The 52397-nt window shown below is 27.2% G+C and overlaps 14 protein-coding genes across 14 annotated transcripts in view; 6 read left to right on the forward strand and 8 right to left on the reverse strand.

Annotated features, from left to right (window-relative positions):
* Window positions 1-3696: 3696 nt before the first annotated feature.
* Window positions 3697-4593, reverse strand: OCT59_023762 (uncharacterized protein; the record flags this gene model as incomplete). Its single annotated transcript, XM_066134940.1, has 3 exons — window positions 3697-4038; window positions 4122-4153; window positions 4455-4593. The coding sequence occupies 3 exons, from the start codon at window positions 4591-4593 to the stop codon at window positions 3697-3699; spliced, it is 513 nt and encodes a 170-aa protein (XP_065991018.1).
* Window positions 4594-5927: 1334 nt separating this feature from the next.
* OCT59_023763 (uncharacterized protein) lies at window positions 5928-7156 on the reverse strand (the record flags this gene model as incomplete). The annotated part of the gene is made up of 1 exon (XM_066134941.1): window positions 5928-7156. The coding sequence occupies one exon, from the start codon at window positions 7154-7156 to the stop codon at window positions 6503-6505; it is 654 nt and encodes a 217-aa protein (XP_065991019.1). The 3' UTR covers window positions 5928-6502.
* A 2352-nt stretch (window positions 7157-9508) lies between these two features.
* OCT59_023764 (uncharacterized protein) lies at window positions 9509-10372 on the reverse strand (the record flags this gene model as incomplete). Its single annotated transcript, XM_025332554.2, has 3 exons — window positions 9509-9820; window positions 10000-10140; window positions 10250-10372. The coding sequence occupies 3 exons, from the start codon at window positions 10370-10372 to the stop codon at window positions 9509-9511; spliced, it is 576 nt and encodes a 191-aa protein (XP_025170366.2).
* A 53-nt stretch (window positions 10373-10425) lies between these two features.
* OCT59_023765 (uncharacterized protein) lies at window positions 10426-10701 on the reverse strand (the record flags this gene model as incomplete). Its single annotated transcript, XM_066134942.1, has 1 exon — window positions 10426-10701. The coding sequence occupies one exon, from the start codon at window positions 10699-10701 to the stop codon at window positions 10426-10428; it is 276 nt and encodes a 91-aa protein (XP_065991020.1).
* Window positions 10702-15218: 4517 nt separating this feature from the next.
* OCT59_023766 (uncharacterized protein) lies at window positions 15219-16929 on the forward strand (the record flags this gene model as incomplete). The annotated part of the gene is made up of 4 exons (XM_066134943.1): window positions 15219-15464; window positions 15545-15637; window positions 15797-15932; window positions 16235-16929. The coding sequence occupies 4 exons, from the start codon at window positions 15219-15221 to the stop codon at window positions 16927-16929; spliced, it is 1170 nt and encodes a 389-aa protein (XP_065991021.1).
* Window positions 16930-17953: 1024 nt separating this feature from the next.
* Window positions 17954-19860, forward strand: OCT59_023767 (uncharacterized protein; the record flags this gene model as incomplete). The annotated part of the gene is made up of 5 exons (XM_025329392.2): window positions 17954-18175; window positions 18268-18307; window positions 18385-18569; window positions 18643-18976; window positions 19049-19860. 5 exons carry the CDS (start codon window positions 17954-17956, stop codon window positions 19858-19860), a joined length of 1593 nt encoding a protein of 530 aa, XP_025170365.2.
* A 1256-nt stretch (window positions 19861-21116) lies between these two features.
* On the reverse strand, window positions 21117-21663 carry OCT59_023768 (uncharacterized protein; the record flags this gene model as incomplete). Its single annotated transcript, XM_066134944.1, has 3 exons — window positions 21117-21207; window positions 21401-21502; window positions 21605-21663. 3 exons carry the CDS (start codon window positions 21661-21663, stop codon window positions 21117-21119), a joined length of 252 nt encoding a protein of 83 aa, XP_065991022.1.
* A 1006-nt stretch (window positions 21664-22669) lies between these two features.
* Window positions 22670-24559, reverse strand: OCT59_023769 (uncharacterized protein). Its single transcript, XM_025327625.2, has 5 exons — window positions 24265-24559; window positions 24110-24182; window positions 23863-24038; window positions 23459-23783; window positions 22670-23385 (listed from the first exon to the last, which is right to left on the reverse strand). The coding sequence occupies exons 1-5, from the start codon at window positions 24508-24510 to the stop codon at window positions 22820-22822; spliced, it is 1386 nt and encodes a 461-aa protein (XP_025170364.1). The 5' UTR covers window positions 24511-24559; the 3' UTR covers window positions 22670-22819.
* A 1280-nt stretch (window positions 24560-25839) lies between these two features.
* On the forward strand, window positions 25840-28542 carry OCT59_023770 (uncharacterized protein; the record flags this gene model as incomplete). Its single annotated transcript, XM_025333670.2, has 5 exons — window positions 25840-26085; window positions 26345-26417; window positions 26488-26672; window positions 26763-27117; window positions 27197-28542. 5 exons carry the CDS (start codon window positions 25840-25842, stop codon window positions 28540-28542), a joined length of 2205 nt encoding a protein of 734 aa, XP_025170363.1.
* Window positions 28543-28904: 362 nt separating this feature from the next.
* On the forward strand, window positions 28905-29908 carry OCT59_023771 (uncharacterized protein; the record flags this gene model as incomplete). The annotated part of the gene is made up of 6 exons (XM_066134945.1): window positions 28905-28926; window positions 29003-29132; window positions 29276-29401; window positions 29475-29518; window positions 29592-29656; window positions 29723-29908. The coding sequence occupies 6 exons, from the start codon at window positions 28905-28907 to the stop codon at window positions 29906-29908; spliced, it is 573 nt and encodes a 190-aa protein (XP_065991023.1).
* A 712-nt stretch (window positions 29909-30620) lies between these two features.
* Window positions 30621-31066, reverse strand: OCT59_023772 (uncharacterized protein; the record flags this gene model as incomplete). Its single annotated transcript, XM_025327624.2, has 3 exons — window positions 30621-30664; window positions 30729-30770; window positions 30835-31066. 3 exons carry the CDS (start codon window positions 31064-31066, stop codon window positions 30621-30623), a joined length of 318 nt encoding a protein of 105 aa, XP_025170361.2.
* Window positions 31067-34248: 3182 nt separating this feature from the next.
* Window positions 34249-35493, forward strand: OCT59_023773 (uncharacterized protein; the record flags this gene model as incomplete). The annotated part of the gene is made up of 5 exons (XM_066134946.1): window positions 34249-34274; window positions 34443-34893; window positions 34970-35053; window positions 35137-35261; window positions 35337-35493. The coding sequence occupies 5 exons, from the start codon at window positions 34249-34251 to the stop codon at window positions 35491-35493; spliced, it is 843 nt and encodes a 280-aa protein (XP_065991024.1).
* A 9119-nt stretch (window positions 35494-44612) lies between these two features.
* Window positions 44613-46623, forward strand: OCT59_023774 (uncharacterized protein; the record flags this gene model as incomplete). Its single annotated transcript, XM_066134947.1, has 7 exons — window positions 44613-44783; window positions 44865-45140; window positions 45219-45354; window positions 45438-45772; window positions 45859-46078; window positions 46149-46210; window positions 46297-46623. The coding sequence occupies 7 exons, from the start codon at window positions 44613-44615 to the stop codon at window positions 46621-46623; spliced, it is 1527 nt and encodes a 508-aa protein (XP_065991025.1).
* A 3424-nt stretch (window positions 46624-50047) lies between these two features.
* OCT59_023775 (uncharacterized protein) overlaps window positions 50048-52397 on the reverse strand; it is a gene marked incomplete at both ends in the record, with an annotated part of 2624 nt that continues 274 nt past the window's right edge. The window contains 5 exons of the mRNA XM_066134948.1: window positions 50048-50380; window positions 50579-51537; window positions 51805-51946; window positions 52007-52182; window positions 52273-52334. Coding sequence (XP_065991026.1) covers window positions 50048-50380; window positions 50579-51537; window positions 51805-51946; window positions 52007-52182; window positions 52273-52334 — 1672 coding nt within the window. The remainder of the gene's footprint in view (window positions 50381-50578; window positions 51538-51804; window positions 51947-52006; window positions 52183-52272; window positions 52335-52397) is intronic.

The raw sequence follows: 52397 nt of genomic DNA on the forward strand, positions 1-52397 counted from the left end.
TTTCAAGTTACACAATTCAAATTATTCATACGGAGACGTCAGACAAAATTTTTTTAGTTATATAGATTCTAGTACCCTATAAGAAATATGTATACGGAAAGGATACGTTTTGTATACATTTTATGTACGTTTCTATAGATTCCGTATACAAATTCCGTATATTTAATAAGCAATTCATTTTTGAATATTTTTTAAAAAAACTAATGTATACGGAAAAAATCAATCATACGGAATGTATACGGAATTTTTAAACTTAATATTTTTAGAAAATAATTTTACAAAAATCTCGTATCATAACACGAGATCACGTGATTGTTTATTGTTTTGTTATGATACGTTTTTTGTTTTTTATATAAACCCTTACTTTGATGAGTTTGATCTTCCGATCTTCCTTTCTGTCTTTCCTTTTCTTCTCTTTTCTCTCGTCTTATTTTTGTTATTTTTTCTAAATTTTTCTTCTTTTTTCGTCACCCCCCTTTTAAAAAAAAATTTTTTTTTTCGTACCTCACTTTAAAAATTTTTCTTTTTCATCACTCCTTTAAAAAAAAATTTTTTTTCGTCACTCCCTTAAAAAAAAAAATTTTTTTTGATTTTATTCTTTTATTCCCACTCTTCTAAAAATTTTCTTCTTTCTATTTCTATTTCCTCTTTATAAAAAATTTTTTATTTTTCTAACTTTGACGTCCTCCTTTAAAAAAAAAATTTTTTTTAACTCTCCTAACTTCGTTACCCTCTTTTTAAAAAAATATTTTTTTTTGATTTATTCTTTATTCCCCTTTCTTTTTTATTTATATTTATCCCTTTTTTTTATTTCATAGGCCAGCAGATTTTTTTTTGTGAGAAGATTCAGTTTTTTTGTTGATCAGTTTGGGAGTCCTTTCCTTTTTGTAGGATTGTTCAGGATTTTTTTCTTTTTTAGGTCAGTTCAAATTTTCTTTTTTTTTTTTTTGTAAGTTGGGTTCAGATTCTTTTCTTTTTGTAGGTTGTTTCAGTTTTGTTGCTTCAGATTCTTCTTTTTTTGTAGGTCAGTTTTGGATTTATTTTGTTATTTTGGTTTCTTTTTCATCAGATGCTTCATAATTCTTTTCATTTATGTAGGTCAGACATTCTGGAGTTCTCTTTCTTTTTTTGTAGGAATTCTGACCTTTGGTGACTTGGACGATTGCAGATACTATATGAAGGGGGTTTTGTTTCCAATTAAGTTAGATGTTCTTTTTTGTTTTTTTTAGGTTGTTTGACTCCAAATGAACTTATAGATAATTTTGGTTGCAATAGGTGGCCTTAATAAAGAGGGAATTTTCATAATGTATTTGTATTTTGTTTATTTTTTATTTTTTATTTAATTTAATAAAGTAAAATTAGATTTATGTAAATATAATTATAGTAAACTGTAATACAAATAGTAAATTCAGTGACCAAATCGTATAAATTTCGTGATAAAATCAGTGATCAAATCATGTAAATTCCATATGAATTCCGTGCAAATTCCGTATCCAAACCATATTTTTAGTGATACGGAATTGTGCATTTTTCCGTATCCTATTATGATACGTTATTTCTAAGGAAAAAAAATCGTATAAAAACTTTATAAAAAACGTATCCAATTTTTTTATAGGGGTAAAAGGATAAAAGATATTAAAATTTTTTTTTGTCGAGCTAAAGAAGGATTTATCATTTTATATGCATGTTGTACTCGGTAGTAAATATTTTATATAGTGAACTTTAGATGGTACCACAACCCTTAGTGGCTTTGCATCTATTTGTTTTATTTTAAAATATGCAGTATAATGTATCATAATTTAAATAAAAATGCATGTTACTAAAAAAAAAAGTAATAAAATTTTAAACTACTACTAAAAAACAAACGAGATCGCACCAATTAACTATGTTACACGATCTACTTGTTTATTTATTTATTTTTTTTTTAAAAAAAAAAAAATAGTAACGCGTTTTACAATCTACTTGTTTATCATATAAGACATTTTAATAAACAAACTAGTTTTTTAGGATAGCAAAAATCTTACGTTACACATATAATAATGTCATGTCATGTGATCTGATATTGTATTTTAATTGGTCTGTCATAATTATTCCTTCCTTTTTTGATAATTCCAGCCGGCATTACTTAATGTTGGCCCATCAATAATTTTAGCTTGATACATCCGTAATATTTATTATCTGGACATTTAATTAAGGTTGTTCATAGAACAAAGAAAAATACGAGCTTATAATTATAATACATGTAGGTTTTAGTCGATCAGCAAATAGGGAATATGTCCTTACGCAATTCATTATCGTTATTTTCCCAATATTTATTATAGTGTTCCGACCCGGATTGTTAAAGGGTAAATCGTTTTCATATTATTCGGGACAAGGTAAAATTTTGAACCCGACATCCGGTCCGGTATGCCGGATGTCGGATTGTCACGTGAATCATGATTTACTAATGATCAATGGTGAAATAAATAAACAAAATAAACAAGTTCAATTATACAACCAATCATTATTTAATGCTATCATGACAAAATCAATGCTTTCATTGCATATTAGATGGCAAATAATTGAAAAAATTTTAGAAGACTTGACAACTCGGCAAATTTCTAAACACCTCGCGCATGCAATATTTTAGAAAACATAGACGTAGAAAAGCTTCCTTTATTAGGTAGACCACGAATTTCCAACTTTAATGACCTAAAATACCTTGAAGTTCTGCTTAAAGAAAGGGATGACTGGTATTTGTATGAACTTCAATCAGAAATGGAACTTTGGATGTGAAGAAGTCTAAGTATTTCAACATCATGCCGAATTTACACTTGGATATACGCACAAGAAAGTATACTAAATTTTCAATGTAATTTTTATTCCAGAAACATTTATTTTAATAATTAACATATAAACATAAATATGATATGAATCAATAACTCAGTTCATTCATATGATGATATGAGTTACTGTACGTTTACGTAACAATCCGATATCCGACATACCGGACCGGATGTCGGGTTCAAAATTTACTTTGTCCCGAATAATATGAAAACAACTGTAAGAAAATACAAATCCGGGTTGACATCCATTAATGGATTTCCAATCCGGATGCTAATCGGGTTCAATCCGGTTTGACCTTAAGATAAAGGTTTGATAACGGATATTTTAACAGAATCATAATGTTTAAAAAAATATTTAAAATATTTTAATTTTAAGTTGAAACTTGTATTTCATAATCAACACTCTTTATTTATTTATTATTATATTATACCATAATATTCAATATTCAAAACATGTATTATATTATTATTATATGCTATAACTAAACATTTAAAACATTTCAAGAATGAATACCTATTAGAAATTAATTGTCGCTAGTTAAACACCTAAATTGACCTTGCATAAGTTTTGTCTTATTTCATTCATAGTATAAACTAAATAAAGCAAACTAGCAAAGTCACGTAACATAAACAAATTACAATAAATTGCGTAAAGTATAAAAATCATGTCAATTTATATATAGACTTTTATATATTAATGATTTTGTGATCCGTTACATATAAATGAAAAAGGAAACGATACACTAGATTAACCGGATAAAATCGGTTGTTAATTTTTGTATCCGGATGGAATTTATTAATTAATTTTCAATTTCCATATAGAAAAATATTCATACCCTTTAATACTTCCAATTTCATAGCGTAAAAAATATCAAACACCAGAGACTAAACCAAAAATAACTTTCCAATGCATAACAAATTTTCTTTGATGACAAAAAGTAGATTGAAAACTATACATTCCTTTACTTTCAGAATAAAATGATGTCCAATAATCTGCTAGTAAATTCATTGGCAACAAATTATAATAAGATAGGTTCTTCTTTGGATAAACTCTAGGTCTCGTTCCTGTTGCATCAATAAAAAACTTGTTCTCATCGCCCTTAGTTCTGTCATAATTCCTTCGTATGTGCATTAACATATTATTTTGTTGTACGAACAAATATGTTTGCCAGTCAAATGTATCTCCATTAATTACTTCGAATCCATCAACTCTCTATTATAATAAATCATATTTTTAAATTAATAAAATTACTATAATTATTACACAAATTTAGATTCTAATTAAATAACGAATACCATATCTCGAAGTTTCTCTCTTGGAGGATGACCTGACAACGTTCCAATTTGACATTCTCATTCAGTACTGTTGATCCATAGAATATGATTTACAGATACCAAACCACCTAATTTATGAACATGATCTATTATTTCTTCTAACCTTTTTCTGGAGAAACGGTGACCGTTTCATTTATACCAATAAATTGCATATGGAGTCGACAGGAACTAGTCAAATAAAAAAAGGTTAATGTTATTAATAATTAGTTAAACGAATTTATTTTAATATAATTAAGATTAATTAAGAATTAAATTTTTTTTTTTTTATAACCTCATAAATAATTATGCCAAAACTGTAGACATCAGAAGCTTTGGTATAATTTTGTCCTCTTAAAATTTCAGAAGCCAAATAAGCTAAAACGCCATATACGTTATTTTCTGCATTTTCTAATTCATTAATTTGCTGGTTTACACAACTCACCTTATATTCCATTGCCAGTATTACAGTGATCGAATCATTATATTTTTCACGTGCAATTCTTTGGGCTTCTAAAGCACCTTCAATATTATCGTAATCACTTACAATTATAGCATTATATCCATTAGCTATTTATTAATTATCGACATAGAAAATATTTTAGTATTTTTTTTTAAAATTTAAGAAAGAAATCCATTAAATAAAAATATATTTTTACCTATTGCTCATTTTAATAATTGCTCGGTTCATCGACCATCAGAAAATTTTGTATGTGAGTACCATCTAATAATACATTGAATTCACTAAAATCATTATCCAATTAAATTCAATATCAGAATAATCATTTGTAGCTTTATATTTAAAAATAGTCAAAAAAATGAAAAGAAATACAAGGATAAGGATAAACTGTAAAAAAGTAATAGTACAGTATATCACGTAAATATAATCAAAATTTTAATGGTACCTTTATTTCACTTAAAACTGGTCTAATACCACCACGCAACACCACGCAACCAATGACGACGCTGGTTTTGTGGAGGTGAAGAAGTTATTGGTAGAAGAGGGGTCTCAGGACTTATATTATCAATTCTAAAGAGTCCATATTATAATTTTGTGTAGGACGAGAAAGAAGTGCGTTTTCCCCTTGGTCCATTTTATAAAAAAATAAAAATAAAAAATAAATAAACTTCAAGCATGGTTCTATACTCAAATTGGTAAGGTTTTCAGTCTACAAATTACTAATAATGTTTTTAATTGTCTTACCTGTTACAGATGATCAGCACTATTATAGTAACACACGCATCAATCGCATCATGTGAACGATCTTATGATGCAAAATTACAAAATCGTGCACATTATAGTATTACCGAGTTTAAAGGTATTTAACCGTAATTAACTTATAATAAGATAAAGTAATTTTTATATTAAATTACAAGTATTCATGAAAGAAGTTACAATCGGATGATTCCGTAACCGGGACAATCCAGGTCATATGGGCGGTCAAAGGTTATATGTTTTAAATTTTAATTCGTCCTCAAATAAGAAGTTCATTAAAAGTTAATTTTCAAACCAGTTTCAAACCAGGTTTTAGCTTCTGGTTAGACATAATTTGAGCAAAGAACAGTTTACGTTATGAAGTTCTATGAATAGAACATTTTAGATGTAATGAATAATTTGTATTTCATGGATTAAGAAGTTAAACAAATTCTTTTTCTTTTTTTTTGCGTTTACTTGTTTAAAAAAAATATTTTTATGGGAATTCGGAATTCCATCCGAGTATATCAAAGTGTCGATCATAAATTCTAGACTCATTAAATTTGATAAAAAAAACCAGCCACATAATTTCCAAAAAAAAAATCGAAATCTCAACTATGTTGGCTGAAAAAAATAAAGCATTTATTTTTCGTGCATATAATGCAATATCCTAGATATTGATTTACAGTTCATTTGATTTAATTATTTTAATTGAATATCTATTTAAATTTTATATGTATATTTAATAATATTCAAAAACTTAAAACAATCTTAGTAAAAATATTAAAAGTAAATAAGGATTTCTCGTTAAACTAATAAATAATAAAATTTGTTAAAGCTTAATTGAATTTTGTGTTAAAATCTTAAAAATTCATAATTAGTTACATAACAATACTCGAGAAATATTTATTAGTACATTATGATGAAATTAAGTGTGATTCCTCATACATGATGACAACGAAAAAAAAAACGAAGTTAGAAAAAGAAAATTCGGTTATAATAATCAGCGTTAAAAGAATCGGAAAATATTTTTCTTTTTAATCTAGGCCAATTTTTTCTTAACATAATTTTACTAATAATTTTGGTAGAAGCCAATTTAATATAATTTTTTACACCAAAAGTCGAATAATACGTAATACGAATATGAAAATATTTTTGTCGAAGCTCAAAATTATTGAGTTGTCAACCCATTTGTATCCTGGTGAGTAATGTGATCATTGCTTGGCAAATCACTATCAATATAATTTTGATTGTCTGTCATTGATGAAACAGTTTGTGTTATCATTTCATGATTCCCAACGTCATTATGAAGTGAATTCGTGTTTCTATCACAGAGCATTCGATAATAAAGTTTTTGTTTCAAATTATGTTCAAGAATGAATTTTTGATCTAGAGATAATGGTTTTATATCAAAATTCATTCCACACATTTCATTATTCAAAATGTTTTCCACTAAGGAGTATTGAAGTAATTTACAAGTAACATGATATCTTATAGAGGGATATTTTGGATGCTGGTAAAAAAATTCATGATCATAATGATTATGATCATTAAAAGAATCTTGTAAAATGATTTTACAAATTACAAGATAAAAATTGACATCATTTTGCGAAAAATAATAAAACTTTAAATAATTTAAAACTTGCAAAATATGTGCTGCTACATCGAAAGTAGTAAAGTTACATGATGTATTAGACATGCCGGTCATATTTCCATGAGACGTTATTGAAGATTCTTGACTTGGCGTAGTTTGTTGAATTGCAGTAGAAAAATCAAATGATTCACCAGTTTCAATGGCGGAATTAACGATTGTTGTAAATTTCATAGTCTTTATGTGAAATAGTCAGTTACAGTATATCTCTTAAAATATAAAAATACACTACTCGAAGAGTAATCTATTACATAAAAATGTAATGGAAAATAAAGAATTTTTTTTTTTAGGTGTTTATATACAAAAGAAAATAATTCCAGACCCTATAAAAAATTTTGAGAAAAAAGATCACGTGGCTGAGTTTCTTCGGATTCCCTTTTATAATAAATTATTGATAGGTGAAACCATCAACTATACCAGCACCTATAGCGATAACATTTTTAATGCACCACATAATTCAACCCCTAAAACGTCATCGACTATACCAACTTTAAAATATTTTGTTTCAAATAATCGATTATTAAATAATTCTCCTTCTATAAACAGGAAAATGATCATTTATCGGAGTTTTTTCCAGATTTTTTTTTATGAGGAGATAAAAATAATATTTATACACTTTAATTGAAAAAAAAACAAGGAGTTATATTTCCGGTGTAACGAACCGGTGTTTAAACGGAACTATAATTGTGAAATGATGTTTTTATCTAGACTAATTATTTTCTAAATATTCATGCTAAAGATTGATAATAATTTGAAATAAATCCGACGAATTGCAGTTTGTCTTTTCAGATCAAAAAAAAAAAGAAATTATATTATCGCTTGTTTTCCTTTTTTTTTTTAGTATAAACTTTATTTCTTAGATCACGAGAGATATTTGAGGGGATACATCATATGCATTAGTCATCCGCTCTGTAAGAGTTATTAGCCAACGGAAATAAAATAAACAAGCCATTTGGCTTTTTTTATTAAATTATGATATAATAAAACTTTAGTTAGTCATCGTAATTGATTTGGTAAGTTTTGCAAAAAGTAAAATTTTGCTGATCTAATTGTATAACATTCGCTGAAGATAGCGGATTTTGACACAGACATGTCTTCCATTTGAATACAATAAGTACTTCATATTGTTTTATCGTGTCTGTTTAAATAAAAGGATTATTTTTTTTTTATTTGAATTTCTTTAAATATTTTTGTTTTAGTACTATCTCGATATCATTTCGTTGACCTAAAAAAAGTATTAATTGGAATATTTAAAATATAAAGAATTCCAACAAGAACTTCTATCCATTAGAAATATCATATCAAGGTACTAAAATTTATACTTGAACTTTGCATGAAATACTTTTCCGTTACGCCACAACGGAACGGCACAACCTCAAATCCCAAAAAACCAAATTTATTACCATTTACAGAGTATTTGTCACATAATGGGGTCCTGCACAAGACAGTACAACTTCAAATCTAGGGATAAAGGATAAATTTAAAAAAAAACAAAAGCTTACTTATGCATATCGGATAACCCCTGAAGTTTGTACTACATAAAATGATATAAATAATATAAATATTTAATGTAACATTAAATTCGTGCATTAAGAATTATAACTTAATAGATATTTTGATTATTTATTAAAATAGTAAAGATTAACAAAGATATTCGAAACTTTAAACTTTAATAGGTATTTTAATTATTTTAAATAGTAAAGATTAACAAATATAATCGAAACTTTAATCTATTTTTATTTTTATTAGAACAATAAAAGCAGGATAGCTCATTCAATATTAACAATGATAACAATATGGGCTAAGTTTACATTGTCTTTTGAGATATAAAATCATAACAGATTATGATTAACCTTGTTGTATCACAAATAATATTTCCACGTTTTTATTTTGACGTATATTCATACAATTGGCTTAGATTGTTATTACTCTTGATCGGAGTGAACGAAAAGTTATCAAATTTTTCGTAAAAAATTGTGTGGATTACATAATTAATTACATAACAACACCCGATGAGAATTTACCATAATTGTTAATATTACGATTTTAAGTTTGTGATCTTTTGATTTTTACAAGAACGAATAAAACGAAATTCGGAGGAACAAAGGAAAGGCATTTCTAGTATAACGAACCGCATTAAACGGAAATAAAGGAAGTATTTTCGATAAAGGCCAATTTTTTCTTACCGTAATTTTACTAACGATAGTATTTATATTCATGCAGAAGATGAATGATAACGAATTGGCGATACGATAAACGATGTATGTTCCCTTTTACATTATTCAATATAGAAAAGATTCCGAAAAATTTAATGGTCGTCTGTAGTATATAGCTTTGAGAATTTAATTTCTTCAGATGTCAAATTGGTTAGATAAACCCGACGGATCAGGATCGTCGCATATTGCCGTGACTTAATTTCCTAAACGTTCGTAAAGTTGAGATGGTTTACTATTGATGGAGTTCCATTAACCATATTCGGTCTGGTTCCTGAACAATTCTCGATTAATATATTTCCAGTATAAAATATTAATATATGGAATATAATGTGCGACTAAAATAAATGGTATTTTCATGACACGGTATAATATTAAATCTTAAATTATCTCTATTTGCGAATTTAGCTTCTGCGACAATAAATTGATTTGATAATTCGGATGGATCAGGGTCATCACAAATTGCTATAAACCAATTTCTTAAATATTCGCAAAGTTGAGATGCTGTTGGTCTATTGGATGGATCAGCATCTAAACACTGTAACATTAATTTAGTGAAAATGGGTGGAGTTCCACCAACTATATTCGGTCTCGATCCTGAGCAAATCTCTTGTATAAGTTGTATCTAAATAAGGGCGTACAACAGCTGATAACATCCATATGATTATGCCGAAGCTATATATGTCAGACTCTTTGGTTCCATGTAAATGCCCGCCGTGGATGAGACCACGTTCATGAATAAAATTAAGACCAGCTGATATAGCCCATAACATATCTACAATATCTCTTCAGCAAAGGACTCACATGGATTCGTTCAAGATACGAATATAAATCTCCATTTTCATAATATCTCATAACGAACATGTAACACGATGTCGGATCTTTAGTCATGCCAAAATAACCTGCAAGCGATCCACTTTGCAGACATTTATAACATCTGCATAACTTTTCAAATAAAACTAATAAACTTTAATTTAAATTTATAATATTTATAATTAAGATTAGCCAATAACAAAAATTTTCAGCCATTTGGCGTTTTTATTTATATACTTACTTGATTTAGAAAATCTTGATTTATGTTCTGAGAATTATCTAATCGCTTTAATATGACCTTAATTGGACCATTACGAGTCCATACTTCAGCTTCTTCGCCCAAATTCCAAGTTGGTCCTTCCATCCATATTGCAGAATAAATCGAACTAAAAGCGCCTCGTTTATTAGTATCCTCAATCAGATCGAATTGATCAAATTTTCAATCCATTCAAGGTAGTCTGTGCTATCGTTTGCATTTAATTGGGTATATTGGATGAATTCATCTATCATAGAGTTTCCACTGGTCCAACTGTGAAATTTTTCTTTCAAATTTGCAATATCACAATTTTTGCACCACGAAGCAGAAGTTCGCTGCCTTTTACAATCCGAACAACTTCCGCATGATAGAGCTTTATTATTTGCACTATTTATAGCAGAATCCCGAGACCCAGAGGTCGGGTCAAACAAACGCATGACCTCCAGCTTTGTTTTTTTCTTTATTTTCTTTTTTGGTAAAAATTGCTTTTACAATTATTCCTTTTTTTTTCTTTCGAAAATATATATATACACTACCCGGCAAAAAGTCAGTAGGCAACTGTAAATTTCAATAATCGTTACGAAAATATCCTTCTATATAAAGTTTAATTTTTTAATAATTAACCCGTCTTTTGTATAATAAGTAAAGTTAATCATCTAGTTGAATTGTACTTGTTCTAAAAATTACATGAATTTTTGGAAAAATTTGATTGAAATATTTTATATTTATCAAATAAATCAGATTTTAAATGGAATTATTTGAGTATAACGTAACATGAAAAAATTTGTTTTACCATACTTCATTTTTTAAATAAAAATGTTTATCGAAACTTTTAGCATATTATTACGAAGTATCATCAAAATCAATGAAATGATCAACAAGTTATATTCATTTGACTGAATTTGCCGATCATTTATCGATCATTACCAAATTAACTACCAAAATTTTAGCATTAACTAATGAATTAAATTCGGCCCAATTTTTTTTATGAAAACTTGAGATTTTGATTATTATTTCTAACTTTTTTTATTGAAACCAGAACTCAAGCTCATAATTTGTTCTTTAGTTAATATCTTGTAAAAAACTAATAGGTGCAAGTCATCTTTGTTAAATATGTGTAACTTACAGACTATTTCGCTGATTTTGAAGATACTTTGCAATAATATGCTAAAAATTTTGATAAACAGTTTATTTAAAAATGAAGCGTAAATTAAGCAAAATTTTTTTAATGTTATATTATACCTAAATACTTGCCGTTAAAAATCTGATTTATTTAATAAATTATAGAATATTACAATCAATTTTTTTCAGAAGCTCATGTAATTTTTAGAGTAGGTGCAATTCAACTCAATGATCAACTTCACTTATTACACAAAGGACAGGTTAATTATTAAAAAAAAAACTTTATTTAGAAGGATATTTTCGTAACGATTATTGAAATTTACGGTTGCCTACTGACTTTTTTCCGGGTAGTGTATATATATAAGGAGGCTCTGAAAGCCCCGACATCCTCAATCATATAGAATTTATACGTAAAACAAATAATAATGCAAAAAATCGTTCTTTGGGCTAACAATTTGTATCTATTTTATATTGTTCGAGCCGGATTAAGTAAAATTCGGATCAAACAAAAATTTTAATGGTTTGACACATTATTAACATTTACATGTACGTAGATGCATGAGTTTTGGCAAAATTTCTGAAACGTGGATGATCTTAGTAATGTAATACCGTGACTTACCTAGTGAATTTATTATTTGTGAGGCACAGCATTATATTTAGTTTTAGTATATAAATTTTTATAGTATTTTATTTAATGAGGTCCGGAATGACCTTAAACTATCAAACATGTTCGATTAAAGGACCTATCATAACTCCGGGATGTGTAATGTTCTTGTTACTTTTATTTTTAGACATAGGAATGAAGATCACTTTAGAAATGGGGGTTTAATTAACATAGGGAATAATGTAAAAGGTCTTAGACGAAATATCTCGATGAAGGGTATGAAATATTATTTTCAGAGGGGGAACTTTGAAAGGGTATCAGTTTGTCAGGAGAAGAGCCTGAGGGTATGAGAATTAGGAGATTTCAAAAGAGGAGAACGTAATTTATTTTATGGACATTTTGATGAAAATCATTTCTATTTAGGAATATTGACAAACCAAGCATTTATTATATTTGTGTAGTTAATGCGGAATTACGTAATTACCTCTGAATTAAACTACATTAACTACATTTTAACTTTGAAAAAACTATCTTTAGGTCGCATTTTACGTGTGAATATTGAATGGACAACATTTTTAAACAATAACGCAAATTCGACTATTTCAGTCGTCAAAATATAATATTTTCCGAAAATACGTTACTAAAATTATTTAAATTGTGATTAATTTTATTTAATACTTTATATTTACCCCTTTTGTATCAAACCACTTAAAATTTGGGACCGTTTTAATTTATATCTAAATCCCATTTTTTTTCCTGATAAGGCCGGGCAAAAAAAAGTTTAGATTCTCGTGACCCGGCCGGGTCAGTTTTTCGAAAAATGGAAATTTTTTTTTTATAGAAAAAATTTTTATCACGTGATTTTAAGTTTTTGGCCCGTAAAAAAATTTACATATGAAAAAATTTTTACATATATAGCGTTATTCTTAAAATTTTTTTGCCCGGTCTAATCATTGTCATCTTGATTTCATAGAACGCATCACATTACATGAAAAAGAATATTGTATCTAAGATGTACTTCATTATTTAAATTTTATTACACGCGCCTCAGAGATAGTAAAATTCAATAAGCGAGATAAAATTTTTTTTCTTAGACAATGTTTATTTATTTTTTATTTTTTTAAAAAGCACAATCAAATTAATATTTCAAATTTTTTGGGAATTTTACGTGCTGTTTTTGTGTTTTATCAAAAAAAAAAAAAAGATGAAAAAATGATCAAAATTATATTATTGAATTTTCTTAAGGATAAACTTCGGAGCCTTAATTGTTATCGGCCGTAGTGTTCCGACCCGTTAACCGTTAATCCGGATTAGTATCGGATATCCCGTTTGAAATTTTTACTAGAGGAAGAAATGAAAATGAAGAAGAAAGAAAAGTCGATTTAGTTTGATATCTAGGTTGTTAAAAAAAAAAATTTTTTTTAATTGTAATTGTCTTATTTTTGTGTATCTTAAAATAATTTAATAAAAAAAAACAATGATTAGTGGTACGATGAGATAAGCGTTGTGGAACTTTCTTTGTGGTTATGCTTTTAGCACAGAGATTATGTAATGATTACTCATTTTATAAATAGTATGCGGTAGTCACCTTTTCGTTATATTTTTAATTAGATTAAGTTGATGTGTGGCGACTTCGTCACCACCAGAAAGTTGTTGAAAATTATATGTGATTAGGCCTTTATTCATGATTATTTTATTAGGTATTGCTAAATCTCACCAGTGGTGATTATCACCATCGGTGATTGCCTAATTCCGGCCAAAAATTACAATTTGGCCGGAGTTAAAAAATACTGATCGCAAAATTTTAACTTAAATAATAAATATGTTAACAAATATTGATTTGATGTTAACCATGACAAAATTTTAAAATTTTTGTTAAAAAAAAAACTTTTAGTAAAGTGAAAAAATTAAAAAATTAAAATTTTGCATTTTTCTCAAAAATTATCTGATAAACAGCCTTTTTGACCTTTAGACAGATCTCTTGCAAATTTACATATAAAATAAATGTGTAATATGTGTAGTTGATTATTTAATTTAATATTAATCTTATAAAATTCAAGAAATCAGACTAGTGAAAATCACCAAAGGTGACAATCACCACTGGTGACATTTTACATTCTCTATTTTATTTACTATAAAAAAAATAAATAATAGCAATTTATTTATTTTATTTATAAAATTGATAAATTTTTGCAATTATAAAATTTCCAAAATCTGGTTAACAACTGATTATTATGATCAGAAAAAGTTGCCAATTAGTCATCGGTAAATATGCTGATCTACAAAATTTTCCAAATCAGCTATTAGTCACCAGGTGATCTGCCATTCTTTTTTTTTTATTTAACTTTAATTCATAAAAAAAATTACAGCCCTCTTCAGATTCAGTATCAGAATCAGGATCTGAATCTGAATCAGATACTAAATATAAATAAATACAATATAACAATGAATGGTCATTTAGGTCAAAAATGATAAACATATATAAAATTTCATTTTTTTAAGGTAACACTATGTTAAATAAAATTGATTCTTCCATGAATCGGCTTTGGTATAATGCATGACGCAATATAATTTTGACAATACAAAAATTTCATTCTTTCATCTCGTACAGATTAAAAATAATTGATTTGTCTTTATTTTCTACATACCTCATTTATCGTTATATGGGATATTTTTTTGATCAACATAAAGCTTGTGCTACGTTTTATAGTTAACATACGATGAAAGGACAAATAAGGACTGGTGAAAATCATTGATCAAATATAAAAAGCTTTATCCTATTCATTTTCTACATACCTCATTTATCGTTATATGGGATATTTTTTTGATCGACATAAAGTTTAAAGGTCATATAATGGACTGGTGACAATCATTGATCAGATATAAAAATCTTTATTCTAAGATAAATAAAATATCTTCATTTATCATTATATGGAGTTTGTGCTACGTTTTATAGTTAACATACGATGAAAGGTCATATAATGACAAATAAGGACTGGTGACAATCATTGATCAAATTTATTCTCTATAAATAAAATAGATTTATCTTCATTTTCTACATACCTCATTTATCATTATATGGAATATTTTTTGGTCAACATTAACATACGATGAAAGGCCATAAAATGACAAATAAGGACTGGTGACAATCATTGATCAACTATAAAAATCTTTATTCTAAAGATAATTAATTCTCTCAAGTTTGTATCTTAAATTACTAACGTCGAAATGCAAAACTCTGACAACAATAATAAAAGTGACTGGATTGAAGAAGCAATCGCAAAAGAATATCTTAAATATTACGAATATAAGAATTTTAGTGACGTGAAAAAAATTGGTGGCGGAGAATTCGTAAAAGTATATCATGCAAGATGGAAAAACACTGAACAATATTTTGCATTAAAATCTTTCAAAAATTCAAATTCAGAAGATCCAAAACAAAACGAAATCACCATAAAGGAAATTGTTGATGAGGTAATTTTAAACACAAGGAAAAATATTAATTTATATTTCAATATTTATAAAATTAATTCAAATTTATGTTTGCGATCTAGCTTAAAGTTCAAAGAGATGTAGTTTTTCATGATAATATTATAAAATTTTATGGTATAACCGTTTCAAAAAAAGGTATATTTAATAATGCTGAGGTTTTTATCCTAGATTTAATTTAATACGTAAATGAGAGATAAAATTAGCTGATTTTGGATGCTCACGTCTGCAAGGGGATAAAGTATCTACTAGACGTGGCACATGGATCCTAAATTTTTTATGATTTTTGTGATCTACCCGAAAAATTTGACATATAGTACAGTTTGGCATTAGTGTTCTGGGAATTGACAAGCTGTAAATCACCTTTCGATTATGAAACGAAAAACAATGATTACCAAATCATGCTTGAAATTCATGATGGTAAAAGAGAGAATCCTATACCAAACACAAATAGTAAATTTACAAAAGTGAGTATAAAATTATTGCGAATTATTCCTTTGGAATTACATCTAATCTTATTGAACAATAAATAGAATGTTTGAAAATCGTTACATATACTGTCATCAGTGAATCATAATGCAGGCCAAAATCCAATTCTTGCCAGCATTATGCAAACTCCAAATAGTAATATTAAAATGTCATGTGACTTGGATGGAACCTTTAGGTTACACTGGTATTAATTCTGGCCAACACTATAAATTTGGCTGAAGTTAACGTAAAGTATCGGTACATCTTACTGTGTATTAATTATAAAGGGGCAAAGAAAAGTATCGGTATACGCCCCAACAAAAAGAGGAAAAGGGCGCGAGCACAACAGGTTAAAAATGGGACGATCTACGTAACCGAGTTAGGAGCGATTGGCGATGACGATAAAGATCGTCTGGAAAAACATTTTACCGATAGGTCACGTGACATCACGTTTTACGATATACCAGCATATTGGAGCGACGATGAAATTTTTCAGCAATTAAGGGATAATGTAGGTTTTGTGGAATACATGAGGACTAAGAAATGTTATAAATACAAGACCGTTAGAGTGACGCTGCGTTTCAGCAATGAATACGAAAAGATATACAAAGAGGGTGGCGTGAACGTGCCTTTAACAAGAAATGGTCGACAATATTTTATTAGAATGTTTGACTCGCGATTATCTTATAGAAACGTTAAAGAAAAATTTCGTTGGCAAGCGGTCAAACGATTGGATTCTGATGTTCAGAAAGACGATGTACTAGTGATAAAAGAATATATAAAAACCTACAAGGCTTTCTTTGGAAAAATCATTAGAGTTAAAGGGACGCGCTTTATTATTTTATATTTTATCAAGGAAATGGATTTGATGAACGCAATAAACGAATCGATAAAGAACAATGATCTAGGACAAAGCTTGTGGATAAAGAAAGAATGTGATTACATCGATGAAAATGGAGAATTGCAAGAACTTAATAGATGATCGGATTATAAACGAGACGCCTCAAGATCAAATAGTTTTCGTATGGAGTGGAAACAACAAAGTGGCCCGTCTACACGCTTCGCTCCGTCAAGAAGACATAATCAATGGAGGTAAATTTGGATTTAACGGATGGAATCAAGAATATACGACGATGAAAAAGATTAGAAAACTAAAAAAAAAAACATATTAAAATAGTCATAAAATAATTAAAAATAGGAAAATAACGGTAACGTATTTAGGATAGTTAGTTTGAGAAATAATTTTTAGATAGTTTAGATTAGCATCATAAGTGATTTAGTCAAATATATTTTTAGCTTTTGTTAGAAGACGACACAACAAGGTATTCAGTCGTTCTGAAATTTTTAACGATAGCTCGACAAATAATTTTCTTTTTATATAGTATAATAGATATAGTAGTTTTAGAAATTCTTTGGTTACGCTTATTCGCGCCTCGGTTAGATAAACCGTTGGCTTTGATATGAAGGGATTCATTATTGAATGATAGTGAATTTCAATGTATTGTCGTTATAATTATTATGTATTATGATGCGTTATATTTACTAATAAAATTAACTAAATACGTTTATCAAAAAAAAAAAAAAAAAAAAAAAAAGAAAAGTATCGGTATATGTTACAATTGTTATATCGTGAAACTATATATAATATCGGTACAATGAGGTTTTTTTATTAATTGTGAAACGGGACAGAAAAATTTCGGTACAGGCGAATTATCAGTACATAGGATATCGGTACATAGAGGTCTGACCGTATTACCATAAACCTATTAGAATCTTAAGGTTCCATTTATTTGTTTATTTGGATTCAAAGTTGCTTTTATCGATTGGCGTAAAGATGCAATTCGGAGTTGTGGAAAATATCACATTTACTGTATAATGTAGATCGGCAATCGTCACACTACATGCCAGTCATTAATAAAGAGGCTTATTAAGGTTCAAACTTAATTTTCGCAACAAGAATTCAACAAACTCAACAATATTTTGAATCTATTACACCCATAACAGTTATGGAAGATATGTATGATTATTATATTAATTGGATTGAAGAAGCTATCAGTAAAAAACATATTAAATATTACGAATATGAAAATTTTAACAATATTGAAGAAATTGGTTCTGGAAGCTTTGGAAAAGTCTACCGTGCGAACTGGAAAAGTTCTAATAGTTTTTTAGCATTAAAATCTTTTTGTAATTTTAACTCAGTCACAGTTAAAGAAGTTGTTAACGAGGTAATAAACAATATAATATGCATATATCTCTTTATTATAAATTTAATTTAAAATTCTATTTATGATTCAGCTTACACACCAACGTAATGTAGATTTCCATGAATATTATTCGCTTTTTTGGCATTACAAGAGGTATAATGAACTTTTAAATGACAATATATATAATATTAGTATAATCTAAAATAATTACTTTTTTTATTTTTAATAAGAAAACGCAAGTGGTGATTTGAAAAAGTACAGTTTGGTAATGGAATATGCTTATAGTGGTACTCTTCGAGAGTATCTGAAAGAAAATTTTGATAATCTTACTTGGGGTAATAAATTAGATCTGGGACTTCAGCTAGCAAATGCAGTATTATGCTTGCATGATGAAGGAATTGTTCATCGTGATCTGGTAATTCATTTACATTATACTTACTCTATATTGCTTATGATGTTAATTGATTTATATATTTATTATCAAGTAGCATTCCAAAAATGTACTACTAGTTAATCAACATACTATCAAAGTAGCTGATTTTGGACTGTCAAAGAGTATTAATGAAGTATATAATAATAGTACAAAATCAGATTTACTTGGTGTAGTTCCATATATTGATCCAAAGAAATTCAGCTTACAACCATACTCTTTAAATAAAAAGAGTGACATTTATAGTATTGGTGTACTTCTGTGGGAGATATCAAGTGGTCAGCCACCATTTAAAAATCTATCATCCTATGGTTTAATAGTACACCTTCCACAAGGTCTTAGAGAAACACCTATTCCTGATACACCTACTGCTTATGTTGATCTTTATATTAGTAAGTACGATTTTCGTATGTTTAGAAGTTGGATATAATTTTTTAATCTAATAAATCACTGAATTTTTTTAGAATGTTGGGATGGAGAACCAGATAATCGTCCAAATATCAATGATGTAGTTGCTAAATTAAGAACATTAAGTGTTAATGGTAATTTTAGTACAATTGTTGATGAGTTAGTTGATTTTACTGTGAAAGTAGATATAGATGCATTTATACAGAACGTTCTTAATTATCTTAATAGTCATAATGTGACTTCACAAGAATTGTATAATTGGTTAATAAATGATCAAAGTAATTCAAATTCTATAGTTTTACTTGGAGAATTTAATTATTATGGAATTGAAACTGATATTGATAAAAAATACACATTTGAATTATATCAAAAGGCAGTAGATTTAGGTAATGTATATGGAATGAATGGTTTAGGATATTGTTATCGATACGGATGTGGAACTGATATTAATGAGGAAAAGGCATTCGAATTATACGAGAAGGCAGCAAAATTAGAATTTCTGGCCGGTATAAATAATTTAGGAAATTGTTATGAAAGTGGAATCGGAACTGGAATCAATAAGAAAAAGGCATTTGAATTATATCAAAAGGCCGCAAAATCAGAACTTCCATCTGGAATAAATAATTTGGGATATTGTTATGAGAATGGAATTGGAACTAGAATTAATCGAAGAAAGGCATTTGAATTATATAAGAAGGCTGCAAATTTAGGAAATAATGTAGCTCAATATAATGTTGCTTGGATGTATGAAAATATTAAGAATGTTAAAGATATAAATCAAGCAATTCATTGGTATAAAAAGTCTGCCGAACAAGGAGATGTATACGCTCAAAATGAATTAGAAAAGCTTTTAAAAAATAAAGAATAGTTTACGTAAAGTAAATTAAGAATTCTACATTTGAAACTTTATGTAAAGTAATTATTTTAAAATATATTTTTTACGATGATCATGTGAAATATGAAAAATATTTATAATATAACTTCTGCTTAATTCACAAGTTACTATCTAGAATATTAGAGTGTATTAATTTAATAAATTCAAAGCCTTATTTACATGAATATAATAACAAATTTTTTTTTTCTTAAATTATTTCTTTTCACTAAACAATCACTTCAGTACAATACTTTTACAATTTAACTACTAGTGCAAAAAGAATTTGAATAATAAGAGACGTATTAAGGAAATTATATGATAATTTGATCTGTATCTATCGTATCTCAAGAAATGCAGACAAATTTAAATAAATTATATATGTTTATCATTGACAACAAATTTTATTTTATTTAAAATAAATTATCCTTTTTATTTTACTTCTTTAATTAAAAATTTATTCTACATTATAAATGAAATCCAACAAATTTCTTAATATTTTATAATACAAATAACGGAAAGTACCGTTATAAGACTATCAATAATGATGGCGTCTTTAATACAGTTTTTGTAATAAAATCTAATAATTATATTATTAAATTACCCCATTTAACCAGTTTTCGCCTGATGTCCTTCGTGATTCTTTAGTTGCATTGGCAGATCCATTGGCACGTACATTGGTTTTTTACGAATAAAATTAAAATTCCATTTTTTCCTAACATACAAAATTGAACCTCTGACGAATATTTTAAAATTATGAAGAAAACACGCTTTTATACGTTTAGTAACATTTTATGTAATGATCATGGCAAAATAGATCCTTTTAATCGTTCAAATTAAAGAATATGCATATTGATTTAAAAGTAAACTATTAATAATATATAACCAAAATAGGAACACTTTGTAAAATCGAACATTTTAAAGAGCCGTTCTATGATCATTTTCCGAGGTATTTTTTTTTAAAAAAAAGAATAACATCTATAGATTATTTTCATCGAAGTGATCATTAAAAATATTTTTATTCATTTCGAATTTGATATATTTATTAAAATATTTTAAATAAATAATATAATATCTAAAAAAATATTAACATGAATAAATTATAGAACCCAGCAAACCCACTATACGTAACCCGAACACTGCTTCTGATTTTGTAACCTCCAATTGCCCGATAACAATCGCATAGATCAACTCCACTTTGCTGACAGACCACTTTCATATATTTGATTGTCTTGGTCACTTGATCACTTGGTTCACTTGGTTCCTGACGTTTTTGAATGGTACAGGAGTTCTCCATCAATTACAGCAACAACGAAAGCGTGTATCACAATTAGACAGATAGACCTAAAAAAAAGGAGACGAAAAAAAGAAGATAAAACAACACTCCCAACCCACACCCAAATCCACACCTAAACCAAACACTCCCACTCCCAACCCACACCCAAATCCACATACCAAAACCACACTCCAAACCCACTCCCAAACCCACACTCCCTTCCCACACCCACACCCAAACACACACTCCCAACCCACATACCTAAAGAAAGACGCAAAGAAAAGGGGTCCAATAGAAGACCTAAAGAGAGGATCTAGGCAGAGAGAAGATAGACCTAAAAAAAGTAAAGAAAAGGGCGAAGACCTATACGGAGAGAAGATAGATGAAAAAAGAAGTCGAGATGAAAAAAAAATTGAAAAAAAAGGGATTAAAGGTAAGATATTTATATTATCAAAATTGTGTTACATGTCATAAGGAATATTATTTGCATAATTAAAGTCCGAAGTGTTATTGTACATCGTCATTGTAAATTAGCGAAAAGTACATTAACAATCGTACATTATCAACTATAATTTTAAAAAGAAGCTTGTAGATTTCATTTTCAAAATTCCAGCTTCCCAATTACTTTCCAATCGATTTTAAAAAAAACTACACAATATATACAATATGTAAATATATATATATATATATGTTTATTTTTTTCTTTTTCTGTTTTTCCTTTTTTTTCACACAAAAAGAACTACATATAATTATACTATTTTTACAATAAAATAAATAAAAGTGGCGCCCCTGTAGCACTTCGTACTAATTTTTGAAAATTTCTGAGTTTATACTTGTTTAAAATAGTTAAAAATAGTTAATCACATTAATTTAATGAGTGACAATGCTCCAGGGAATTACCCATTTATTCCTGGGAGGGAAACCCTATTATTTCCACTCCCCATGAAATAAATAATTCTAATTAGATGAATAAATTAGTTTTTTTTTTATTTGAAAAGTATAATGGGATTAGTATTTACACTGATTTTGAATGTAGCTTTAGTCGTTAACTGTGCGCATGTTTCAGTTGTATCATGGACTACTAAAAATTCTGGTATGAAATAGTTTCATATTAATCATTTCTTTCGCATAAATTTTACTGATAAACTAATTTTTACTTTTTTATACTATTTTACCTATATCGTCATTATAAGCCACTGATCTAACCTGTTACTTGTTAAATTTGAAAATGATTGGTTGACCTATCTCTATGATGAATCACATGTCCAATTACATGTGACGACTGTAACGTCATCGAATTTATTCACTAACCATAATAAATAAATTGAACAATTAAATTCACTAAATGAATTGATGATAATTGTATATATAAAGAAGAAAAAATATGTAATTTAATGTACTTGAATGCGATAAATTAACAGTTATTTAATATAAATAACATCCCTACTTGACATTGGAATTATGATATCCTTGGAATATTAAATCAGATTTAATATAAAGACAGTTTGCTTATAATTCACATTCAAACTTATATAATTTAAATCAAAAATAATTTTATTTATATATCAAGTTGTGCTAATATAAGTAGTACATTAAAAATATTATTACATAATTAAACAACACGGAAACGATCCCTTTATAATTTGAAACTAATTCATAAAACTAGCTATTAGTCTTGATTTAGATTTTTTCATAATTACCAGCATCAAAATTTAAGCCAAGTTCAATGCAATTGATTTTATTCCCTAAATCTGTCACTTTTTGTTTTGCATTTTCATCAACTAAATCGCTATGTTGTTCAATAATATTCTTTAAATCCGAAAATCTCATTTGAGCTGAACTTTTAAATAATTCGATCGCTTTTTTATCATCTTTCTCAACAATTTCTCCATTTTTATACATGCGAGCAAGATTATATTTAGCTGCGCTATTCCCGAAATTTGCAGATCTTTTAAACATTTCCAAAGCCATTTGTTTATCCTCTTCAATTCCAATTCCTTCATAATAACATTCTCCTACCATATTCATTCCATCCGAATATTCTCCATCAGCCGATTCTTTAGATAATTCAAAAGCTTTTTTATGATCTTTATTAAAACGTATTCCATTTTTGTACATCAAAGCTTGACAATATTGATTTAGTTGTTGCTGAGAATCTTCACTATTCATGTCATCCATAAAATTTTTTAATCTAATAACTACTTCACTCATAACTGGACGTTTATCTGGTTCTCCATCCCAACACTCTAAGAAAAAAAGAAAATTTAAATTTGTTAGACTAATTTATATTTAAGCTTCAATAACATTTGAAATTCATACCAGTATAAAGATCAACATATTCAGTGGGTGTATCCGGAATGGGTTTTTCTCTAATGCCTTGTAAGACTTTTAACATCAATGCATATTGTTCTATATCTTCAAATGGTGGATGACCACTTGATATCTCCCATAATAACACTCCAATACTATAAACATCGCTCTTTTCATCTAAAATATATGGTGATTCTATACTGAATTTCTTTGGATCAATGTAAGAATATATACCGAATAAATTAGATTTTGTATTAAGTGATTCAATTCTTTTCGATAGGCCGAAGTCAGATAATTTAACGGAATTTTGGTGGATTAATACATTGCCGGAGTGCTATTAAAGAATATATTTTAAATAACAAAACAATAAGAACAAAACATACAAATTGTTTCAAGATAAATTCGATAAATACCAAATCACGATGAATAATTCCTTCATCATGTAAGCAAGACACAGCACCAGCCAATTGATACGCCAAGTTAATTTTATCCCTCCAGGAAAGCATATCAAAGTTTTCTTTCAAATAATTTCGAAGAGATCCGCCATTAGCAAACTGCAATACCAATAAATATTTTTTCGTTTTATTTTCTAATTATAAAGAAAAGGTTTCATTTGTTAATATTAAATCTAGAATAAAAACCCAGCATTATTAAATATACCTTTTTCGGATACGGTTATACCATGAAATTTTATAATATTATTATGAAAATCTACATCTCGTTGAGCTTTAAGCTAAATCACAAACAATAAATTTGAATTAATTCTATAAATATTGAAATACAAATTAATATTTTTCCTTGTTTTTTAAAATTACCTCACTAACAATTTCCTTTATGGTGATTTCGTTTTGTTTTGGATCTTCTGAATTTGAATTTTTGAAAGATTTTAATGCAAAATATTGTTCAGTATTTTTCCATCTTGCACGATATACTTTTCCGAATCCTCCGCCACCAATTTTTTTCACTTCACTAAAATTTTTATATTCGTAATATCTAAGATATTCTTTTGTGATTGCTTCTTCAATCCAATCACTTTCATTATTGTCGTCAAGATTTTGCATTTCGATTTTTATAGCTTAGATAACTCGAGAGAATTTTTTTTTTTGTTTTTTTTTTGTTTTTAAGAAAAAAAGGTTTATATATTGATAAAACGTTTCACAAATTGACGCCAATTCTTATTTTGTCATTATATAACCTGAATCATATGTTTGTTCAACCTTTTTACTTTTTATGTCGATCAAAGGAATCTAAGTGAAAAATAGGTATGTACATTTGTATATGTTTGCTTGTTGAATATTATAGTAAATCAAACTGCGGCTAATAATTTATTTTTAATCCCGAACGGATGAGCGAACGAAATTTGTGTATTAGATGATGTAACGACTATAACGAACAAACTCGTATAATAAAAAGTAATCTATCGATTATGAAATAAAAAAAATTTTTTAATAAATGATACACTTAGAACCGAATTTTTTTGTGAAATAAATAAATGATAAAAATCATAAAAACAAATGTATTATATGCACATAATTTCTTTTATTATAAATTTTGGTTTTTTTTTTTCGCTTGGGATGATAAATTCTTACGGGTACTTCACTTTAATATTATTAAATGTTCATTACTGAAATGTTTATATACATAACATTTAATGTATTTCTTGAAAATAGCCTTCTTAAAATTAATTCGTTTGGATTATCCATATTATCGTTTTTCGGTAATTAATGAATAATAGAAATAATAGAAAAAGAAATTTATTTACTAAAATGGATATTTTAAAAAATATTTTTTTTTTCTTGTCAAATTGTACTGATATTATCGATATAACATAGAAAGGAATATATTGTTGTGACTCCGATTATTCCGATTATGCAGATTATATAATTCCTGGTTATTCAAATATTGTCGATCATCGATTATTCAACGACAACGAATTTTTTTCGTATTGCGGTGGCTTTGTTAATGAATACCATATTTGCAAGACTAAATTTCCTTTTTTTTTTATTATATAACAGTTTAGTCTCCCCCAAAAGCTGTGTCATTGACCATTGTTGCTAAATTTGTACAAATATTTATCACATGTTCATCACTATTAAAAGAGTACAAGATTGTTATTAATCTATATATAATAAGATCAGCTAAAAGTGACGTCAAAGTTGTTAAGTTGACTTTTTAAGTTAATTAATTGAAAAAGAAACACAGAAGATTAAACTTATAGAGCTTAGTTAAAAAAGGGGTAAAAAGTTCGGATCCTTTGATCAGCACACCAAATACATTACTATGGTCGACATACGTACTTTTTTTGCGTTGTAAAAAAATTTGCATTTTTTACAACGAAACATTTTTTAATTTTTTATAAACTATAGTATATTATTTATGGTGATAACAACATGTCTGATAATATCGAGTCCGAAATTATCAATAATTCTAATAAATGGATTAATTGGATTGAAGTAGCCATTTCTGAGGATTATTTTAAATATTATGATTTCAAGAATTTCAGTAATATTAAAGAAATTGGTTCTGGAGGTTTCGCAAAAGTTTATCGTGCAAATTGGAAAAATTCAAATCAATATTTTGCGTTAAAACATTTTTTTAAACCTGATGACGCTGCTGTTAAAGAAATTGCTCATGAGGTAATTATGAAATAATGTTTTTACATGATTTTTTTAAGGTTAGAGTTAGAAGGATTTGTGGTACAATGTGATTATTACTATGTTCCATTAGTAAGAAATGTTTGAATTTTGTACAATTATACAATTAATAATATTATTATTCTGAGAATAATTTTTAAAATTACTATTTGTTATCCATTATATGAAACGTCCTGCGATTTGCGCGGGCGCGTAGAAATTAAAAGCTAAACTTCATATCAAATTTTAATTATTTGATTAGCTTACACTACAACGAGAAGTAGACTTTCATAATAATATTATTCGTTTTTATGGGATAACGAAATCTGATTCAGGTATGATAATTATTCAAATTTGAAAATAAAAATAAATATTATTTAATAAATTTTTTTTTTTTTTTTTTAGAAAATTACAATGATCAATTAAATAAGTATTGGCTAGTAATGGAGTACGCTGACAGTGGTACACTTCGTAACTATCTAAAGGAACATTTCAATAATCTCACGTGGGATGACAAATACAATTTAGCATATCAATTAGCTTGTGCAGTTTCATGTTTGCATGATGAAGGAATTGTTCATCGTGACCTGGTAATTTATCCAATTATTCAATCGTCAAATTAATAACAAATATTTATTGATTTAATATTTTTTTTTTGTTCGTGGCTTCCTGTATAATAGCACCCCAATAATATATTGGTTCATCAAAATACCATAAAATTGGCAGATTTTGGTTTATCAAAAAGGATTGAAGAAGCATCTAATTCACAATCGAAATTATATGGTATAATTCCCTATATTGATCCGAAAAGATTTAATAGACGAAAATATAGCAATACAGTACAATTATATACATTAAATGAGAAAAGTGACGTATATAGTGTCGGTGTACTTTTATGGGAGATCTCCAGTAGTAAACCACCTTTTTATATTGAAGGTGAACAATATGATATCGATTTAGCTGTAGAAATTTCACAAGGTCTTAGAGAGAAAATTATTCCTGGTACACCTGAAAATTATGTGAAAATTTATACTCGTAAGTATATTTTTAAGTTATTATCAATTTTATGTTTTGATAATTGAATTATTAAAATTCGTATGTTCTTTTTATTTAGGCTGCTGGAATGGCGAACCAGAAAATCGTCCAACTATTAACCAAGTTGTTGATGAATTAAAATCAATTATTACAAAAACAGAAAAAAATTATCAGGTGGATAATAAAAAAATTCATTTACCAAATAATCAAGAATTTAATAAAAATAATGATGTAGAATCTTCTTCAAATACTTATCATTCTTTATATGATGAGTTATCTCAATTAATTCAAAATTTTGATAAAATGAATACGAAAGGAATTGATCTTTTAACATCATGTAATTATTTTAATACAATAGTTGATGAGTTGGTTGATCTTTCTGATAAAGTAGAAGATGAAGAAAAACAGAAAATTCTTAATTATCTTAATAATCATAATATGACTTCACAAGAAATTTATAATTGGTTATTAAATGATCAATATAATTCGAATTCTATTGTTTTACTTGGGGATCTTAATTATTTAGGAATTGGAACTAATGTTGATAAAAATAAAGCATTTGAATTATATAAAGATGCAGCAAATTTAGGAAATAATATAGCTAAATATAATCTTGGTATTTGTTATGTTTATGGAAGTGGTGTTGATAAAGATTATAATAAAGCTATTGAATTATTTGAGAAATTAACTGAAGAAGAATATCCAAGAGGAATAAATTATTTAGGATATTGTTATCAAAAAGGAATTGGTGTTAATGTTGATGAACGAAAAGCGTATGAATTATATCAAAAAGCTGCAAATTTAGGATATGTATTTGGAATATACAATTTAGGATGTTGTTATCAAAATGGTATTGGAACTAATATTGATAGACCAAAAGCATTTGAATTATATCAAAAAGCTGCAAAATTAGGAAGTGCATCTGGAGTAATTAATTTGGTATATTCTTATATCAATGGTATTGGAACTAATGTTAATAAACAGTTAGCATTTGAATTATATCAAAATGCAGCAAACTCAGGAGAAATATATGGACTAAATGGTTTGGGATATTGTTATCAATATGGAATTGGAACTGATGTTAATGAACAAATGGCATTCGAACTATATCAAAAAGCTGCAAATTTAGGAAATGCGTCTGGTATAAATAATTTGGGATATTGTTATGACAATGGAATTGGAACTAATGTTGATAAGCAAAAGGCATTTGAATTACATTTAGAAGCTGCAAATTTAGGAAATAGTACAGCTCAATATAATCTTGCTGTAATGTATGAAAATGGAGAAGGGATTGGTAAAGATGTTGATCAAGCAATTTATTGGTGTAAAAAATCTGCCGAACAAGGAGATCAAGATGCGCAAAGAAGACTGAAGAAGCTCTTAAGAATTAATAGAAAAAATAGTGTTTCATGTAGAACCAGTTAATTTTTTTTTAATAAGAATATTAAGTTAAATTTTGTAATACACACAAACGAATAATGATAACATAGGAGATATCAAAAATATCTGCTAATAATAAATATTAATAAAATAAATAAAATAAAGCGATGTTAGTATTTTTTCCGGGTCATATATACTATAACGGTTGCTATTCGTCACCCGCCGGACACGTGGGTTAAATTTTATTTATATACAGATCCTTTTGATTTTGTTTCTTTTGTTTCAAGTATAAAAATTGATAATCTCTTCAGGACAATACATATCCTAAAAACAATTTTCAAAAAAGTTTAACTTCTTCAATTACTGAAATTAGTATACTTAAAAATAAGAAATTAGAAAAGAAAACTATGTCGCGCGCTGAATCACCTGGTAAGTATGGGTCATTTTAATGACTAAAAATTTACTGGCCATGTTGTACTGAACACAATATTTTACTCTACGAAAGACTTTATAAGCCTCACAAAAGACACCATGGAAACATGTGAAGCCTATTATGCCTGCTTGACTACTAACGAATATGGCAAAATATACTTGGATCCAAAGAAGTGCAAGGCTAAAAACTTTGATCCAATAAAGTAAGTAATTTTAGTTGGCACTCTCTGTTCAAGTCGCTTTACCAACGTCAGGAACAGTTGGAAAAATGCTTAAATTATTTAATCCTAAGTTATAATTTTTTCCTTTTTGGTCGAATTTTTTTGGTTCACCCTTTTTATAATAGAGCAACTAAAGAGCAAAAGGAAAGGATCTTGTTGTTTGCAGAGAGATATAAAAAAATCACAAAAGAAAGAGGACACCATACTGCACAGAAAGAAGCGTTTGCTGCTTGCGACTATTCTAATGCTTTGTATGTATGTTTGCATATTATTTACGTAGTGAAATCATAGACTCATGTGAATACTTATGTCATCTCTTTTTAGACTGAAGCAATTATATGATAAAATAGATCGTGTAATATTTGAAGGTAGAGTTAGAGGAAGCAATTTTTGACGTGTCATGTATGATAAATTATATTCTTAAAATGGATTTTTATTTAGACGAAGCAGAATCATTGAATGTGATGCATAAAGCTGTTCCTGGGAGTATTGAGAAGCGGTCAAAAGTATTTATATAAAATTATTTCTCATGAAGTGATAAAACATTTTTTAATTCTTTTGCAATTTTACAGCCAACCCATTCTTCAGTTAACAAAGCGTTTGAACTTATTGGCCATAAAATCAAACTTTATGATGTCGATGTCGAGGTTATTTCCTTCAAAACAACTAAAGATGACATTTTTCTAGAAGTAGAAGAAAACGTAGAAGGAGAATTGATTCGCTATGAAATTAATTATGAGGATGTAGTTTCCTTGTGAACGTTCTTATTTCTACAGTAATTATCTATGTACTGTATATGATCATATACATAAACTATTTTTACATATACAAATGCATCTACCTTTTTCAGAAAATTTCAATGACAAAATAATTAGATAGATTTTTCTGATTCTCATTTACGTTTTTCTGTGTGCAGTTTCGCAATCAATTATTAAACAATAATACTTAAGAGGGATGATTGACAATATCGTCAATTTGTTGTTCAAATGTAAATATTTATAAATTTGAGATGACAATAATCAAACCGTGAAAGGCTTTCTGAGTTTTACGTGCAATTTAAACAAACAAAATTCTTAAAAATTGATTAGTATCCATTTTATCTAATTAACCGTATAGATGTTATTTGATAACAATCATTTATGTGCCGTGATGAATGGGTTTGATTAAGCGGCAAGACGTTTATAGTTGAGCATTAAAACACAATTCGATAAAGGTTGCAGTATGAATAAATAAATATCAAGATGCTCATGACATCAATAGATCAAAGACCATGATCACAAAACAATAGGCTTATTTATTCTGCTGTTTATTGATAATTTTGACATTCTGCTGTTTAAAGAGAAATTCGTGATAATAAAGAAAAAAATGACACGTGAACTTCGTATAATTAATTTTATCAAATATTTTACCTAATGATACGAAAATTAACATTATTTGGAAATCAAGTGTTGCCAGAATAACAACTCATCATTATGGAGACATTTCCATTTCTTTTTTGTCTTCATCTATTTGTTCTATAAAAATAGAACTAAACGTTAAGATTATTATATTTTAAATTTGTATATTACCAAAACCTACCATCATTAATATTCAATTGAGAAATGTTGATTTGTAAAGATTCTAACGAAATAGAATATTAGTATTTTCCATAATATACAAAAAATAAGTGATTGTTAATCGATACCTGAAAATTCATTGCTTATTATATTATTGCTTTGATCATAATAATCATCTGAATTTTTTGGTTTAGGAAGATTATCAAAATCAAGTAATCTGTTCGTGTAAATAGCCTCAGAATGTGTTTCATATGACAAACTGGCAGCAGATGCATTACCAATTCGTAATTTATTATTATATTCTAGGGCTTCATTAATTTGCTTCTCCATCTCTTCTTTGTGTGTTAAAATTTCATTCATTCCATTTCTTTATCAAATCTTCAATTTCTCCTGCTGTTGGTCGATTTAATGGATTTACATCTAAACATCTTTTAACTAAATGAACAAACATTCGAAGTACTTTAATATTAAACCTTGGTCTAAGTCCTTGAGAGATTTTTATTGCTAAATTTACATCATGGCTCACATCATGGTATGGAGGTGATCCGGAAAGTACTTCATACATAAGCATACCAAAACTATAAATATCTGAAGCTTTAGTATAACCTTGCCCTCTTAAAATTTCAAGTGCAACGTAAGATAAAACACCATAAACTTGTTTTTCTGTTTTTTCCAATGTATTTTAGTTTGCTGGTTTGCACAATCCCATATCACTATACGAACAACTCCGTCAAAAAGTATATTACCAATATGTAAATCTTAATGAATTATTCCTTTAGCATGAATATTTTTAATCCCATGTGTAATACCATTTAAAACATTTAACCCGATGTGCCAATCAAACCATAAGCGATAATGCAAACTATTCAAATAATTCCGTAAATTTCCATTTGCATATTGCAAAACCATAATATAATCTTTGTATAGGGATCTTGAGTTATTCCATAAATGCTAAGAATAGCAATAGAACCTGTCATCCATTTATACATTATAAAAAACATTATTATTAGTAAATATTTATATTTCAGTAAAGGATAATCGAATTATATAAACGATAAATTTATCTTACTTCATTCATAAATTCTAATGAAACATTTTTTTGAATCATTTAATATCTTCAGGGCTACAAAATTATTAGGCTTTGATAAACTTGCCTTGTACACTTTGCTAAATCCTCCTTTTGCAATATATTCAATATTAGATAATCTTTCGTAAGGTATCTATTCTATTGTTACTGACCACACTTTTGCTAATAACTGAGCATTTTGAATTAATTTGTTAATATCATCATTACCACTAGTCCAATTTCCAAAATTTTTCTGATAACATTTTACATAACATGCATCACATACGTTACTCCACAATCTTCACAATGTAAGTATAGGGTTTTCCATTATTCAAGAAAATTGCAAACCTAATTTTACCACGAAAATAAGGTAAATATCAACTGCAGTAAAGAAGAAATATTTTATGATCCAAATCATACTGCTTTGGGTTAGAGTATCGTGACATTGATGGCGTAAAAATGTTTGGAGATGTATTAAAATGGAAGTCTGTCATTTTTAAATTTTGATTATCTTCTAACTATGTTACATTTCTTTAACGCAAACGTCAAAACAAAATGTTTATATGTCAAGTTCTTCGTATCGTCAAAAAATGAATATACTGATGGTATATGTAATGGTTAACATTCGTATACTAGTCAGCAGTATCTCTTGTTAAAAATCTTCTGTATTACTCCTACTTGGCCTTTGATATACAACAGAATAATTTATCAAAAAAGATTATTGTTTTGATTGATCATGAAAAGGTTTGAGGTTTCACAGTACTATATACTACACAAACAAATAAATACAGAGTGTGATAAATCTACCGAAGAAATATCTGGAAAGATATTTGTTTATTTAGTGATGACTGATTATCTTAGTTGAAACAAAAAGTAACAGAATTAGAATACCATACCGATGCATCTATACTGATCCCTATCAGAAAATTCAATAGCAGATCATATAAATTTTATCTATAATCTAGGCCCGCCTACAAAGTAAAAATGCCAAGAAATTTGGACGAGGCCCTCGCTGAATTTCTTGGCATTTATTGTTACAATGCTTAAGAGGAGTTATGAATATAACAATATCATTATACAGACGTTGTAACCGTTTTAGATGATCTCAGAAACAGTATTGTTAATAGCAATTTTTTCAAATCCGTTTCACGAAATCTTTTCACAAAATTTTTGTATTCAGAAAGATCACTTCAACAGATCTAGAATAGCAACTAATCCGTAGAAACTTTAGTAGAACTACGAAGTAAAGAGATAATAAAACCAATATTTTCAGTTCAAGAAAACTCGTGTCATAATGCATAATACTATAATTATTGACACTTACTGTATTTATCTTGTTAAGTTTTTCTGCCAACACTATGTTATCATAATAAATTTGACTTTACAAGCAATGTGTAGAATTGAACCAACAATCACCATAGATATCATGGTCTTATTTTTTTATATTGTCCTTGTCATATCTTAATCCATCCATATGACCTCAAAAAAAAAAGAAATAATATTATCATATCCTGAAGTCCGTTTTTTGACATCAGCGGTTTACTTGTTATCATCGAGAATGACGATTTTTTGATAATCATAGAATTATATATCCATATTTATTTAACTCGTGATACTTTATCAATTAGCGTAATCGATGACCGGGATTTAATAATGCCATTTAGTATGGATTTTCATTAACCGTCCCGACTGATCACGTGAATACAAACTAGAACTATTAAGTTTGTTTCATCATCATCAAAAGTTGCCAACTACGAGACCGTGACCCCTAGTCACAGTTGACTTATGTATTATGTCAGAATTTATCAGAATTAACACTGCATAAAATTAATAATCATGTATATAACCGTACAAAAACTAGTATTAACTCTAAGGAAAAATGTGAAAAATTTGTCAGTAAAATCATAACCATTATTAAAGAACTTCATCGAAAAATACCCTGATAATTGGAAACTTATGGAAGTTCAATATCCTTTAATGGCATATAATTTATTCACGTTCATTTTCCTTAATAAACTAAATACAATCAGTTTGGAGTTGAGTCTAAAAAGAAAAATACTAAAGATACTGGTTTGTTACATAGACCACAAAATAATAAATATCCATATTACGATGATTTGAAATACAATTTAGATATGTACTTAAGATCAACTAATGATGATTTAGCTTTGAAATTTTTCCAAGGTTACCGTTTTCTTATTTATTATTTATCATTAGCGTATTTTGATCCTAATATTTATGATCAAGATGCTGTTATGTTGGCATATCTATTAGAATATTATTCTAGAAGTTATATGGAATGCAGCTGGATGATTAATGTCACAAAAATTCTTCCGGAGTTATCTGGTATATTTATACATAATAATATTTACAATGTTTTAATTTACTAATTTATCATCACCTTTTTATTAAAAATGATTCTTGCTTATTTAGCTGATTATATTATTTATATTTTAATAAATCTTATTTTGGAAAAATGAAATATAATTTTCCAATTAGAAGGTTTAAAATAATCGGAGATACATTAAATTTAAAAATATATATACCTCTTACCCAACTTATACCAGCAAAACCTTCAAACCTTTTTTGAATACAATAAGATAAGGTATTTGTTGTTGAAATGAACTAAATCATTTGAATTTATCATTGATATTTATTTTAAAAATATAGAGATGAAGAATTATTCAATATTTATATTGTTCCTAATTTTACAACTTATGCTGAAAAAATTGAAGGAAAAATTGAAGGAAAATTTGGTACAATTTTGTGCTGGTTGAGGAAAATATTACTTCTGCCTGGCTACAAGAATTTAGATTATAAAGGTCATAAATCATTTCTTTATATTGAAAGTGAAGATATAATTTTTGATAATCCATTTATTGAAGCAGTTATGACTTTAAGATGGAGGAAAGCAAAAATATATTGGATGATACCTTTAATATTTTACATTATATATATATTTTTATTTTCATTTCTTTCTCAACTTTACTTAAGTGATAATGATGATAATAAAAATAAGCACAATTCTACGTTTATGATAGTGGTTGGAATATTTTATTATGTTGGAATATATTTATTAATAGTTGAGTTTATGCAAATGAGAAATTATAAATTAAATACTGTAAAGATATATTTAACATATTTAATCTATGCAGTATTGTGTTGGGAATAATTGTTTCACTCTGATATTTGTAAAGTCATTTAATGAAATTAATGAAATCAATAATCAAGGAATTGTTATTTTATTAACGGTTACTACTCTAATACTTTGGATTGAAATGGTATGTAAAATAATCAAATAATCATTATCTAAAAGTTTATAATAATGCTATGTTAATATTAACTTGTTATTTGTCTTCTCAAGCTCCTTTGGCTACGATTATTCACAGAAGTGGCAGTATATATATATATTTTTGGAAATATTTTAAAAAAGATTATACCATTTTTTGTGTTTATGATTATTTTAACAATTGGCTTTGGACACTCAATGTAAATTTTCTTTGTATTTCTTCATTCATGTACTAATTATGTAAATAAATTAACTTTTTATTTTATTAATAATAGGTTTGTCCTTTTTGGACATCCATCACTTCTTGATTTAAATCCATCAGCTTCAACTTACACATTAGATAATGGAACTACTAATTTAAAATTAACAGGAGAAATTCCAGTAAATCCTTTTGACACAATATGGGATGCTATACTCTCCGCATACTATTGAAATACAATTAATTTGAGTGGTTACAATTATTGTCCATTAAAGTTATTTGCTTTCATAGCATATATTATTTTAGTTCTTGTCTTATTAAATATGAAAATTTTTTAGTGACACATTTAATAAAGTAAAAGAAGATGGAAATCTTGAACTTTTGACATTTGGAGCAGAACTTATTGATGAATATGAAAGACTTGATAATTCTTTCTTTAGAAAATTACTACATAGTAATAGTAATTCGCAATATATTTGTTTTTCATCAAAATCCTGATATAATGGAAAAATGGATGACGGAAACTGAAAAAAAATTTAAAGACAAAAAATTATATTCATTGTTTGATTGATGATAAAGATGATTCATGGTTGGATTGAATCTTGATATGAATGTTATCTTAGATAATAAATATCATACAGACTTTCACCTGACATAAAAATAAACAAACTCGTCCATTTAGAAGCAATTAGCTAGTTTTTTTTTTCATTTTTTTAATTTATTTATTTATATTATGATATTAATGTTGTTAATTTATTTTGTTTTAACAAGATATTATTTTATTTTTAATAAAGAATGAATTAACATTTGAAACATACGTTAATTATTATAAAATACATATAATATTACTTAATGAATTTATAAATGTTAACTTCAACTTAATTTTAAATACAAATTGTTTTTTTGTATAGTTTTATTTAATAATTATAATTTGACAAATTTGAAACTAGACACATAAAATTTTATCCACAGCTAATCTAATCGGGTGATGATATGTGAACTGCTGATCAAGTTCAACAATTAGAAAGAAACTTAAAAGGAAATAATTTAAAATTTTCAATACAAATACAATTTTTTTTATAAAAAATAAAGTATTATAATATTCAATTTTTATAAAGATATATAATATGCATAATAAATTTACAGTAATTTCATTAGTTACTACATGTTTAAAATCATTGATGTCACGTTTAGTATTAATTATGTAATTATTAAATCATCTCTCTAAAATATTTTTTTTAAGGGCGTTGATTTAATATTTTTAATGAGTATTTAATAAAGAAATATAGAATACCTTTAGTAATCTTCCTTCAGTAAGATTTATAATTAAACATGATTACACATTTCTACAGTATTCACTTTTAAGGATTAATAAATTAAAAATATTGTAAATTAATTTTCCCATATTTTCAAATAACAAGGTTATGATATAAAGGAGATGTTTTCAACAAATTTAGAATCTGACATCCAACAAATATAAAATTCTTTTATGCGAGATTGTTCATATTCATACTTTTGAATACCCTATAAAAAAGGTTTGTGCTAAACGGGCTAATCATACAACAACCATAGAAATTAAAGTGATATTTTTTATTCCAAAGAATAATTCTGTATCTAAATGAGTTCCTGTATTTGAAGCTGGAATCATTTTAAGACTTACAGTGAAATTTTCTCTTAAAGAACAACCTCCTCATAATAATGCTATTAGAAGCAATCAAACTATATTAATTATTTATTAAACAGAAATGTGTTATTTAATATCTTTTTTTAAAAAAAAAAATCTATTATTTAGATAACAATGAATGCAAGTGATCTTATAAACATGATCAACTAAAATGAAAATATTATGTCTTTATTATAATCTCACTTAGCAATAATATTATTAATCAAAAAGTTGTCTATAAATTATTTTTTAAAAAAAATTCAGTTTATCAATTTTTTTTTTTTAACAAAAAAAATCTGAGTACGACCTAAATCTGACCCTCCGGATCCAAAAATATAATTGCATTTACAGTATTGCTAGCTGCCTTACAAACTTTTATTTCTAATAGCTTTTTTTTTAAAAAAGTCAAATCAATTATTTCATAAAGAATTTTATTATTTTTTTCCTTAATCATGATTTTTAATCTGCAAATAAGAATCAGATCAAATATTTTATATATATAAATTTTTTATTGATTTTCTTAAGATCAGAAAGTAAAATTATCATGTAGTATAAAATACTTAAACCAATATATACACTCATTTTTATTTCTATTAATTCATTTTGATAATTTATATAACTAAAAAATTAAAAAATTCCGATGATTTTCCGGAGCGAAGCTATATGTTCTACATTATGAAAAATTATCGATCACGTGAGTTTATTTCCATCACGTGACGTAATCCAATGAAATCACGAATCGGAGTTTTATCTTTTTTATCGCTCCGGACTTACAACAGTTTTCGTTTCCTAGTATTTAGATTACCTTCCGTATAAAATAAATTGAATTGTGTAATATAAAAACACATGATATATCTGCTGTCTGATCATGTGTAAAGACTTTTGTAGCTAAACAATTCTTCGTAATTTGATTTCGGGAAAATGTAGGGAAAATCATTATCGGGAAAAGGTTATATCGGAAAATTGATGTAGGAAATCGTGCCGTAACCAAATTATTTAGTACTCTAAACACGATCTTAAATAAAAGTATACGAATAAACAAAGGTTTTTGTATGATTGATTTGCAATTCTGAATAAACCATGTACTTCCATAATTTTTAATATTGTGTTAATTTTTTTATTGCTCATACACATATACTAAATAAATATTATTTTTACATTCATTTGGAAGAAGAAAACCTACCCTAATTTTAGAATCAAGACATGTGGAGATATTAATGATTAAACTCAAAAATTGGAGATTAATAAGTTGGACGAATTTATTCATCAACTAGTGATTGAAATCATGTAATTTTTAATCATTAAATAGATCTCATTTTTCTCTTTCAAATGAATGTAGAATCATATCTCTATCATACATGTATGTCAAATTATTTACAATTTCACTAAAAGAATTATATTTGATTACTAAATTTAAATGAATGGTACATATTAAAGTCTTTCAATTTTTTTTCTGATTTTAATTAAATTTTAGATACAAATATAACAAATTAATATAAATTATAATGTAAAGTTTGAGATATATTTTTAATTTACCAAGACATTTATATTAAAAAAATTATGTAGGTTACGTAAATTTAAAAAGTTATTACATATGAAAGTTAATTAATAATAAATAGATTTTTATAAAAATAAGTATGATCAAAGTTTAAAATAAAATTATCATAATATGTTCGCAAAATTTGGGGATATATTAGTATATGTAAAATTTCCAATGTAATATCTCTTAAGCTCAGAATCTCGAAGGTATAATATCCCGATATTCAAAATCCCAAAAATCAAAATACCGAAATAAAGTTTTTGGGATTATGATATTTCGGGATTTTCGGGGTTATGATATTTGAGATATTGTACCATCGGGATTCCTAGCATCAGGGTTTTGGGCGAACCCCATAGGATATATTTTTGCGATATATTTTTGATGATTCTGATACAAATTTTTTTTACTTCTTCTTAATAAATGATTATATTTCTAACTATTTTGGATTCCGTTCAAGAATTATTCCTGGAATATTCATAAAATTTTTTAATTTAATTAATTTAATTGATAAACATTTACTTATTTCATTACTCGTGAAATTTAACTAAATCCCATTCTAAAAAGTATTATTTACTCCATGTATTCATTTGAATGAAATTAATGATCATGTGTACATAATAAAATAATAACTCTGCATAACTCTGGTCAAAAAAAAAATTTGGGAAATCGTCCTCGGGAAATCGTACGTATTTCGATTCTTTCATATAGGAGAATTATCCAAAAAAGGAAAGTGCAAGAACGAATTCCCGATGGTGAAGATCTTGGCACTCAATTTCTTGACAAATCATAATTTCCGATAATTAAACAATTTCTAACTAATAATTAGGGGTACTTTAAACATATGTGAACATATGTATTTAAATTATTCAAAAAATAGAGGAGGAGAGTAAAACGAAAAGGAGTGGTGTCGGGTCAACCAAAAAAGTACATATTAGTATGTCACATGAAATAATCTACTCAACAATATGATTTGTAAAATACTACTGCTGCGTATGTATAGTAAATAATTATTGTATAATTTATAATTTATTAAACTCTTCTGCAACTGATTTGATAATAGATAATAAAGTCAAAAAAAAGTCTTTCTCATTCCACGTAAAAGAAATATTATTTTTCGCGTATATAGAATAATATTTCGCTAAAAGGAGCGTCAATTGAAATTGGCTAATTAAGAATTAGTATAATTATAAAAAATTCACAATAAAATTTTTCTTCAATTTTAACTTAATATAGCAATTTAGTATAATTATAAATACAATACTTTTTCGTTTGATAATATACACTATTAGAGTTGAGTATCTAAATGTTGATTTTACATCATACTATACTTTTTTGGTTAACTCGACACCACTCCTTTTCGTCTTACCAAGAGGAGGGGTGGAGATCATTAAACTAAAAATTAATTTGGAATGGCCTTGTCAATCATCACGCGATCCACGTATGTAACCCAATTTATGAATCTATGATTGATATATTATAAATTGAGACAGTATTAAATATCAACAATTTGCTATTTTTTCTAAGTTGGATCGAAAAGAAAAACGATTCATTTATAAATATCATAGTCTAAAAAATATTCTTTATTATCACAATATTTATGAAATGTTTCAGGCGTTGTAAATTAAATTAAAATGATATAGGAGATACTATAATTATAATAAAAATTAAGGGATCGAAACAAATTATTGGGTGATACAATCCATTTAGTTGTTAAATCTTATAAGTACACGACAGATAATTCATTTACAGATAGGAAAGTAAGTTATAGTAATGGTATAGGTATACAAACTATAGGTTACCATTTCCTTGTAATGATGGTACCGTGTGGAATTTTGATAATTGTTCTACATTTATGTTCTGATACTGGAATTCCGATGGGAAGTAGATGATTATGAAGTTTTTCAGGTTTAATATAGTAAAAAAAAAACTTATTTAATTTTGTAATATCGCTTATTTATTATAGGCTACAATACAATTTACAGACAACCATTTTACCAACATGAAATTAACCGACGCCATTTTGCTGACTTCCATTTTACGACATGAAAATTTGCCTTCTCCATTTCATCGAATTGCCATTTCACCGAAAAATTTATTGGCAGCGCCTCACTCTTATTGCGCCTTAATTTCAAATTATTTCAAGTGCCAAATGCAAAAGAAAGTTCAACGAACTGCATAGTATATTAATATATAAAGTCGAAATCTTGAAATAATTTTATAATCAAAAAATATACATCCCACACTGGATCTGTTAATCCGGATATCCGGATAATTTATCCGCGCTATCCGATTAATTCGGGCCAAATTTATAATTCCGGCCAGAATTATTATTCATTCTGGCCGGCACTATAAATATGGCCCAGGGGATCCGGATTGAAATGATCCGAGGATAAACTTATATCCGGATTAAACGGATATAAACCCGGTGTATCCGTGGGATATCCGGATAACGGATCCAAACCCTATGTTTATTATCAAATTAGTCATTAGTTAGTCTTTCTTTCGTTTAGATAAGTTCGTTCCATCATAAAATATTAATTAATACAGTATTTTAATGATATAAATAAAAAGTTTACTACTCGTGTAGAATTGATCTTCCAATTTAAGGTAAGCTTCTTTATATTATTTGTTCTCATTCATGTCATTATTATAAACTCATTATTATAAACTTCTAATTAATAACATGTCATTAGCTGGTAGTAATTTCATGCTTAAATGGTCACTAGCCTCTGCACCATATGATTGATGCCTAACTTTGCCAAAATGTTTATTCGAAGGAGAATAATGGTTTCGCGATAATTATTTGTACGTAAATCATATAATTGTTTCAAAAACATATTTAATTTAAATCACTTGCTCAATTCTTATTAAAAATAGTTAGCCCCTACCATTTAACAATGAATTTTCTTATTTATAAGGCCATACAAACTTGATTTTATGGTTTTCATAATATAAAAATTTCATCAATAACCCGGCAACCCGGCTTTTAATTTTTTTTTTCAAAAATTTTATATGCGAAATTTTTTTTCAATTTTTAAAAAATTCTCACCCGGCATAGTAATAATATAAAAAATTTTTTTTTTAAGACTTACAGCAAATTTCAAAATATACGGGACACTTGAGAAATTTGATTGTCGGGTTGTCGGGTAGCCGGGTTACTCGGCAGTAGGTTAAAAGTATAAATAACACGTGACGAGTATAATGAATAGTAGTATATCAGATTATATAATAACCTACTGCCGAGTAACCCGGCTACCCGACCACCCGACAATCAAATTTCTCAAGTGTCCCGTATATTTTGAAATTTGCTGTAACAAAACTGAACCGGCCGGACTATGAAAACCATTTTTACCACTTTGTGTCGCCTAATTAAGATATCAGCTACAATTTTTATACATTTATTTAAATTATCTCGAGTATATTAATATTACATGGGATAAGTTTACCGGATAATTTAATGAAATAATTGATGATCTTAATAGCAAATAATTTAACCGGTCGAAACTTCAATGTCAACATTATTTTCTAAAGTATTTAGAATAATTAGCCTTGCTCTTTGCCTTTTTTTACCTTTTAACTCTTGAAAATAATAAAATATTGACTTTTTTTGTTTTTTAATTTTGGACAATTTAAAACCATACTCTAAACTACAATTTTCTTGTTAAAATCAAAAATTATTTTAAAATTTTATAAAACAAAATTTGATAATCGTAAGTTATTTTTTTGATCAAATATTCACATGATTCAAGGTTTATCGTTTAAGTCCCCTGCTAATAAAAGCATTTCTAGTTAAAAAGATTTACAAAAAAAAAAACTGTACTAAAGGGATGGCCAGATAATCTGCCGATCATTTTTATTTCCCATATTTTTATTATTTCAAAATCAAATTAAATGTTATAGTACTGTACTGGGTACTGTAAGAACGCAAATATTAGTGATTGATATCCACGTACGTTTTATTGACTAAATATTTTATGTAAGTTATTTTTTACGCGCAAACCAATTTCACATAAACTAGGTATGAAACTATTTATATGAATACACTGTATACGCACAAAGACAATGTACAATAGTTGACATATTGATGATCACTGCCAAAAGAATTTTGTATTGAGATTGGCAGATAATGTACAATAGTGACATATTGATCACCGCCAAGAATTTTATATTGAGATTGGCCGATATGTTTATTACTTGGGCAAATTAGAAATTGGTGTTGCTACTTTTACAATTGCTAAAAAAAAATTAACATTCATATAATTTTTGACATCTATTTCGTTATTTATTTATATATACCGATTAAAATATGTTCGACCTTTTGCTTCCATTGTTAAAAAAGAAGTCAGATTGTAAAATGTTTTCCACTCTCATTAATAATACTACTTCCTAAATTCATGTAGTTTGTGGAGGTATTATGAAGAGAAATATTACGTAAAGACTTTATAATTTAAAAATTTGTTTAATAATAATAATGAATGACATTTATAAACAAAAAATTATTTACAATTACGTTAAGTTGTACTGTATTTCTTAAATGATCAACATAAGCTCGACCGAGCCACACGATGAAAATGAATGTATCATTGATCAATGAATAAATACGAATTAAATAAATTAATTAAATAATAAATAAGAATAAATAAAGAAATAAAAAGAAACGATATTGCGATCTGCAATATCATGCTATTTGTCTTGCCTGATCCCCCACTGTATTAATTATATAAGTTATGCACTTATGCCTAGCGTAATTTATTCAAGTATAATTATACTTCTTATAACTGCCACACGGGTGGCTTTTTGTAAATTTTCATATAATCATCAAGTCACATGACTAACTTTACTGACTGCGAAATCTCGAAAATTAGCTCCCTTTCTTCTTATATGGCTCCGCTTTCTTGACAAGCCGGTCAAACCTATTTTAGGTTCGTGGGTTAGGTAGTAACCAAACGTATAGTTTATTTTAATACCACTAAGATAGCTCTTCGGCTATATCTTTGCATGCTCTTCTATTCTTGCCTCTCTACTAAAAATAAAAATAAAAATAAAAATTCCGAAAATTCACATGAGTCATAAACAATAGTGATTGCCGGGTAATGAATTTCGGGAATATTAAAATTCGAGGGATAAATGTTCTAGTTTTCGAGATAGTGGATTTTCGGGATTATGATTTCGGGATTTTGGGTGGTACCAATTTGGGATATTAACGGTCCGATCCGGATCATCGGGACCGCTAGACTAATTTTGGACCGGACCGATATAAGCCCATCGGCCTTATATCGATCCCATAAGGCTCTAAACCTAAAAAAAAAAGTATGCAAAAATATATATAGATTTTTTTAAAAAAAAATATGCATAAAAATATATATAAATTAAAATTTTTTCATTCAATAGTACCTATATAGCTAGTCCGAGATATCATTCAAAATCCCAACAGTAAGAATCCCGTTGTAATACAAACTGACGTTTACATATTACCCACCTCTCCTTAACAATCATGTGGATATCTTCAAAATCGCAAATTTTAAATGAGCTGAAATTGACACTTACGTTAAATTTTATTATGATATTTTTTTATCTGGCAATTAGAATTATTACCATATGGGCTAGGACTGCTCTTCTTAACTACAAAACATATTCCCCACCCCTCAAATTTGAAGTTAAAAAAAAGTTCTCCCTACAAATCCAATGCGTATAAAAATTAAGTAAGATCAACGAGAATCTTTCCAATTGCGAATTATTTGTTTTATGAATTTTTCGTATAAAAGAACTTTCTTTAATTTCTTCAAATATTACAAAGAAGGTAAAGATATAAATTAATATAAACAATAATTGGTAAAAAAAAATTTTGTATATATTTCTGGCTATTTGTGATTCCATTTACCTTTTGATAATAATTTCCGCTCATGTACTATTGGCTCAGTTGACTCAATATCACAAGATGTTCACACATGATCTCATGAGTAACAAATATGGTAATTCATTTTGTTACTCAAAATGTAAAAAAATTTCGGAGGTTGCGAATGATTGACTGGATGCTATTATCCCGGTCCTGAGGTTTTACCGAAATCAAAAATATAAATAACAGCGCGTTTTCCCTAACTAATTATTTAATAAAGTTAATAAAGTTTATTTAACAAAAAATATAAAAAATGCTTTCTGATCCGATTAATTTAGCAAGCCTTTTTGTATTAGGATCTATAGGATGGCTTACCTATAAAATTCTTATTTGGCCATTTTTTGTTTCTCCTTTGAGAAAGATTCCTGGTCCACCACCTGATAGTCTAATTTACGGAAATGTTAAAGCATTGTTATCAGGAGAGGTAACGAATTGTTCATATTTTTAACTTAATAATCAATTTTTATTATTAACAAGTATTTTTCTATTTTTTTCGCTACGATAGGCTGACGGTTTTGTTGAACCACAATTTAAATGGTATAAAAAATACGGAAATATAGTAAAATACTACGGAATATTTAACAAACCAGCAGTTTTTGTTGCCGACCCAAAAATAATTCAAGAAATAACGTTGAGTAAAAGCTATGATTTCATTAAACCTTACAGTAATAATAAGCCTGCTATTGCACTTCTCGGTAAAGGACTTGTATTTGCGGAAGGTGACGTTCATAAAAGACAAAGAAAAATGATGAATCCAGCTTTCTCTCATAGTAACATCAAAGTAATTATACTTTATTGTGGAAAATTAAAATTTTAATTTTAAACCAAGGTTAATATTAAATATAATTAATTAATTTAGGGAATGGTTCCAGATTTTATTCGTGTAACCAATACTTTAATAGACTTAATCAAAAAAGAGTTAAGCCAAGGAAATTCTAACGTTAATCTTACACCTTATATATCAAAGACTACTTTGGATATTATCGGTTTAGTAGGTGAGAGAAAGAAAAAAAAAATAAATAAAATATTGGACGCGTTTTATAATAGGAGTCTGAAAATTCTGTTTTTTTTTTTATAGGATTTAGTTATGAATTCAATTCGTTAACATCCCCAAACGAATTGGCAGTAGCATACGATGGTGTTTTCAATACCACTCCCGATATGTTACACGCTACCATTATAATGTTATCAAGTTATATCTCATTTGTCAGACATATTCCATTCGGTGTAAATTTGAGATATAAAGAAGCGTGTGATGTTATACACCGCGAATCACAGAAATTGATTGATGCAAAATATAAAGAAGCCGAAAGTGGAGACTTGAAAAGTAAGGATTTGTTGTCATTATTAATTAATAACAATAAAACTTTACCCGAAGAAGAAAAATTGACTTATGATGAATTAAGAAATCAAGTAATTAAAGAATAATTGCTTATTATTATTTATTTTTTAGTTTATTAATTTTTTATTTATTTAACCTATATTTTGAAATATTTCAGATTATGACATTTTTAGTAGCAGGACATGAAACTACAAGCGTTACAACTTCTTGGGCTTTATATTTACTCGCACATCATCCACATTATCAAGATTTATTACGTGAGGAATTAGTTAAAGCTTATCCTGATAAATCAAAATTCAATCCCACATATGATGAAATACATTCTTTGGAGTTTTTAAATTGCGTACTTAAAGAAACTTTAAGAATAGCCACTCCAGGTACATAGTTAATTTAAACTGTTTTTAGCACATCAAAAACTATACTAATTTAGCGGTTTTATTACTTTAGTACCAACCTCTAAACGACTTAACCTTAAAGATGAATTTTTTGGAAAATATCTTATTCCAAAGGCATGCTATTATATAATATATATATCCTTTGATAAATAAAATAATTTTTTAAAATACTTACTAAATTTTTTTTTTATCTTTTATAGGGTACTGAAATACATGTTGGAATTTTAGCAATTCAAAAATCGGCTGAAATTTGGGGTCCAACGGCTGAGGAATTTGATCCAAGTAGATGGTTAGATCCTGCTTTAATGAAGAAGATAAACAATTATAATTATTTACCTTTCCTTAATGGTGCAAGAGGTTGCATAGGTAATAAAGTAGCTTCAGCTGAAGCTAAAATAATGTTGGCCATGTTAATTATGAATTTCGTTTTCAAACCAATTGAAGGATTTCAAATTAGGAGAAGAGCTTTCCCTACACCAAAAGTTGATCCATATCTTGGATTAGATGTGTCTATAGTTAAATCTTAAATTTATTATCTATACAATATATATTACTATATTATTATTTTCTTTGTTACTACCTACATTATTTCAATAAATTGTCATAATTCATTTAATTTTAAAGTGATAATGTACAGTGAATATATTCATTACGTTTGATTTTAAAAAAAATCATTTTACATAACTGAGTTGTTAAACAATTATCTTTAATTGAAAATTCTTTATAAGAGAAATCCATATCAAAATATAACAACAAGGTTACGGCACGATTTCCCGACGGATGATTGCCCGACAGGTTTGGCCAGAGTTATGCAGAGTTATGGACGATCACGTGGTGATCAAACGGCCAGCTTTAGGCTGTTAGGAAAATGTCCTGTTAGGAAACGGTCCGTAAGCGAACAAAACAAAAAGACGGTATACATAATGGGATCCGACGATCAGAATACAACTCAAACCAGTATTTTTTTAAAAAATTTTATATTACTTTTTCAATTCTTTTATAAACATAATATTATTATAATATCTCGTAATAATTATCGCAAATATTAGTAATATGTATTCCGTTATAAAAAAAATTGCCAGTGCGAACTAATAATATTAAAAAAATTAATTTTTGATTTCTCTCCTAAAGAAATAGTTATCATATCGTTTTACGTGTAGGAAAATATTTCGTAGTGTTACTACAAAGTCTATTGTTAAATTGGGATACACTTGATCGGCGCTTAATCGCACGCCAGTCATGTGCCGTCTTTGAGGAAATTTTATAAAAATATAAAAAATTATTTACTTCGAATCTTTTCAGCTATTATCTTTTTGTTATCATATATAATCATCACCTTCGCTATTCACTCTCGAGAATCATGTGTTTATTGATTATGGTGATGGCGATCTTTTGGCTTCTATAAAATTTTTGGTTAAAAAAGAAATTTTGTTTACATTATTATCTTCACCTTGATCATCCCAAATTTCGAATTGGCGAATATTGGACGAAATTTGTTTTAATTATAGCCCTAATTTTTTGCTAAAATTGCAACCAATTTTTTTTTGACTGATTTTTAATTTTTTTTTTAATTTATCAATTTGTCATATGAAATACAATACGTGCAGATAATTAGAAATATATAAGATTTTGTTATATTTATTGAATTATAAATTAAAATATATTAAAAATTTCTAAATAAAATCAATATAAAATAAAATATGAATAAATGTATTTGTAACAGCCTGTTACATATCTTATTTGTAACATCCTTTTTTTATTTTTTTTAATAATAAATTTAGTATGTGGTTTAAAAATAAAATTTTTATATGCAAAATTTAATTTGGAAAACTTTTACTTAATGTACTTAAGACAGTTTCATAGACAAAATTTCAAGTTATAAGCAGTTTCTTGAAATTTTTTAAAAAATTCTTTTGTCTTGGTTACACGACTGATCTTTTGTTTTTGTTTACATTACGCCTGATCTTAAATTTTAATTGGATAAAATTGGGGTTGTTACAAATAAGATGCGTAACAGGCTGTTACAATTAGATTTATCCATAAAATATAATGAAACAAAATAAAATAAAATAAAATCACAAATAAAATAGAAGCTAACTAAACAAAAAAGTTTTAAACCTTAATGTCAAATTGCTAAGAAAGTGATTAATAAATGGTGAATTTTATGTTTGCTTAAAAAAGTATTATTAATTATCTCATATTTTTATCCAAAGACGATTTTTTTTTGTTATCAAAAGAAACTAGTAAAAAGAAAAATAAAATAAAAGCTGCAACGGAAGCGTAATTTCATAAAACTCACTATCTGAAACCTAAACAAAAAGGAAATAGAAATTAGCTTTTTTTCTTGTTATTGTTTTTGTTGTTATTTTTCTTTTACTAGCCATTTTGAAATTTTACAGAGAGCGAGGGCAAAAGAATGGAAAGCATCGCTGAAACCAACCTCTATTTTCATTTTTCAAAAAGGATCGCATTAACAACGAAAACTAAAAGGAAACAAAGTACAAAAAATAACAAAATCAACCTCCATTCCAAAGGTACCGCCAAACCTAAAGAGTAAAAAGAGAAAAAAAGAAAATTTTTTAACAATTAAAAGTTCAATTTTAAAGAAAATAATACGGACAGGTGATATTACCAGAAGAAATGTTAATTGCTCATCGTTTCGTTGCATTATCTTCGTGGGAAACAGCATGCATATCGTGCAATGTTATTAACTATCCACAAGATATATTAGAGTTTACAACATGATTCTCATTAATTATAATAAAAACGATTACGGTACGTTTTGCCGAAGTCTGTTTCGCTGAAACCCATTTTGCCGAAATCATTTCGCATGAGGGAAGTTTCGCCGAAGTGATATTTCGTCGAATGGGCGTTTTGTCGAATAGACATTTCGACGAATCCTTTTCCCCTTTGTCGAAGGACATTTCGCTGAAAATATTGGTGATTAACACAATTCCTTAATCAATACAAAATGTTTCGTAAAATTGGTGAGTAAGATGAAATTACTAAATAAAATTAATTTTCCTCTACTGTAATTAAAATAAAATAAACAAACGCAACTTGTAATGTGTAAACAATTCGTTTGTCTTATAAAAAAGAAAAGGAAAACTGAAAAATTTCATATCCTTCGGCGAAATGTCCTTCGGCGAAATGGCCATTCGGTAAAAGGTCCATTCAGGGAAATGGCATTCAGTGAAATGCCACTTCGGTGAAACATTCCTTCAGCGAAATTGCTTCGGCGAAATGGATTTCGGTGAAATAAACTTCGGTGAAAAGTCCTGATACCAATAAAAACAAACGTGAAGCTGACTAGGGCCCCGAGCGTATGGGCCGTATGGTGCAAAATAATCATGTAGATCTTGCCTTTTAAGGACAAATCGGTCAAATTTTATTACCTTTTTTTAGAAACTGACTGACATCATCTTAATTTTGGCCCTGAAAATACTAATTTCCAGTTTGCGATTTTTTATAAAAAATTGAATTTCCGAAGACAGATAAAAAAATTGTCAAAAATTATTAAATTTACTAACAGTTTATGTCTCCGACAATCATATTGAATGATATCTAGACATTAACTTTCATATATCCGATTTAATATCAGATATCATAATTTTTTAGGAAAAGCTTAATTAATTCTTAACCAAAATCCTTTATGTAATACTTTAAAAACATTTTTATTTTAAGCCTTTAATTAAATTTAAAATGTCTTATTTTTTCTGTAAATCTTGATACAAATGATTCTAATGCAATTTTTATATAAAACTTAGTAAAAAAGATTTATGATATATATAAGATATCTTGATATTTTCTCTAAAACTAACCAATCAAATTTATCATGATTGCTTGTGTATTATAAATTGTAAATGATAAAGAATTTTAGAAAAAAAAATAATAACTATATAGTAGTTTTTTGGTTCCAATTCCAATATCAATAGAAACATCCTAGATTATTTACAAAAATAAAATAAGATAACATAATAATAACAATAACAATCCAAGTGCATATTTTGAATCAGCTGCTTTTAGATATGATTCAATTGCTTTTTTCATATCAACATCAGTTCCAATACCATTCTTATAACAACGTCCCACATTGTTTACTCCAAGTAAATTTCCTAAATCTGCTGCCTTTCGATATAATTCAAGTGCTTTTTCCTTATCAATATCAGTTCCAATACCATTCTCATAACAACGTCCTAAATTATTTATTCCAAATGAATTTCCTAAATCTGCTGCTTTTTGATATAATTCAAATGCATTTTTCATATTTCCAATACCATTCTCCTAAATTGTTTATTCCAAATGAATTTCCTAAATATGCTGCTTTTTGATACAATGCAAGTGCTCTTTTCTTATCAATATCAGTTCCAATACCATTCTCATAACAATGTCCTAAATTATTTATTCCAAATGAATTATCTAGGTCTGTTGCCTTTTGATACAATTCAAATGCTTTTTTCTTATCAATATCAGTTCCAACACCATTCTCATAACAAGTCCTAAATTATTTATCCCAAATAAATTTCCTAAATCTGCTGCTTTTTGATATATTCCAAATACTTTTTGCTTATCAATATCAGTTCCAATTCCATTCTCATAACAATATCCTAAATTATTCATTCCAAATGCATTTCCTAAATTCGCTATCTTTTGATATGATTCAAATGCCTTTTTCCCATCAGTTTTAGTCCCATATCCCTTCATATAACAATATCCTACATTATATATTCCAGATGAATTTCCCAATTCTGCTGCCTTTTGAAATAGTTCAAATGCTTTTTTCTTATCAACATTGGTATTAATTCCTAAATAACTAATTATTCCAAGTAAAACAATAGAATTTGAATCATCCTGATTACTTAAATTATTAATCTCATGCAAAGTTATATCATGACTATTAAGATAAATTGAGATTTTCTGTTTTTTTATTTCATTATCATCATATTCATCAGAAAGATTAATTATATCATTCATTATCATATTAAAGTTATTCTCAGATATATTATTTGATGAAATTGAAGTTTCTATATCATCTGTATTCATCATAATATTAAAATTTTGAATAACTTGAGATAAATCACCATGTAATGAATCAATATTTTCAGAAATTTCAACATTTAAAATTGGCTGCTGATTGGTTGATGATTGAATATCCTTGTTATTATCATTATTTGATGAAATCGAAGTTTCTACATCATCTATATTCGTCAAGTTAAAATTTTGAATAACTTGAGATAAATCACCATGTAATGAATCAATATTTTCTGAAATTTCAACATTTAAAATTGGCTGCTGATTGGTTGATGATTGTATATCCTTATTATTATCATTTAAGTTAAAATCTTTGATTATATTGTCTTTTGTTTTAAGTACTAGTACTTTTAATTCATCAACTACTTGATTGATAGTTGGAAGATTATCAGGTTCAATATTCCAACAATCTACAAAAAAAAGAATGTCTTTAATTAATTAAAACAACATTATTTATAAGTCATAGTTTAAATTGTATTTACCAGTATAAATTCTTATATATTCTCGGGTGTATCATGAATGGGTGTCTCTCTAAGACCTTGTAAAATACTTAAAGCCAAACCAACATCATATGGTTTATCATGAAAAGGAGGCTTATAACTAGATATTTCCCATAATAATACACCAATGCTATAAACATCACTTTTTTTATTTTAATAAATATAATGATGTTGTACTTTTATTAAAACTTTTTGGATCAGTATAAGGAATTAATCCAAAAGTTTTTGATTGAGAGTTGGATGTTTCCTCAATTCTTTTTGATAAGCCAAAATCTGCTATCTTAACAGTATTCTGATGGACTAACACGTTATTTGAGTGCTATTAATATTAAATTCCATTAGGTTAAAATAACAATTAAAATAAAATACAAATATTTACCAAATCACGGTGCACGATCCCTTCATTGTGCAAGCATGATACTGCATAAGCCAATTGAAATGCAAGATTAATTTTGTCTTTCCAAATAAGATTTTGAAAATTTTCTTTCAAATATTTTCGGAGAGTACCATTTTCAGCATATTTTATCACCAGTGAATATTCTTTCCTTTGATTTTCTTAAAAAAAAAAAAAAAATTTATGAATTAATTTATTAGTTATACATATTATAAAATAAATAATATTAGAACTTTGTCATATGTTCATACCCTTAATGGAAGTCGGGACACCATAAAAATGAATAACATTATCATGAAAATCAACTTCGCGTCTTCACACTGAAGTTGAATCTTAGTAATAAATAAATTATTATATCAAAAATTTACATATCTAT

This window comes from Rhizophagus irregularis, chromosome 4 (assembly GCF_026210795.1).
Source record: "Rhizophagus irregularis chromosome 4, complete sequence".
Classification (NCBI taxonomy): Eukaryota; Fungi; Glomeromycota; class Glomeromycetes; order Glomerales; family Glomeraceae; genus Rhizophagus; species Rhizophagus irregularis.

Excerpts from the sequence above, each read along its gene's own strand:
- OCT59_023769 (XM_025327625.2), bottom strand. The coding sequence starts at position 24,510 with ATGCAAAATCTTGACGACAATAATGAAAGTGATTGGATTGAAGAAGCA. Across the intron at positions 24,183-24,264 it reads TAAAGGAAATTGTTAGTGAG|CTTAAAGCTCAACGAGATGT; the intron begins GTAATTTTAAAA and ends TTTGTGATTTAG. Across the intron at positions 23,784-23,862 it reads GAATTATTCATCGTGATTTG|CACTCCGGCAATGTATTAAT; the intron begins GTATTTATCGAA and ends ATTCTTTAATAG.